The sequence below is a fragment of the Rhinopithecus roxellana genome, chromosome 8, assembly GCF_007565055.1.
Source record: "Rhinopithecus roxellana isolate Shanxi Qingling chromosome 8, ASM756505v1, whole genome shotgun sequence".
NCBI lineage: Eukaryota > Metazoa > Chordata > Mammalia > Primates > Cercopithecidae > Rhinopithecus > Rhinopithecus roxellana.
The window spans coordinates 33,827,670-33,889,778 of NC_044556.1; the positions used below are offsets into that span (position 1 = coordinate 33,827,670).

Here is a 62,109-nt window from a genome sequence, read left to right on the forward strand (position 1 = left end):
AGGCTGAAGTGCAACGGCATGATCGTGACTCACTACAGCCTCAAACTCCTGGGCGCAAAGGATCCTCCTGCCTCAGCCTCCCAAAGTGCTGGATTACAGGCGTCAACCACCACACCCAGCCAAAATGTTCCACTCTTGAACTGTGCTAATATCCCAGAAATACATCACTTGAATTTCAGCAACCAACCCTGGGCCTAGGGCACCTGTCCCACAGCCCTTTCTTCCTCAATCCACCCAAAGCCTATCTATGCTCAAGGTTTACCTGCACACATCCTTGCCTGATTTTTCCAGCTCTGCCAGCTGTGAGTTACTCTTCTCTCCACCTGAAAACCTCTTCCTCAGACTCTATGCCTGGCTAGCTCCTGTTCATCCTCGAGTTCTCTAAGTGGAAATGTCCACTCCTTAGAGAAGCCTTCCCCAGCCCTCCATCTTCTCTAAAGATGTTCTCCCAGTGTATTCTCTCTAGCTAGCACTCTGCTTCTTTCCCTCATGGCCCTAATACAATGTGTCATTGACTTATCATTTCCTTGTTTTTCATTTCTCTTCTCAGTTAGGTGGTAGAGTCCATGAGGCAAGGAACTTTTCTGCCTTGCTCTCCAAAAAACCTATAATAACCTGGTCAGTTATTAAACCCATATAACCTGGTCAGGCACGGTGGCTCACATCTGTTATCCCAGCACTTTGGGAGACTGAGGCAGGCAGATCACCTGAGGTCAGGAGTTCAAGACTAACCTGACCAACGCGGTGAAACCCGTCTCTACTAAAAATGCAAAATTAGCCGGGCATGGTGGTGCATGCCTGTAATCTTGGGAGGCCGAGGCAGGAGAATTGCTTGAGCCCAGGAGGTGGAGGTTGCAGTGAGCTGAGGTTGCACCACTGCACTCCAGCCTGGGCAACAAGCATGAAATTCCGTCTCAAAAAGAAAAAAAGAAAAAAAAAAAAAACCTATAACACCAGCCCACTGTATGGCCTATAGCATTTACTTAATTAGTATATTTATTAATATTATTTTACAAAAAAAATTATAAAGAAATGATTCGCCTTCCCTTTGAAGGGATCTCAATACTCTTAACACATTTGAAGTCTGCACAGCTAGTACTTAACACTGTTTGCTCTTCGTTTTTCATTATCAGCCTCATCTCCCTGGTTAGAATAGATGAGATTATAAGGTTTTTGATGGCAATAATAATGTCATACTGTTGTGATCTCCACAGTAAATCTGGCACAGTGGTTAAAGTAAATACTTAATAAATATTTGATTAGCAAGAAACCTGTCTTACCTCCTTACATTCTGGCATTCATGTGTCAGACACAAAGAAAAGTTACAAAACAAAGATTAAAAAATCATAATGTTGACCTCAAAGAGGAAGCCTACCCTTGAGTTTAGACAGGATCTTTGCGACACACAATGCGATGCTGGAAGTGGCAGGGGCAGTAATCTTTATTTCGTCATTTCTGAAACATAGGAGAGGTAACGGAAGCAAGTACAATGCTCAATCTTAGACGATCGCTTCGTATGACCGGACTTTTTCTTGAAAGGTAAATGCATTTACCACATGCTGTTAATCTAGATTAAATAATCACTCACCAAAAGAAAGTGTCGTCTAATTGTTAGTGGCTTCTATCGCTTGTTTTATTTGGTGCGGGAAGGGTTGTATTTGAATGGTTCTATTTAGTTGATGGATTTTACAGCAGTCAGTAAGATTCTCCAATGCTGGATGAAACGTGAAAAAGTATATATAGCACCACTTCTATTTTAATTTATGCTTCTGCCAAATGTTTGGGTTGTGCTTAAAAGGAAACGTATTTCCTGCTTTTCTCGGCCTGGATTTGTGAGTAACTATTTCCCTGTGTGTGATGATTTTGTCCATTTATGTGAAAGTTCGGGTGGAGTGGCCTAACGTTTTCACAACAGCTATGGTAACATTTTTGTAAATTCAGAACTGCTGCTGTGAATTTCAGGATTTTACAGGAACCTATGATCCTATCTTCTTCCACCTCTCCAGTGGCAAAGCCTAGTGTAAGCTCATATTCTGTTTAGCACCAATGTATATTTCAATATTTTAAAAATATTATGTCAATATTTAAAAAATATTATGTTAACATTTTATGATGGTCTGCAAAGAGCACCTTTGACTTACATTTTAGAAAAGGAGCAAAATGTGTCAGAATAATTACCACTGCCGATTCTGCTGCAGACTGTGGGCTTCCTATTCTCATGGCTCAGACTCCTCACCATATTTTCCTGTTGGCCCCTTTCTTATCTGACATTGCATGATCTAAAAATGGTTGGTGAATTGTAAGGTACTTGGTAATGTTGCTGTTGCTGCTATTGTAACAGGTACAGGGAGATGAGGTGTCCTCCCAGCCCTCCCACAGGTCCAAGGACTTGGAAGTTAACTTATGAGAACTGAACAATACAACAATAAATAATTGATGACATTTGTTTAAAGAACTGACCTTAAAATATAGAAGAAATAACAAAAGCCAAAACATTTTCCCATGAGTTTGCCTAAATATGAAGTAACATTTTGGCCCCCTAAAAAAAAAAAATCAGGGAGGCATATAATGTTTTATGCACAAAAATATGTTTCATTGTAATTGATTTAAATAAAAATGGAAACAATTCTATCAAGTGGAGAATTTGTTAAGCAAGTTATAGTACATAGCTAGAGCAGAAAGACCCATCACCACTAAAAATGTTATAAAAAGTTTTTAGTGACATAGAAGAATGTGTATGGCAAAATGCTAAATGTAAAAGGAAGATATAACCTCTTATAAAAAGAAATATCTCACCTAGCTTTTTTAAAAATGCATGGAAGTCTGACTAAAAGGAAAGACACTAAAAATATTAATGAGTAGTAGGAGTTTGGGTGATTTCACTTTTCTGCCTTTAGATGCTTTATACATTTTGAAATAAAGCCTAAACAAGACTATTGGCAGACTTGAGAAGATAATACATGAGCAGATTAGAAGTGTCTAATGAGGTCTAGAGTAAGGGTCTCCAAGAGCAAGTTTGTCAAAGTTTATGTAGCAATGCCAGGGAGGAGTAAGACTGATACATCAGACCCAGCAGTCAATATAAAAATCATCCATTCATCTTCTCTCATACTTACTTCAGTTCAGTGCTTACCAAGCGAAATTATTATTTTCGTTGGCATTCTTATATATTCCCCTGATAGGCAAAATTCACTGATTGCACCAACATGTACCTTATGTTATTTCGGTTTATACATCAGTCTCCTGTGAGTTGGTTGGTGGGAATCAGTTCTGGAGAAATCAGTCAATTCTTGGTGCCCTGATAAGATCAAATTTCTGGACCTGCAAACCTGAAGGCTGGCTGCTGAGCTGCAGAAACAACACCAGAGTTGTTGACCTCTGATGATAGCACTAGAACACCCACAAATTGCCTCTCACTGTTACTACTCTTATATGACAATCACAGTCTCAGAGCTGGCCCTTCAGCTGGCTCTCTCCTCTCCAAGCTTTCTAAGAGATACCTTGTTTTATTTTCAGGGGATGTCATCATGGGAGGAATTAGCTCCACATCTAAACCCTACACTGGTGAGTTTATGACAGGAATAATTACCTGCCTCACTTCTGAGTTAAAATAACTAGAAATTGTGCTGAAGGGCTGTAATGGAAAGGCACTAGCTAGTGCGTTTCTGAAGTTGGAAGAATCCAATTTTACCAGGATACAGAATCTAATGCCAGGAGGGGTAAAAGGGGAAATCACAGAGACCTGCCTGGCCCTCCAAATCTGAGTAGAGTGTCTCTGCTCAATATCAAACTAGGTGGGTCATTCTCCCCTATTTGTGGTGTAGGCATTGGGAAAACCACTGGGGCTGTTTTCGGCTATGCACTGTTAATAGCTGCTCTGCAAAAAGAGCAAACAAAAAAGGGCAGCGGTTTCACGGTCAAATTCCCCAAGGACTTTGGCAAGCATTTGTTGTTTCTCCCTAGCTGGGAGATGCTTTCCTTAGGTCAGAAGGAGCACATCTCTTCAGGGGTCCCTATTAAAATCTTTGAGGAGGGCAACATATGAGATTTTTTTTTTTAATCAAAGGGACACTAGGCTTGTATTTCATTTATGTAGCTGATTTTTAAGTTCCAGTTCTAATTTTCATTTAAAAGTACTTAGAATCTAAACAACAACGTTCTCTCATTTTTGTAAGGGTTGCAGGCCCATCCTTAGTTTCCACTGGCTGCTTGGGTAGAATGGGGCACGTGGGGACATTTAAGCTGGAAGGATATCATGAAAAGTGACAGATACACTAATACACTAATTCCTTTTATGTTTTCTTGTAGAAAAACAAGGCCCTCTCTCCACAGCAGCCCCAACAACTAGCCCTGCACCCTGTCTCTCTAACCACCACAAGTAAATGAGCATTCTCCAATCTGTTTCATCTTGTACCACGTAGGATTTGATGTTGTGTTGACAGCCTTGGCTTAGGGACTTGGGCAGGGAGACTGGGGAGAAAGGACTAGAAACAGTAAAAGAAAAAAGTCAGTTTGTGATCTCAGGAGTATGGCTCTTAATTTGGCATCTCCTAAGCTTCAAGAGATCCATGGATCCCCTGAGCTTATAGGTAAAATTTGCTGAGTGGGGAATTATGAACATTGTGTGGGTTGAGGGAGGGGGAGAGGAAGAGGCCACAGCTTTCTCTGAGGCCTCAAATGGATATGAAACTCCAAAGCAAAAGCTGAAAACCACTGGGTGAAAATTCATTAGTCAGTGTGAAAACAGTTTCAGGAGTCCATCCACAGGCAGGAAAGGTTTCACTCTTTAGGAAAGACCTTCAAAAGCCCAACAGTTCATCCTCTGCCTTTCTCTGCCAAAACAGCAAAAAACATTTAATCCTTGCCTTTTGTGCTGGGGTTCTACTGACGCTGCTGCTGATAGCCTTTATCTTCCTCATCATAAAGAGCTACAGAAAATGTAAGTGGTCTGCAAGGGATAGGACAGCCCTTCTCTGTCTGCCATTGATACTAGAATTAGCTATGAGTGAGTAATGGGAGGAGGTGGGGGAGGGTGCAGTGTGATAAATCCCTTCATTTTTCTTCTGACCTGCCCCCCACCCACCTGCCAACACCTCCTCCCCACCCCACCCTTCACCCAAGATCGGAGGGAGAGGTTCCCCATTTTCCCAGGCCCATTGCTGAGATGGGTCCCTCTTCTTTCTGGCACCATGGCAGGTCACTCCAAGCCCTGGGCCCTGGATCCTCACCCAGATCCTCTGGCCAAGGTAAGATGACCACACTGTTTTGGCGACACTGAAGGGCTACCGTCATTGGAATTACCCTCCGTACTCTGAATTATCTACTAGAATGGTGGGATTGATTTCCAGACACTGGGCAAGTGATTCTTTGACCAAAGTGCTCAGGTTGCTTCTAAAGAGCAACCTTTTGCTCCAGACTGAACTCACTCCTTCCTCCTTTTTCTCCCTCTGCAGCTTTCATCCATCCCAGGGGAATCACTTACCTATGCCAGCATGACTTTCAAACTCTCAGAAGATAAGAGCAATCACTTGGCTGAGAACCATTCTGCAGACTTTGACCCCATTGTCTATGCTCAAATTAAAGTGACAAACTAACCCGGCTTTTCCAATGAGGCTTGAATCCATTTCTTCTCATCTTGGCCCCATCTTCACACATCACTTTCCCGTTTTTTACAAATTTTGGACCACCACCTGTGTGAAACTGCAGTCAGAGTTGTTTAGGTGTGATCTGGCAATGCTATCCAGCAGCTTTGGAGACCAATGGTCAGTCTTTTCCTGGCCAGAGCAAAGATTGAAGGCCCTCCCACTTGAACTGACAGCCTGTGAGCCCCATGGGGGCATAGACTGCCTTCCTTGGACCCTTCCAAAGTGTGTGGTACGGAGGTCAGTGCACAGAGTACAAACTTGTTAAACTTTTCAAGGCTTAAGTCTTTCATCTTGAAAACAGAGATAACACTTACCACTAATGTTTAGTATGAGGATTAAATGAAATATCTTATACATAAGCATTCTACACATCTCAGAGCTCTACACAAACACAAGGTCCCTACTGTATAAAGCACTATGCAAATGGAGATTTCTACCTCCATCCTATAGCATAAGAGATATGCATACCAATATTTTATGAGAACCAAAGATAAAGATTAATCTAAACATTAATTCCCCCAAAAACCCAATGAATAATCACATACAAAAATCCCATTAAAAATATCATCAGGTGAATCCCAAAGGTGAACAACAACAAAATATCAATACGATTATTTTTCACTGGGCAGGCTTACTCTGAATTTCCTATGTAAACCATAAACAAGATAGCAAATCCAAAAAAAGTATAAAAATAAATAATAAAAGTTATATGGGAAGGCTAGCCCTTGCAGCTAACTAAAAGTACCTGTTTTATTAAGCATCACTAATTAAAGCAATATGTTAATGGTACATGAATAAATAAATCAATTGAATAGAATTTAAAGACCAGAAATACATCAAAATACATAAGGAAATTTAGAGTATGATGAAGATGGCATATGAAATCATTTGGGAGAAATTGGTTTATTCTATAAGTGGTATTAAGATAACTAGACAACCATGTAAATGAAAATAAAGTAGCATCCATATTTCACTTCTCATGTGAAAATAAATCCCAGGCATGTCAAAAAATTTAACTGTGAAAAAATCATAAAAGCAGTAGAAGAAAATATGGGAGAAATTTTAAAAATATTTTTGTAGAGCATGCCCTTTGAATGTATGTCACAAAGCCCAGAAACCAGAAAAGATTAACTTGACTTCTAAAGTACAATTAAAAAGTCCAAAATACCATTAAAATGTGAAAAGGCAAATGACAAGCTTAGAAAACACTTACAAAGCATCTTATAGACAAATAAAGATCATTTGTAAATCAACAGGGGAAAAAATGAACAACTCAATAGAAAGGACAAGGGATGGGGTGGGCAATTTGTAGGAGAGAATATACAAATGGCTGAAATACATGAAAAGATACTTGACTTCACTCATAATAAGGGAAATAATGATTACAACAACAATTAGATAATTTTTTTCTATCAGTAAGACTGGCAAAATTCAAAAAGTTTGCTAACAAACTGGGCAAGACTAGGGGGAACCAAGACACACATACACTACTGGTGGGAGACCACATTGGTACAGCTACCACAGAAGACCATTTGGCAAAAGCCAACAACATTCTAAATTCTTTTCTAAGAATTCATAAATAATCCCATTTCTAAGGATTTATCCTACTCAAATACATGGAAAATTGCCTACATAACTTGAATTGCAACATTAATCAAATTGGCTAGAACTCACTGAGGCTTATTACACTTTTAGTACAAATCTAAGTGAGTGGCATGTATTCATGGGATCCTCACAGAACACTGTGAGGTTACAATTATTACAAATTTTAGATACAGAAATGGAGGCACAGAGAGGTTAAGTAACTTGCCCAAGTTCACATTGCTGCTAAGTAGCGGCACTGGAACTCAACCCTGGGTAGGCTGGCTCCAGAGTTTGCACGTTTATCCATTATGCTCGATTCTCTGAAACAGCAAAAGATTGAGAAAATCTTCACTGTACACGGAGAGGGGACTGGTTCATTCAGTGTAATGTAGCCATTAAAAAGAATGAGGCAGCTCTGTATGTTCTAATAAAAACAGATACCTATGATATACTGCAAACTGTTGAACAGAATTCTGAATATGCTCTACTCACGTGTAGTACAGTATATGTGTATCTATATATTTAGTATATCTCTGGAAGAAAACACAATGAATGGTCTTGGTGATGGCCTCTGGGGAGGGGAAATTGCTACCTGTGGGACTGAGGATCCCTAAATATATAGATATAAATAACAGGACTCAGCAGACAGAAACCAATGTATCGTCTTTATTATGAACATGGTCAACACTGGAGAATAGAGCTTATACTACAGCTGCAAAGAAGTTCAGAATACTGAACCCCCCAACTGAGTTATTAGCTGCACCAGAGCAAGCCCACCCCTCCCAACAAGCAATGCAGTTGTTCAGCCTGCCCCTAAGGAGCTGCAGAAGAGATCATGTGCTCTTTCAAAGCTGTACCCAAAAGAGTAAAAGAGGAAGAGGAAGAGGAAGAGAGAAAGTATGTATGCCCAGTTCCTACTCCCATGTCAGACAGCCCCCTCTACTTCCCATAGAGGGGTCACGGAGGAGTGTTTCCTTAATGGAACTCAGTCTACACCAAAGGAAGCAGGAGTGGGACAGAAGCACCCACCATAGAACTTTCAAAAATACATTAAATAATATTTTGGGGTCCAGGTGTGGTGGCTCTTGCCTGTAATTCTAGCCCTTTGGGAGGCCAAGGCAGAAAGATTGCTTGAGCCCCAAAATTTGAGACCAGTCTGGGCAACATAGGGAGACCCCATCTTTACAAAAAATAAAATAATTAGCCAGGCATGGTGGTGCACGCCTGTGGGCCCAGCTGCTTGTGGTGGTGAGGTGGGAGGATTACTTGAGCCCAGGAGGTTGAGGCTGCAGTGAGCCAAGATTACACCACTGTACTCCAGCCTGGGTGGCAGAATGAGACTCTGTCTTAATAATAATAATAATAATACTAACTTGCAAAATCAAGTTAAGAAAATTGAAGTCCAAGGAGATGAAATAATTTATTCAATGACACCTGGCTAAAAATAAATGGCAGAACAAAAATTTAAATCAAGTCCTCTGGCTTCAAATTCTTTGCATCTGGCCTCCACACCAAGCTGCCCCACAGCACTTATGGTGGCAAGGAGACGAGAAAGGCAAAGAGTCAGGTGACGTGATCCAGAGAGCATGTTCTTTCTGAGAGAGAGCAACTGCTGCTGGAAGCTGGATTTTGAGGGAGAAGCCAGTGGAAGAGAATTTAATTTAAAAAAGAAGTAGTCTGTCTGTGGGAGTGAACAGGTCTAGAAGAAAGACGAGTTTAAGGGAGATAGTTCAGTGAGGCGGCCACAGCACCACCAGGGCAGCCAGCCCCACGAGGGCAGCAGAGACCCAGGAATGGCCTCCCCTTCACTGATCTTAGGAAGTGCACACAGGGAGGCCTCTTGAGCTTTCAACTGTTCCCAAACTTGGGGCTGACATCAAACAATTCTGCCATCCCTGAAGCTAGAGGCCATATCAGCTTTCCAGTTCAGGGCCAGCACCTTTTAAACATAGTGGCAAGAGTAGAGTAAGCACTATCACATGGCTATCTACTTGTATAAGAAATATCAAATTAATTGCCCTTTCCTGTTTTCTTGAAGCTGCCTTTTTTTTTTAAAACGGTATAGCCCTAAACAGAGTTTTGTTTTTTGTCTTCACACTATGCAGCCAGCCTTGATGGAGGATAAAATGAGTAATTAAATGATTGACCCCAGATTCAAAGATCTTTGCTAGGTAAGAGCAGTACAAAGGCTCTTGAATCCTGGATCATGGAATCAGAACAAATCTATAGGGAAATAGTTCTCCAGACATCGTGAGTGCAGATCTTCCAAGACATCTGTAGATGTCTTCATCTGCTGTGGAAGATCTATGTCTGCTATCTCGCCTTGTAGAATGGAATGTCCTAACCGAACCCAAACTGGATTGCTATTTGCAGAACTGATGGGTTAATGACCCCGTTTGTTTAAAATCAATACAGGGCCACAGGGGGAGAATCGGGGCTGTTTTGTGGCTAAGGGAAAAGAGAGCACTTTTGATGTTGTTTGATCTGAGCCTCTGGCAGGAACGTGGGTTGTTCGGAAACACAGAGGTGGGGTATCCACACCCTCATCTCTTCCCATCAGGCTGTTGAGTAGCTGTGAATTTCCTACCTTTGGGGAGAGGAGTTAGGGTGGAAGCTGAAGGAAGTGTGTTCATGAAAGATTTTGTGGGAGTCTGGATCTAAACACGCAGGGCATGTGCAGAACCATATCAACAAACAACCTCTCTGTTCCAACTCTGCTCAGACCAGAAGGCCACTTGAGTACCCTGAGGACTGAGGCTGGCCAGCATGCCCATTAGAAGAGATGATGGCATGGTGAAAAGCAGGCTTATGATGACGGCAGCACAGACAGTGATGGGGAGGCCCTGAAAACTCCCAGAAATAGCAGGAGAGGCCCTATATGGGGAGAGAGGGTGTAGATATGCAGGTGGGAGCTAAGAGTGTTGGTGATTCTGGCATGAATGGCAATATAACCTCATTCGCACCCATGGCTGCTGATATCTTGTTCTTGATTTGTTTTTCTCAATTTGAATGACTATTTCACTTAAGCTATCACACCTTGGTTTCTTATTGATCAAAAGTAGCATCCCTTTAGTCAGGTGGCAGTTTCCCATAAAGGATGAGAAGAATGGCCTTTTCACCAAGAGAATCTGAGAACCACTGATTCAGTCTGTCTCCCTTTCTTTGGGTTGGGCAGCATTTGATACCAATTCAGAAATGAGTTAGAATATTATTCTTTGAAAGAAACGTTTCCAGAAATACTTTTACAGTGATACCCTAGAAGAAGTTGCTCATACCTTGGAGTTCATTCAACACTGGCTAGGAATTTATTGGCTAAAAAAATACAAGTGATTTCCTGGCCCCCGATCCAGATTCTCCACCTCTTCTTCACCTCTGACTGATGGAATGCATGAGAACTAAGATCTTGAGATGTTATTTGAGTGCAGCCTTGCTCGGGTGTGGTCTATCATAGCTCCTCTGACTACCGCCGTTGTTACCTGGCTGCAAATGATTGTTGGCAAGGATAGAGGGTCCTTCAGAATTCCTGGGAGATCAGAATCAGTCTCTGGGGTGTGGGCCATTTGTCATGGTGATTATTCTGTTGTAGCATCACTTTATTTATGAACCAAATAAAAGAAATCTTCAGTCACATCTGTTCAGTAGCAGCCATTTCCTTTGGAGTCAGGACACGTGAGAAGGGCTTCAAAGAGTTGCCTACTTTGTTGGGGAATAGAAAGGGAAAATGGAGTTGAGATCTATTGCCTACCCCTGAAGAGTGTTTCTGCAGCAAAAGTTCCAAACTCTATCATGGGGCTTTCGTGGGGACTAAACACAAGTTTATTTCCAGGGCCGAGATCAGATATCATTACCGCAAAGTTCATCAGCAGGAAAGTCAATAGGAAGGCTTGGTACACAGAGATTGCAATCACCTCTCACCAAGTTTTGGTGATGTGAACACAACTGAACTTCTTCAGAACCCAAGAATGTCAAAGCTAGGAGCCTTGGTTCAGGCTGCCACATTTCAACTGCCTGAGTTTGAGGAAGCAGGCCATGGCTGCAACAGGCTGTACAACTTCTTGCCAAAAAGGAATAGCACTGAGTTCTACTGCCTCATCTTTCATAGTATCATGTGCCTTTCCTTTAGAGCACTGACTCCAGGTGGCAATGTTACATTTGGGTGTTGATGTGTGATAGTTTGTCTTCCTCCCCCTCTACAAGTTCCATGGACACAAATGGCATTTGTTTTGCCCATCTTTGTATCCCCAGCATCTAGCTAGCACGGTCATTTTTTGTTGAACTAATAAATAAAAATATTGGGGAGTATGAGAATGAGACCCTCAATTTCTAGAGAAGAAAACAGACCCAGAAAAGTATAAAGTTGCCCAAGGTCACACCTTAAAAAAGTGATAATGGTTTCAGCAAAAACCTAGACTACAACTGTGTCCCAAAGGGAATGGTCTTGGGCAGACCTGGGAGAGGCACTGTCTTGTCCACATGCCCCGCCTTCGCAGTTCCCAAGGCTGCTAGAGGACAAAAGGTCAAGAATGCTATGGGAGCCACTACTTTCCTTTCTTTAGGGCTCCTATTCTGACCACAGGAACAAAATATCACAGGGAAAGTACGAGGCCTTGCAGCCTTTGCTTTGCATTTCAGATTCTTCTGGCTATGGATCCTGGTGTGTCACTAGCAAGGGTTACTAGGAGTGTTTTTCTCTTTTTTTCTGAAATGTTTTTCTTCTCCATTTCCATACCCACGGGAGGTTGCAGTCTGTTTTATAATTATGCCTACAGACTCTTCATTGCCTAAGGTGTTCCTGTGGTTTCTGAGAATAAAAAGAAAAATGTAAAACTACTATTAGCCAAACAGTGGCAACTGTGCAATGTTCTTTCTGCTCTGTGTACACTTCAGAGGTTGGCATATTCGCCACACGTTGGTCTGGAGGATTCTCTGAACGGTAAGACCAGCCTTGTCTTACTGACGAGTCATGTCTCTGGTGCTGCCCCAAAGGGAAAGGTGGGCACACAGTCCCTTCTCTATTTAGGAACGGGGCGAGCTAAAGATCAGGCTTGAGGCAGAAGAATCACTTGAACCTGGGAGGTGGATGTTGCAGTGAGCTGAGATCAAGCAACTGTACTCCAGCCTGGGCAACAGAGCTTGACAATGTCTCAAAAAAAAAAAAAAAAAAAAAGTTAAAATTGGCCAGGCATGGTGGCAGGCACCTGTGGGCCCAGCTATTTGAGAGGCTGAGGTGAAAGGATCACTTGAGGCCAGGAGCATGAGGCTGCAGTGAGCTATGATCACACTTCTGCACTCCAGGGCAACAGGGCAACACCCTGTGTATATGAAAAAGGAGACTCTTCTATACCTGCTTACCCATGGGTCCCAGAAGCTCATTCCTGTGACAGGAGCCCAAAGTGTATGTGCTGGGGAGGTAGGTGGCTTTGCAGATGAGAACCTGTGGGGCGGTTATCTCAGGACCTCCTTCCTTCCTGATCTACACGTGTATCCACTTAAGAAAGCTGCAATGCTCCCTCTGTCACTTCTCATGATGCCTCGTCACCATCCAGCAGATATCTACCCCAGCCCATGGCTGGCTACACTGGTCTCCAGGTGACCAGACAACATGAAGAGGCTCTCATTCACTCATTTGAAAGCTGCTCCTTGACCTCTTTCATTTTCTCTAATTCTTGCCCACCCCCTCCCCCAACAATAGCTACTTACCCCTTCTATTCCTTTGACCTCTCCTCCTTTTGGTCATATGACTGATTATAGAGATGATTCCCAAACCCGTGATCAGTATGCAAATGATGAGAATGGACGTCCTAGAAGGAACCACAGCAGATTTCGTGTTCCTCGGAAGAAACTGCCTATTGGTTCTTAGCTCTGGATCCCTTTTTCTGGGATTTGCACCCCTGCCCCCACCCAACCCAGTTACAGTAGCTTCTGGCAACTGTATTCCTTTAGAGTGACACTGTCCTTTGGACCACACTCAATGGGACCTGCTGAGCATCTGACTAAGCTGGGCCAATGAACCCCTTCCTCAGAAATTAACTGTGGATTGGGAATAGGAGAATCCAGTCTCAGACTTGCCAGTCTCTTGAATGGGGGAGAAATAAACTCAGGAACCACAAACGGATGACTGTTAGGGGAAAAAAGAGAAATATACAAGGGCAATACAGAGACAGAAGGAAGGAAACACACAGATTCGAGGCAGATTACAGACTGAGGTAAATTCGTGATGATGCATCTGACAATTTTCAAGCGTGGCCACATCCCTGCTCCTGCATTTGAAACACCTCTCTCTCCTTATGATAAATGTCCCCTTTTAATTAAAACAGCTAGAGGGCATTTTTGCTGCTTGCAACCTAGAGTCCTAAACTATATTTTTTTTTGAAAGAAACCAAATACTCACATTAAGGATACGCAGTTAAGGTGGAGAAATAACGTGCAGCAGAAAAGTTATTGGTGCAAATCAACTGTCATATCATACTGTTGTCACCCCAGCCCCTACCTCCACCCCACCGCCCCAAGCCCATTCATCTGCCAAGACTATGACTCACCTGGAGTGGTCAGTCTCACTGACAACTTTGGGAGCCTTGCAGCTTCTGGTTTTGTTGCCTGATAGGTCTGAATCAGAAAGGATTTGTTAAGTCAGGTGAGGCCCATAGCCAGGTCCTGCCTCTGCCTCCCAGCTGTAGCTCTGCCTGTCATTCTCTCAGTCTCCAAAGAGTGAGTTCCCTGGTTGACTTCAGAGTAAAGCAGAGGCATCAAGTACAGTTGTATAAATGTGCCCGGCACAGGGAACAAGGCTGAGGGGACAAGCAGGGACCAACATTTAGCCCACACTCTGCTTGCCAGGCCATGCACCCTGCCACTGGGCTCCATGCACCTGAAAGAAGGGGCCCCTTTTCCAGATTTGAACAAAGGCCCCAAATGGACTAGAAGTGGCCCATGGTTAGAGTCCCACAGAGGCCTCTTCCCCATAGAAGGGGATGCCAGAGGCACCAGAGGGCCGATCCTATCCTTAAAGAATTGCTCATTTGGTGATGCAATTGCCATGTTTTTCTTATGACAGCCACCAAAACTCAATGGGAGCAGTGGCACCACGACCACCTACGATGCCCCCTCTGATAAGATGTGGGAGAGGTCTGTGTTTCATTTAAACTAAGGAGTACATTCAGGTGGGAACGTTCTCTAGTCTCAGCCTAAAATTCAGGTCAAGATGCACAGTTAAGTAAAAGGAGAACCACACAAAGTAGAAACACTGTGGGTGCGAATGATATTACATTCCGTAAGATGCTTGCTGAATCAATCACTAGTTGGTCAAGTGTTAGCAAAACTCTCTTTCTAGTATGGGGATAGGTTTCCCAGGGCACCCCTTAACCCTTCTGGTTTGTTTTCCTACCAGCATTGTGCTCTGGACTGTGATAGAAAAGGACATCCTGGCGGAGCAAGATGGCCGAATAGGAACAACTCCAGTCTCCAACTCCCAGCGCGAGCGACACAGAAGACCGGTGATTTCTGCATTTTCAACTGAGGTACTGGGGTCATCTCACTAGGGAGTGCCGGACAATCAGTGCTGGTCAGCTGCTGCAGCCTGACCAGCGAGAGCTGAAGCAGGGCGAGGCATCGCCTCACCTGGAAGCGCAAGGGGGAAGGGGATCCGTCTTCCTAGCCAGGGGAACTGAGACACACAACACCTGGAAAATCGGGTAACTCCCACCCCAATACTGCGCTGTAAGCATACAGGCATTCCAGGAGAATATATCCCACACCTGGCCGGGAGGGTCCCACGCCCACGAAGCCTCCCTCACTGCTAACACAGCAGTCTGCCGCGATCTATCGGCAAGGCAGCAGCGAGGCTGGGGGAGGGGCGCCCGCCATTGCTGAGGCTTAAGTAGGTAAACAAACCCGCTGGGAAGCTCGAACTGGGTGGAGCTCACAGCAGCTCAAGGAAGCCTGCCTGTCTCTGTAGTCTCCACCTCTGGGGACAGCGCACAGCTGAAGACCAACAGGGGAAGTAGCGGGAGCCGGTGCAGACGCGAACGACTCTGTCTGACAGCTTTGGGGAGAGCCGCGGATCTCCCAACGCGGAGGTTGAGATCTGAGAACGGACAGACTGCCTGCTCAGGTGTGTCCCTGACCCCTGAGTAGCCTAGCTGGGAGAAATCCCCCACTAGGGGCAGTCTCACACCCCACACCTCCCAGGGTGGAGTACACCCCTGAGAGGAAACTTCCAAAGGAAGAATCAGACAGGTACACTCGCTGTTCAGCAATATTCTATCTTCGGCAACCTCTGCTGCTGATACCCAGGCAAACAGGGTCTGGAGTGGACCTCAAGCAATCTCCAACAGACCAACAGAGAGTCCTTCTGACTGTCAGAAGGAAAACTATCAAACAGGAAGGACACCTATACCAAAACCCCATCAGTTCGTCACCACCATCAAAGACCAGAGACAGATAAAACCACAAAGATGGGGAAGAAGCAGGGCAGAAAAGCTGGAAATTCAAAAAATAAGAGCGCATCTCCCCCTGCAAAGGAGCGCAGCCCATCACCAGCAACGGATCAAAGCTGGTCAGAGAATGACTTGGACGAGAGGAGAGAAGAAGGCTTCAGTCCATCAAACTTATCAGAGCTAAAGGAGGAATTACGTACCCAGCGCAAAGAAACTAAAAATCTTGAAAAAAGAGTGGAAGAATTGACAGCTAGACTCATTAATGCAGAGAAGATCATAAACGAAATGACAGAGATGAAAACCATGACACGAGAAATACGTGACAAATGCACAAGCTTCAGTAACCGACTCGATCAACTGGAAGAAAGAGTATCAGCGATTGAAGATCAAATGAATGAAATGAAGCGAGAAGAGAAACCAAAAGAAAAAAGAAGAAAAAGAAATGAGCAAAGCCTGCAAGAAGTATGGGATTACGTAAAAAGACCAAATCTACGTCTGATTGGGGTGCCTGAAAGTGAGGGGGAAAATGGAACCAAGTTGGAAAACACTCTTCAGGATATCATCCAGGAGAACTTCCCCAACCTAGTAGGGCAGGCCAACATTCAAATTCAGGAAATACAGAGAACGCCACAAAGATACTCCTCCAGAAGAGCAACTCCAAGACACATAATTGCCAGATTCACCAAAGTTGAAATGAAGGAAAAAATCTTAAGGGCAGCCAGAGAGAAAGGTCGGGTCACCCACAAAGGGAAGCCCATCAGACTAACAGCAGATCTCTCGGCAGGAACTCTACAAGCCAGAAGAGAGTGGGGGCCAATATTCAACGTTCTTAAAGAAAAGAATTTTAAACCCAGAATTTCATATCCAGCCAAACTAAGTTTCATAAGTGAAGGAGAAATAAAATCCTTTACAGATAAGCAAATGCTTAGAGATTTTGTCACCACCAGGCCTGCCTTACAAGAGACCCTGAAGGAAGCCCTAAACATGGAAAGGAACAACCGGTACCAGCCATCGCAAAAACATGGCAAAATGTAAAGACCATCAAGGCTAGGAAGAAACTGCATCAACTAACGAGCAAAATAACCAGTTAATATCATAATGGCAGGATCAAGTTCACACATAACAATATTAACCTTAAATGTTAATGGACTAAATGCTCCAATTAAAAGACACAGACTGGCAAACTGGATAAAGAGTCAAGACCCATCAGTCTGCTGTATTCAGGAGACCCATCTCACATGCAGAGACATACATAGGCTCAAAATAAAGGGATGGAGGAAGATCTACCAAGCAAATGGAGAACAAAAAAAAGCAGGGGTTGCAATCCTAGTCTCTGATAAAACAGACTTTAAACCATCAAAGATCAAAAGAGACAAAGAAGGCCATTACATAATGGTAAAGGGATCAATTCAACAGGAAGAGCTAACTCTCCTAAATATATATGCACCCAATAAAGGAGCACCCAGATTCATAAAGCAAGTCCTTAGAGACTTACAAAGAGACTTAGACTCCCATACAATAATAATGGGAGACTTCAACACTCCGCTGTCAACATTAGACAGATCAACGAGACAGAAAGTTAACAAGGATATCCAGGAATTGAACTCATCTCTGCACCAAGCGGACCTAATAGACATCTATAGAACTCTCCACCCCAAATCAACAGAATATACATTCTTCTCAGCACCACATCGCACTTATTCCAAAATTGACCACATAATTGGAAGTAAAGCACTCCTCAGCAAATGTAAAAGAACAGAAATTATAACAAACTGTCTCTCAGACCACAGTGCAATCAAACTAGAACTCAGGACTAAGAAACTCAATCAAAACCGCTCCACTACATGGAAACTGAACAACCTGCTCCTGAATGACTACTGGGTACATAACGAAATGAAAGCGGAAATAAAGATGTTCTTTGAAACCAATGAGAACAAAGATACAACATACCAGAATCTCTGGGACACATTTAAAGCAGTGTGTAGAGGGAAATTTATAGCACTAAATGCCCACAAGAGAAAGCAGGAAAGATCTAAAATTGACACTCTAACATCACAATTAAAAGAACTAGAGAGGCAAGAGCAATCACATTCAAAAGCTAGCAGAAGGCAAGAAATAACTAAGATCAGAGCAGAACTGAAGGAGATAGAGACACAAAAAACCCTCCAAAAAATCAATGAATCCAGGAGTTGGTTTTTTGAAAAGATCAACAAAATTGACAGACCGCTAGCAAGGCTAATAAAGAAAAAAAGAGAGAGGAATCAAATCGATGCAATAAAAAATGATAAAGGGGATATCACCACTGACCCCACAGAAATACAAACTACCATCAGAGAATACTATAAACGCCTCTACGCAAATCAACTAGAAAATCTAGAAGAAATGGATAATTTCCTGGACACTTACACTCTCCCAAGGCTAAACCAGGAAGAAGTTGAATCCCTGAATAGACCAATAGCAGGCTCTGAAATTGAGGCAACAATTAATAGCCTACCCACCAAAAAAAGTCCAGGACCAGATGGATTCACAGCTGAATTCTACCAGAGGTACAAGGAGGAGCTGGTACCATTCCTTCTGAAACTATTCCAATCAATAGAAAAAGAGGGAATCCTCCCTAACTCATTTTATGAGGCCAACATCATCCTGATACCAAAGCCTGGCAGAGACACAACAAAAAAAGAGAATTTTAGACCAATATCCCTGATGAACATTGATGCAAAAATCCTCAATAAAATACTGGCAAACCGGATTCAGCAGCACATCAAAAAGCTTATCCACCATGATCAAGTGGGCTTCATCCCTGGGATGCAAGGCTGGTTCAACATTCGCAAATCAATAAACGTAATCCAGCATATAAACAGAACCAAAGACAAGAACCACATGATTATCTCAATAGATGCAGAAAAGGCTTTTGACAAAATTCAACAGCCCTTCATGCTAAAAACGCTCAATAAATTCGGTATTGATGGAACGTACCTCAAAATAATAAGAGCTATTTATGACAAACCCACAGCTAATATCATACTGAATGGGCAAAAACTGGAAAAATTCCCTTTGAAAACTGGCACAAGACAGGGATGCCCTCTCTCACCACTCCTATTCAACATAGTGTTGGAAGTTCTGGCTAGGGCAATCAGGCAAGAGAAAGAAATCAAGGGTATCCAGTTAGGAAAAGAAGAAGTCAAATTGTCCCTGTTTGCAGATGACATGATTGTATATTTAGAAAACCCCATCGTCTCAGCCCAAAATCTCCTTAAGCTGATAAGCAACTTCAGCAAAGTCTCAGGATACAAAATTAATGTGCAAAAATCACAAGCATTCTTATACACCAGCAACAGACAAGCAGAGAGCCAAATCAGGAATGAACTTCCATTCACAATTGCTTCAAAGAGAATAAAATACCTAGGAATCCAGCTTACAAGGGATGTAAAGGACCTCTTCAAGGAGAACTACAAACCACTGCTCAGTGAAATCAAAGAGGACACAAACAAATGGAAGAACATACCATGCTCATGGATAGGAAGAATCAATATCGTGAAAATGGCCATACTGCCCAAGGTTATTTATAGATTCAATGCCATCCCCATCAAGCTACCAATGAGTTTCTTCACAGAATTGGAAAAAACTGCTTTAAAGTTCATATGGAACCAAAAAAGAGCCCGCATTGCCAAGACAATCCTAAGTCAAAAGGACAAAGCTGGAGGCGTCACGCTACCTGACTTCAAACTATACTACAAGGCTACAGTAACCAAAACAGCATGGTACTGGTACCAAAACAGAGATATAGACCAATGGAACAGAACAGAGTCCTCAGAAATAATACCGCACATCTACAGCCATCTGATCTTTGACAAACCTGAGAGAAACAAGAAATGGGGAAAGGATTCCCTATTTAATAAATGGTGCTGGGAAAATTGGCTAGCCATAAGTAGAAAGCTGAAACTGGATCCTTTCCTTACCCCTTATACGAAGATTAATTCAAGATGGATTAGAGACTTAAATGTTAGACCTAATACCATAAAAACCCTAGAAGAAAATCTAGGTAGTACCATTCAGGACATAGGCATGGGCAAGGACTTCATGTCTAAAACACCAAAAGCAACGGCAGCAAAAGCCAAAATTGACAAATGGGATCTAATTAAACTAAGAGCTTTTGCACAGCAAAAGAAACTACCATCAGAGTGAACAGGCAACCTACAGAATGGGAGAAAATTTTTGCAACCTACTCATCTGACAAAGGGCTAATATCCAGAATCTACAAAGAACTCAAACAAATATACGAGAAAAAAACAAACAACCCCATCAAAAAGTGGGGAAAGGATATGAACAGACATTTCTCAAAAGAAGATATTCATACAGCCAACAGACACATGAAAAAATGCTCATCATCACTGGCCATCAGAGAAATGCAAATCAAAACCACAATGAGATACCATCTCACACCAGTTAGAATGGCAATCATTAAGAAGTCAGGAAACAACAGGTGTTGGAGAGGATGTGGAGAAATAGGAACACTTTTACACTGTTGGTGGGATTGTAAACTAGTTCAACCATTATGGAAAACAGTATGGCAATTCCTCAAGGATCTAGAACTAGATGTACCATATGACCCAGCCATCCCACTACTGGGCATATACCCAAAGGATTATAAATTAGTCTACTACAAAGACACATGTACACGTATGTTTATTGCGGCACTATTCACAATAGCAAAGACTTGGAATCAACCCAAATGTCCATCTGTGACAGACTGGATTAAGAAAATGTGGCACATATACACCATGGAATACTATGCAGCCATAAAAAAGGATGAGTTTGCGTCCTTTGTAGGGACATGGATGCAGCTGGAAACCATCATTCTTAGCAAACTATCACAAGAAGAGAAAACCAAACACCGCATGTTCTCACTCATAGGTGGGAACTGAACAATGAGATCACTTGGACTCGGGAAGGGAACATCACACACTGGGGTCTATCATGGGGAGGGGGGAGGGGGGAGGAGGGAGGGATTGCATTGGGGAGTTATACATGATATAAATGATGAATTGATGGGTGCTGACGAGTTGATGGGTGCAGCACACCAACATGGCATAAATATACATATGTAACAAACCTGCACGTTATGCACATGTACCCTAGAACTTAAAGTATAATAAAAAAAAAATAAAAAAGTAAAAAAAAAAAAAAAAAAAAAAAAAAAAAAAAAAAAAAAAAAAAAAAAAAAAAAAAAAAAAAAAGAAAAGGACATCCTTTCTAGAAATGAAAACAAAGAGAAGGCACAGGGGAAAGGAAAAAAAAAAAAAGCAGAAGAAAGAAAGGCTAGTGCCTTCTGAGACAGAGGTTTTCCAGTGCAAAAGGAGGTTTTCATCATTCAACAGAAGGAACCTGAGTGAATGTCTGGAAATCCTATGTCTTAGCTCCAGCCAAGAGTCACAATTGGTTAACTCAGACTTTTCTGCTATGGGTTCCAGTTCCACCCATACCTTCTCAGTGGTCTCCAAATATAAACTGTACATTCCTTAAAAGCAAAAGAGGGTGCTTACTAGCTGGACCACTAGTTGGATATTTATATCTTTAAATTATTATTATTATTTTTGGAGACGGGGTCTCATTCTGTCGTCCAGGCTGAAGTGCAGTGGTGCAATCACAGCTTACTGCAGCCTCAACCTCCCTGGACTCAGATGATCCTCCCATCTCAGCCTCCCGAGTAGCTGGGACTACAGGCAGGCACCACCACATCCAGCTAATTTTTGTATTTTTTGTAGAGACGGGCTTTCTCCATGTTGCCCAGGGTGGTCTTAAACTCCTGGGCTCTAGCAATCCACCAGCCTCAGCCTCCCAAAGTGCTGGGATTGCATGAGTGAGCCACGGCACCTGGCTACCTCCGTATATTATTAAATTATTTAAGCTGCCAGTTACCAGGCACCTGGGTCATTTTTTGCAGCCTCAGACACCTCTCAAGAAACTAATCTTCAAGATTCTAGACCCACAAGGCACACAGACTTCTTTTTTTTTTTTTTTTTTTTTTTGAGACTGACTCTCACTCTATCACGCAGGTTGGAGTGCAGTGGCGCAATCTCGGCTCACTGCAACCTCTGCCGCCTGGTTCAAGCGATTCTCACACAGACATTTAATAACAACTTCAAAGCCTTTCAACACAAAGATCTCACATCTATTAGACCCTGTCAGCCTCTTCTAAGGTCCTTAAACCAGATTGCTGCAAAGGAAGAGAAGCTCTAAAAGTGCCCCAGGGCACAGACACCCTCCTCGTCCCCAACTTCCACTATTCCCCAGCACTGTTAATGACCACCCTATGTTTGCTGATGGAAGAGAGAGGCCAGGCAGGCCCAAAGTACCCAGTGGGAGTCTGAGTTGGGGCTCACTGGCTTCAGAGAGTGTTCTCTTAGCAGCAAACACCCATGGCCATGGGTCACATCCAGCCAGACCCCAGGCAGGCTCCTTACCTTTTCCAGACCAAAAGTCATTGGCCAGGGTTCCTTTGTTGTCAGTTACAATGAGCTCTGTAAAATCCATGTCATCCCTGGCAAAGTCCCGCTGGATGCCACACCAGTACCAGCCCGTGTCCTCTTTGGTCAGGCAGGACATAGTGACAATGAGCTGGTTCCCTGTGTCCCTCAGGGCCACGTGATTGGTGCTGTTGGGGGAGAAGGCGATGATGTTGCAGTAGTCACGGAAATAGCCTCGGCACCAGTATTTGGGGTGATCCTTGTAGCGGGCATTGTAGTTGCAGATGGCAGAAGCCGTGTCCAGCACAAAGCTTTCCTTGACCTTTTCATCCATGACCATGGCATCTGTGAAAACACACACACACACGCACACATGCACACACACAAGCACCATTGTTCTCTCAAAACACTGCAGCTCCTGCCCTCCTGAAGGATAATTAATTAAAGAATCGGAGGCTGATTTTTGCCTCTTTTTGATTGGCAACTGTTATGGGCTGAACTATGTCCCCTTCAAAACTCATATGTTTCAGTCCTAACCTCCAGTGACTCCAGAATGTGAGTGTATTTGGATATAAGGCCTTTAAAGAGATAATTAAGTGAACATAGGGTCATTGGGGTAGTCCTTAATTCAGTTCAGCTGATGTCCTTATAAAAAGGAGAGATGAAGACACTGACAATACAAATAGAGGAATGGCCCATGAGGACACAGCCAGAAGGCAGTCATCTGCAAACCCAGAGGTGGCCTCAGAATGAAACCAAACTTGCCAGACGCCTTGATCTTGAACTTACCACCTTCACAACAGAAGGAAATAAATTTCCATTGTTTCAGCCGCCCAGACTGTGGTTTTGTTGCTGTTGTTATCACAGCCCTAGCAAACTGATAAAGCAATCCTGGAGAAGTCTTTTTCCCTGGCTTAAGAGTGGGTAAAATATGGAGGCCTCCTACCATTGCATGACAGAGGGCCTTGAAGAGCCTGAGGCTTACCATTAGGAGGCCCTCTGTCCCTAGCTCCCAACCCACCTTAGCACCTTCAGAAAGAAAGTGAGGTTTGGAGGCTTCTGCTGGCTGCACAGGGCTAAAAACAGAGGAAGTCATGTTCTGTCTTTAGGGGATAAGAACTTCATGTTCCCTCCGTACAAGACCAACATAGGCACCCCTATCATCTCAGGATATTGCACAATGAGGAAGTCGCGCACACCAGGTCCAGCTTGACCATGGCGGGGAAAGTGTCTGACCAAGAAGAGAAGATGGGACAGCAGAGCCCATCCTTCTCTTAGCCTTCCAGATGTATAGCAAAGACCATTAAAATGCAGGCTCAGCTTCTTTATAACATTTTGTTTTCATAACAACCCCACAAGGAAGATAGCATGATCTTCAGTTTATAAGTATGGATGCTGACCCAGAGAAAGCTTCAGCAACTCTAAATGCCACACAACTGAAGGTCAGACAGAGCTGGGAAAAGGCGTGTTCCAAGTCTCATCTTTGGGATCAAGCACAAGTGGAAAGGGGAAAGTCATGTCCTCATATATGTGCACATATATTTTTGAGGGGAGAAGGGGGAAGGGGAAACTGGGTGAACTAAAAGAGAAAATACAGAGCTCTCATTTTATTTTATTTTATTTTATTTTATTTTATTTTAGTGGAGATGCTGGGGAAAAATATGGAATGCATAATGAATTTGCATGTCAGCCTTGCATAAGGGCCATGCAAGTGAGTATCATTCTAATTTTAGTATATGTGCTGCCAAAGTGAGTGCAGACTCATCATTTTAGTCAAGCTTTTCAATTTCCTCACAAACTCTCTTATCTGAGCTAAGAACAAGAACTAATATGGACAAGACCTATTTTCATCGCCTTCTATTTTCCCATCCCACTCCTTAGATGGTTCGAGCTAATAAGCAGGGACTCCAAGTGGGAGAGGACTTCAGTGCAAAGTCTCTGGGAAGGCCACAGCTTAAAAGGCTGGAGCTGTTCCTTCCCCCATCCTACCTGAAAAGAGAGCCAAGGAGAGTAGAATGAAGAGCCACATGACTGGAAGGAAGCAAACTTTCAACTGGAATGATAGCATGCACCCAGGGAGCCCAGGAATTCTGAATCTGTTTAATGGAAACACATATGCTTGAGTTTAATATGGCTTTATTCTGGTTTGAAGAGACCAATGAAAAAGGAAAACAACCAGTTTGTCCAAGCAGTGCTGCCATGTATAGGTACACTGCACAACGCACCACACCACATGCTCTTCATAGACATAAACTTACTGACCGGGCAACTAAGAAAATTCTGGGCAGTAGAGATCTCCCTCCTGCATAAATAGGCTCTGGCCCACACTCAGAAAAGCACACGCAGACAACCATCACTGGTACCCATTTGTATATGCTCTACTGTGCCCTGTCCTGCTGCCAATGGTCCTGGTATCATCAGAGGCCACTTTTGTCTGTCTACCACTCTTGGAAGCCCAATTTCTTATAAGTTGGAAGGAATCCTAGTAATCAGATTCCTAACTAACCCAGCTCCCAAGTGGACACTGCAGGCTCATCTGGGGAGTACAGCCAGAGGTGGAGCATACCAGCTGTCAGTAGCCTGCATGCCTGGGACCTGGAACATGTGAGCAGGTGGAAGTGTGGGTGTTTGGATGGCCACAGTTGGGTTGCCGTCTTCAGACTTCCTGAAAGCTTTCCTGAGAAGAGCTGGGACAAAGCAAGAAGATTCGTCTTTGCAGCAGCAGCAGCTTCTCCTGCTTCTAATGGGACTCTTGTGCTCTGACCACTGGCTTTAAAAGTTTGAATTATTGAATCACCTCTCAGGTGAAGTTAAGCTGGGTGCTACTTATCACATCCCAGAGCCAGCACGTCCCATCAAGGGTCATACATAGATTGTTCAGGTTATGTAATAATGTCCTCTCTGGAGGAAGGGGGGCCTGTCTCTAATTAATGTGAAGTCAGCATGTGGGCCAGCAGCAAGCCTGCATCATGGTAGGTTTTTATCTACATCACCTCAGTTGCTCCTCATCAAAAACCTCCATGAGTTTCACAAATAAATTACATAAATAAAAAAGGAAGGAAGGAAAGGAGAATCTATGGATCAAAAGGGACTTAAGAGACATATTGACAAATTATAATATGTGGAACTTACTTGGATCCTGATTGAAGCAAACAATTTAGAATATATGGACAGCGATACTATTAGGATATAATTCTTCAGTTTATTTTTTGAGATGTGATAATGGCATTGCCATAGCCAACCTTCACGATGGCTCCTGGAATTCATGCCCTTATGTAGTCCCCTCCCACACTGAATCAGGATTGGCCTGTGTGATCAATAAAATATAGCAGAAGTGATGGCACGTGATTTCAGAGGCTAGGTCATAAAAGGCGTGCAACTTCCACCCTAGTCTCTCATGCTGCTCCCTCTTGGGAAAGTCAGCCACCATGCTGTGAGAACTCTGAAGCAGGCTATAGAGGGGCCCGTATGGAAAAACCAATTCACCAGACATGTGAGAGTCATCTCAGAAGTGGATCCTCCAGCCACTGTCAAACCTTCAGAAAACTGCAGACCTAGCACACTCATGAGACACCATGTATTAACCACCCAACCATGCCCCCTGAATTCCTGACCCATAGAAACCATAAGAGATGATAAAGGATTGCTGTTTGAAGCCTCTAAGTTTTGGGTATAATTTGTTGCACAGCAATGAATAATTAATACAAATATTGTGGTTATATTTTTAAGAGGCAGTCTTTATCTCTGACAATACTTCATGCAAAACAAATACACTCAGCATTGCTCAGAGATGGCAACATGAAACCAAAGAAAGCAGCAAAAAGAGAAATGGATTGTGCACAGATATCAGCAAAATGCCCAAGACATGAAAAAGTATCTTTAAAGTAAATGAAAGTGCTAGAGTTACAGAGAATGAATAATGTGTCTACTAGTATTCGGAATATTACTTGGTGTATTAATTCCATAGAATTAACTTTCATTCTATTTAGATGTATAAATAGGAGGGTAAATAGGCAATAAGAATAAACCAAATACTTTTTAAAACATCTTTTAGAAATCCAAACTGAAAAGTTTATAGATGAAATAACTTAATATCTAAAATTTCAAGATAGTCAAGCAGGGTAAGTGGATACAGGCACAAATGAAACAAGATTGGCCGTAATTTGATAATTACTAAACAGGATAATAGATAAATAAGGGGTCCTTCTTCTAGTCTGCTATAGTTTGCATATTTGACCCTCCAAACCTCACACTGAAATTTGATCCCCTATGTTGGAGGTGGGGTCTAGTGGGAAGTATTTAGGTCATGGGGCGGATCCCTCATGAATGTCTTGGTGCTGTCATTGTCATCACGGTAATGAGTGAATTCTCAATCTATTAGTTCCCATGAGAGCTGATTGTTTCAAAGTGTCTGGCACCTCCCCGCACCCTGCTTCCCTTGCTTTCACCATGTGATCTCTGTATGCTGGCTCCTCTTTGCCTTCCACCATGGGTGGAAGCAGCATGAGGCCCACACCAGAAGCCAAACAGGTCCCAGCACCATGCTTCTTATACAGCCTGTAGAACTGTGAGCCAAATAAACCTCTTTCCTTCATAAATAACCTGCCCTCAGGTATTCTCTTACAGCAACACAAACAGACTAAGACATAGTCACTCCACTTTTGTATGTTTGAAGTTTTCCATAAGAAAAAGTAAAAATCAAAAAACAAAAACAACTTCGACACAGGTATTATTAACCTGATCTTACGAATGAAGAAAATTGAGGCTCAGAAGTTTAAGCAGCTTGCCCACATTCACACAGCTAGTAGAGCCACTGCGATTTGGTGGTAAATCTGGGAGGAAAACAAATATTGTGCTGCTTTCCCAATAGTGATAATACTGTAAAATTGTAGAGCATATTAGACTTTACAAAGGATCTTTACAGACATCTGTCATCTGAGTAGCTGGAGCAAGATGCAGCCCAAGTTTTCTTATTCCCATCATACTTGGCTACAGTAGCTAAGAGCAGAGTTTCTCTAGAAAATGTGCATTTGGTTAAAAGAAACTGAATATACAGGCCGGGCGCGGTGGCTCAAGCCTGTAATCCCAGCACTTTGGGAGGCCGAGACGGGCGGATCACGAGGTCAGGAGATCGAGACCATCCTGGCTAACCCGGTGAAACCCCGTCTCTACTAAAAAATACAAAAAACTAGCCGGGCGCGGTGGCGGGCGCCTGTAGTCCCAGCTACTCAGGAGGCTGAGGCAGGAGAATGGTGTAAACCCGGGAGGCGGAGCTTGCAGTGAGCTGAGATCCAGCCACTGCACTCCAGCCTGGGTGACAGAGTGAGACTCCGTCTCAAAAAAAAAAAAGAAACTGAATATACAAGTGGACTATGGCCAGACTATATATGAAAATAGAATCCTGACCTGCAACCTGCAGCAACCTGCTCAGGAAACCAACTGCTAATCAATAAATAGTAAGCCAGCCTGCTGTAAGTCAGAGTAACAGGAAGTCAGATTGCTATCTTAAGCCAGAAAGCCAAACAATAGCCCCTTTAACAATCAACCCAAAATGGCCAGGACTCAAAGCAGTCAGGCAAGAGACATAAATAAAGGGCATCTAAATTGGAAAAGAAGTCAAACTACCCATGTTTGTGGATGACATGATTCTATATCAAGAAAACCCCATAGTCTCAGCCCAAAAGCTCCTTCAGCTGATAAACAACTTCAGCAAAGGTTCAGAATACAAAATCAGTGTATACAAATCACTAGCATTCCTATAAACCAGGAACAGCCAGGCCGAGAGCCAAATCAGGAATGCAATCCCATTCACAATTGCCACAAAAGGATAAAATACCTAGGAATACAGCTTACCAGGGAGGTGAAAGATCTCTACAATGAAAATTACAAGACACAGAAAAACATACCATGCTCATAGATAGGAAGAATCAATATCATTAAAATGGTCATATTGTCCAAAGCAATTTACAGATTCAATGTGATTCCTATCAAACTACCAATGACGTTCTTCACAGAACTAGAAAAGATTACTTAAAAATTAATATGGAATCAAAAAAGAACCCAAATAACTAAGGCAAACCTAAGCAAAAAGAACCAAGCTGGAGGATATGACATTACTCAACTTCAAACTATACTACAGGACTACAGTAACCAAAACAGCACGGTACTGGTACAAAAACAGACACATAGATGAATGGAATAGAATGGAGAACCCAGAAATAAAGCTACACGTCTACAACCATCTGATCCCTGACAAAACTGACAAAACAAGCAGTGGGGAAAAGATTTCCTATTCAATAAATGGTGCTGGGATAACTGGCTAGTCATATGCAGAAGATTAAAACTAGATCCCTTCCTTACACCATATTCAAAAATCAACTCAGATGGATTAAAGATTTAAATGTAAAACCCAAAACTATAAAAACCCTGGAAGGCAAACTAGCCAATACCATTCTGGACATAGGAATGGGCAAAGATTTCATGATGAAATGGCCAAAAGCAACCACAACAAAAGCAAAAATTGACAAATGGGATCCAATTAAACTGAAGAGCTTCTCTGCACAGCAAAATAAATTATGGGAAAAGTATTTGCAAACTATTCATCTGACAAAGGTCTAATATCCAGCATCTATAAGGAAATTAAACAAATTTACAAGAAAAAAACAAACAGCCCATTAAAAAGTAGACAAAGGACATGAACACTTTTCAAAAGAAGACATACATGTGGCCAAGAAGCATGTGAAAAAAAGTTTAATATCACTGATCATTAGAGAAATGCAAATCAAAACCAAAATGAGATACCATCTCACACCAGTCAGAATGGCTATTATGAAAACGTCAAAAAATAACAGATGCTGGTGAAGTTGCAGAGAAAAGAGAACACTTAGATATGCTGTTGGTGGGAGTGTAAATTAGTTCAGCTGGTATACTAATTGAACCAATTACTAAATAAAATTAGTTCAATTCATGTATAACTAATTTGTGAAAAGCTGTATGGCATTTCCTCAAAGAGCTAAAAACAGAACTATTATTCAACCCAACAATCCCAATACTGGGTATATACCCAAAGAAATATAAATTGTTCTATCATAATGACACATACATGTGTATGTTCACAATAGCAAAGACATGGAATCAACATAAATGCTCATCAATGGCAGGCTGGATTTAAAAAAAAGTGGTACATATACACCATGGACTACTATGCAACCATGAAAAAGAACAAGATCATGTCCTTTGCAGGAACATAGATGGAGCTGGAGGCCATTATCCTTAGTAAACTAATGCAGTAACAAAAAAACAAATATTGCATGTCCTCCCTTATAAGTGGGAGCTGGATAATGATAAAACATGGAGACAAAGAGGGAAACAATAGACACAGGGGCTTACTTGAGAGTGGAGGATGAGAGAAGGTAGAAGAGCAGAAAAAATAATTGTTGGGTACTAGGCTTAGAACCAGGGTGATGAAATAATCTATACAACAAACCTATGAAGTTACCTATATAACAAACCTGCACAGGTATCCCTGAACCTAAAACAAAAGTTTAAAACATAAAAAAAATTAAAATTTTTTTAAAAGAGACATTAAAAAATACCCAGGACTTAATTAGTAACTGAAAAACTCCCCTAATTTTTGTCCCCAGTTTCAACTTAGGATCAACCAAGAAAGCCAAATATGTGCCCCCAGTTAATCAAATAGGCTGTCCCACTTCTAGTTACCCTGCCTACAGCTTCACCATGCCAACAGCCTCCAATCAAGGCACACCTAAAGCCTTTCCCTTTTTTCACTGATGAAAAAAATTGATTGAACAGCCATTAGTCGAAGATGGCTCTGGCGCCTTGGATTCCGACATAACAAACTGAAACCCAACTCAGTGCAAACAGTAAAACAAAACTTAAGCTTAACCAATCAGAAAACACCAAGCTAACCTTGAACTAGGGACTTTCCACTTTAACCAATAAAACATATTTTCTTTGTCTTACTTTCACAAATATCTCATGAAAGCTTCCTCTCTCGCCCCCTTTGAGGGAGCCCTGAACCACTTGCAGTCTGGTGCTACCCAATTCATGAATCATTGAATGCTCAAACAAACTCATTAAAATTTGAATGTGCCTTAGTTTGTGTTTTTATGCTACTATAAATGTTTCCAACTCTTCTGCCTACCTTTGAGTCTCTGCCAAAATGCAGGTGACTACAGCTGACCCCCTTGCTATAGCAAGCTCAGAATAAATAGCCTTTGCTTCTTCTCATTAGGTGGGTCTCTACTTTTTTCACCAGTTGACTTGATTTTAAAAATAAAGCAAATAAACCCAGTTACTCAACATCCACCCTAGTTCCAGCTTATTCATATGGAGGAAAGGGAGGAAGCAAACCTCAGTTTTGTCTGGGTGGCCTTTTTCATCTTATTCCTTTAGAATAAAAGTCTGCAGTCATCCTTTACCATTTAGCTGAAAGAGAGCAAGCCAGAAGAGGGGCTCCTGGGAGATTTCTGTGACACTAATCTCTAAACCTGAAACCAGAGTGGATCTTGTCACTTCTAACCAAGCTCCTCACCGTGATTCTTCATTCATCTTTTTTGAGTTTACTTTGAAAGACATTTATTTTCACTGTAAGGACTCCTGGGCTTATGGAACACCTTAAGTCAGAAGATTCCCGTTAGACAAAAATAAAAAAACAACTCCCAGCAAGCTATCAGTGGACTTGCTAAGCAGTGGCAATCAGAAAAAGAAAAAAAGAGAGAGAGAGAGAGACAGAGAGGAGGAAGAGGAAGAGGGAAGAAAAGAAAAAAGTAAAAGCAGTTCTGAAACCCAGGAGCTAAGGATACCAAATGACTCAGGACAGAATGCTGTTTTGTCTTGAGGGAAGTGGTCCATTTAAATCAAGTTTTAAAAAGCAGGGCAGTGTTAAGTGTTTCTATGGCAACGTAGTGTACAACGTAGTGTATCTACGTTAGAAGCTGTTTGTAAATTAAGAAGCATGGTGTGGGGATTACCAGGAGACTGAGGGCTGCAGCACCCTTCCTCTCATTTCTCCAATGGGGCAAAAGTTGTTCCAAGGTGAACAGTGTGCCTGAGACTCCCGAACCCCTAGAATAAACCTAGGGCCTCATCCTGGAAGTGCTTTTAAATACCACAAATTAGAGGGGAAACACCTAGAATTATTGATTCCTGGGCTGGCAGGAGGAGAAGCAAGGCTCCTTTGCTGAAATGAAACATTAAGATAAATTTGGTTATCAGGCTCTGGGCTAAAATTAGGTTCAGGATAAACCTTCAGGACTGACTAAGAATTAATTTCATTTTCAGATACGCTTACCCACTTTGATGTTGTTTAATTGAAATCTCCATCTTATTGCTCTTGTCTAGCTAAAATATTGTCTTGAAAGTGAGAGTTCACAGCAGCAAATTTGGATAGATCAAACCAGAGATGACACCTTGAATCTCTAGAACCACATTCAATGCTCAGAAGATGTGACTGGCACTCTATCCTGTCTAGTATCCTGATTAATTAGAGATCAGCAATAGTAGCTAAGGCAAAACTCTGGAAGTCCTCAAGTGGTGTACAAAGCTGTAGTTTGTACCTATCTGTTAATCGTACGTAAGATGAGCTTGAAAGTTTGGGCTTTAATGTTACAAGTTCCTCTTTATGTCTGAGAATCGGTGGCAAGAAACTTGAGTTCTGCAAGGCAGGGTTAAGCTTAAATTCTGGCTCTATTATTTGTTAATCATGAAACTATGGACAAGTTACTTAACTTCTCTGTGCCTCAGTTTTTTCTTCTGCAAAATGGAGATGATCACTATAGTGGTACCTACCTCACAGATTGTCAGGATCAAAGGAGGTAATGCATGCAAAGTACTTAGTGCATAGAGAGTGCTCCACAGGCCAGGTGCAGTGGTTCACACCTGTAATCCCAACACTTTGGGAGGCCAAGGCAGGAGGATCATTTGAGGCCAGGAGTTCGAGACCAGCCTGAGCAACATAAAGAGATCCTGTCTTTACAAAAAAAAATAATTAAAAAATTAGCTGGGCTTGATGGTATGCACCTGGTCCCAGACACTTGGGAGGCTAAGGTGGGAGGATCCCTTGAACCAGGGATGTTGAGGCTGCAATGATCTGTAATCGAGTCGCTATGCTCCAGCCTGGGTGACAGAGTGAGACCTTGTCTAAAAAAAAAAAAAAAGAAAGAAAGAAAGAAAAGAAAAGGGCTCAACAAATCATAGCTATCCATTGTCTCTTTTTGCCCTACCCCCACTACTCCTATGAGAATGAAACACCAGGGGAAATGAATAGGATTCTTTCTCTCACAATAGATGAATGGTTCATAAAGTTGACAAATGCTCTGATGAACCCAGGAATAAGGATCAGGGTGCTCTGGGGCTAAGAGTAAGAAGGTGTGTATGCTACCACATGGCTCCAGGTAGCAAGCAGGTTGAGTGCCAAAGACAGCCAGCTGGGTCTTTAAGCTCCAAGTTACCCCAGCAAAGAGCTACATGACAGTTAGCTATTATCTTTTATTTACTCAAAAACATCCACAGGTGAATTCAGCAGTTTAAGTCCCCCTTAAACTCAGTTCATTCCTTCTGTTCCCAATATCTCCTAGGCATCCTCCGAGAGCAGGTTCTCTGCTCAATTCTACAATGACATGGAACTGAGTCACCACCACACACATGTTCAGCCCAACTAGAGCCTTTGGTCAGTAAATCAACTAGGCACCCTTCAGGCTCCATGACTTATTCTTCTATTTGGGAAGAAGGAAAACAGACAATAGTATCAATAATACGTTGTCCTCAAGTCAGGCCTCCAAAATACTGAATAGAGAAGAAGGACAAGAGAAAATGAAGTGGAGGAAGAGAGTAGTGGAGTGGGGGAGATAAAACTGGGGAACACCAGAGATGCTCCCACCTCGGTGGAAGTAATCAAGGATGTAAAAATCCCTTGGCCCAGGCATACAGGCCCTTAAGTGTTTGTTGATGGTGAATCTGAAGGTCAGTGAGACAGAGAGTCATCTCTGATGGATAACTACTCAGAATTCTTCTCAATGCTTGTGTCCAAAGAATCAGAGGGATGGCAGACCACACAGGCTTTGAGGATCAAAAGGTAGGTTTCCTTGAACTTCTTTATTTTATAGGCGTAGACGATAGGGTTCATCATGGAATTGGCATGGGACAGCAGGATGCCCACGTACAGCACAAGCTGTGGTACCTCACCATTAAAGTAGATGATGCAGTTGATGATGGATAAAGGCAGCCATGACAGAGCAAACAAGAGAAGAACCAGAAACAAGGACTTAGCTGTCTTGAACTCCCGTCCATAAAATGCACCTGTCTCTTTGGAGTTAGAGAAGTTCTGACTGAGTTTGTTCCGGATGATGTAAAAGATGTCAAGATAGATGGTGCACATGACAACCAGGGGGATGAAAATCCAGGTGAAGAAGCTGAAGTATACCATGTAGTCCATTTTTATGACAGAAAGGAATTGGCATGAAAGGAAGGTGACATTTCTGTGGTACTCTGAGGTCAGTTTCATGTTCCAGCCAAACATGGGGGTCAGTCCCACCAGGAATGACACCAGCCAGCAAAGGCCCAGGGCCAGCCATATTCTTCTGTGAGTTGTGATCCTCTTGTATCTGTGTGAATGAAGAGAGCCAGTGAGTCCACAGCAGGAATTGCTAAAGGGTAGGGGAGATGGAGCTGGTAAAGGAGAGAGAGAGAAGTGAGATAAGGCATACACTCTCTTAATTCTCCAATCTTCTGCTAAGGAAGGGCAGCATTGATATTCTATGGTGATTTCAGCTAAACTCCACTGAATATGAAGACAAGATGTGCAGACAACGATTGGAGAAAAATCCAGGAAACTTCTATGGGGACTTTTCTAAAGAAGAACACTCTCGAATGGATAAGGAAGATGTTGCCTACAGTCAAGTGCTTACGTGCCCCACTCAGGGCTCCACTTCCTGAGAGCTATACAACAGTTACCTTTTTCTTTCTTTCTTTCTTTTTTTAACTCAAAAACATCCACAGGTGAATTCAGCAGTTTAAGTCCCCCTTAAACTCAGTTTACTCCTTCTGTTCCCAATAAGGCGTAAGCCCAAGAATTATTCGATTCCTGGGAGCTAAGATTCATCTATGTCTCTGAGGATTGTCTGCCTGGTGAGAAATGATATTCTCAAAGTAAGCTTGCCTGCTGCTCTTGGCACTGTTCTGTTTGGCTGTTGTGCAGATTCTCATAAATTATACTATGCCTCCCCAACACTTCCCCTCTACCTGTGCCTGCTCCTGCTTCTCTATCTGCATGGGCATCCATACTTGGTATTTGAGTTAAATGAATCAATGAAGTTACAAAATTGTGTTGAAGTGCTTCAGAGACCTGAAAAGACTCATCCAGTAAGAGTCCTCATTTCTCCTTAAACTGTCCTTCCGGACAACAGCCTGTACAGACCACAAAAAGGAAACAAATATAGTTAAGTATCAGTAGATTTTTATCTCAATTACATCTCACAACAAACAGGAGATGTTTTATTATAACCTCCATTTTACTGATGGCAATTGTGAAAATAATAGTAATGACAGCCACCATTTATTGAGCACAGACTGTGTGACTGGTATGTTTCTAAGAGCTTTACATATACTAAAGCATTCCATCTTATGAGGATAGTGCAATTATCCCCATGTTATAGATTAAAAGTGAAACACAAACAAGTAACTTCTACAGTTGGAAGTGGTGGGGCTAAAACTAAAAAAAAGGTAAGTCTGAGTTCCGAGCATCGTAACCACCGTGATACAGAGTGGAAACCAAAGGAGACAAAGTTAAACAACTTGTTCAAGATCAGATCTCACATCTGGGATTTGAATCCAGACTATCTACATCTAAAGCTTGTTTGTAGCTCCCTCACTCTGCTCTTTCCTCCAGAGAAGTGAAGAGAAACACGAGACCAGTGCAATTTAGGTCGCCCAGGGAAGTAGATTTCTCCATTTGGCAGTCCGTTCTCTTCATATAGTCACATGTAATGAAAAATATTTTTAGGAAAAAAGCTCTCACATCTCAGGAGGAGGAGGAGGAAAAAAAAAAAATATATATATATATATATACACACACACACACATACAGGATACATATATTTAATATAATAAATATATATACATAGAAATATATATATATATATATATATATATATATATATTCCAAGAATCCCTTTCTCAACATTGAAGTGGGCACAGAATAGGAAGCAAAGATAAAATAATAACCTACATTTGCAAAACAATAGAACCATCGGTTTATCTCCTCTTATTCTTATCTGCCTGCTTCTCCTAAAATAATACGTCTTATCTTAGTAGGCTTTTATCATTTCTAAAACTGAAGAGAATTTTTTACTAATTAAAGATGCATCAAGATTTCATCATTTCTAGCCAAGGGTTAGTAATTATAGCTGGAGGGATTGAGCACCCACCCCTATCAGTGGGGAGAGGACTGGAGCATTCCTCTGATTCTAGCTCCTGAATCCCAGCTCATTGTTGCTAACCCCCTCACAGACCATATCACAAAAAGACACTTACTGCCCTCTTTCAACATCAAGGGCCAATTTGGATTCATATTTTACTCAAAAAGTCTGGGCTCTGGGCTTTGTAGTCTCATCTCCCGGATGCCTCAATTGCTGCCCACCCCACCCTGCAGGCTACCTGATGGTAAGCTTGACCCGCAAGTATCGGTCCACAGCGATGGCCAGCAAGGACATGATGGAGGCGTGGGTAAAGATCAGCAGTAGGCAGGTCATAAAAAGGCAGCTGTAGAAGTGGATTGTGATGCCCAGACTGACGACAACAGCCAAAGGCATGACCAGCACCCCAACAGCAATGTCAGCCAGGGCTAGAGAGACAATGAAATAGAAGGTGGTGGTCTGCAGGCTGGGGTTCAGCTTGACCACCCAGATGACCAGCACGTTGCCCACTATGGCGCAGAGTCCAATGAAAATCTCCATGGTGATGTAGGTAACATCGGTCAATGACAGAGCAGTGCTGTTGTTGGGCATCTTGCCTTCCCAGGGGAACCTCCACAGGGACAGGTGAGCCAGCAAGATCCGTCTGTAGGGCCAGTGGGCCTAGCTCTCTCCAGACGTCTTCCCAGAGGTCCATGTGCAGTCACAGTCTAAAACTCCCAACTCGTTCATTCCTATTCTTTTCTGGTGGGGTGATCTCTTAGAAAGGGCTCATCACAGGTGGATCTCTTCCAACCCCTTTACGTGCTGCACATCCTCAGATTCCCAGAACCCTGGAGGACAGTTCTATATGGACTGAATCTGAAAGTGCTGCTGCTCTTAGTTCCCCAAACCTATGCCCTCAAGGCCTCTGCCTGCAGCTTTTTGGGTTTTTGAGTTCCATCGAGATAAGCAACCCTCTTCAGGGGTGTTTCAGGAAGTGAGATGGGCCAAGAGGAAGTACAGAGCCAGGAACTCTCAGCAGAAAGATGGAAAGAGCAGAGGAGGAGTCACGAGTGGTACAGAGAAGGCTCAAGACAAGATTGGGTATCAGAATTCATTCATTCAGGGACCAGATGACAGTGCAGGATCAGGTGGGAGAGGAGCTGGAAGCACTGACTATGCAATCTTTCTGCCAGCTTAGCAAGAAGATCTCATGACAAGCAGGCAAACAGGGGAAGAGGAACAAAAGAGACTTTGGTGGCAGCCTCCTAACCTTAACCGGAACTATTCCTGCTAAGTTCTTGCTTCACTGAGCACAGCTGATACCCAGCCTTTGCAGCAAAGATCCTTGGTCAAAGGGATAGGCAAAGATTCCCTGGTCAGAAGGGCAAAATCTCAGCACCTCTGCGAAGCATCACACCTGCTTAGCCTCCACCTCTGTTTCTCACCTCAGACCCCAGCAAAATCTGGACACTGGCAGCCGGCCAATGTCCAACCCTATGTGAGGAACGACAGAGGAGCGGAATGACCAGACATACAGAAGGAAGGGAAAAGAACGAATGCAACAGAATCAAATGGCATGTGCTCCTGCCCACACTCCCTAAGCCTCAGCCCCATCCCCGCAGGAACAGGCAACTGCCTGGGAATCAGCCCCCTCTCCCTGAAGCTGCTTACCTAGTCACCAACTTCTGGGAACGAGACACTTGCACACCATTGTTATTTGGGGAGGCCATCTGGTTCAGGTGCTTCTCAGCACCACCCAAAGGGATTATTTTAACCAGGCATGTTAGAGAGGCAACAAGAAGGAACACTTGGACCGAAGTCCACACAATAGCTTGAGAGCTTTATCATTTTTACCTTAAGCATCTAAATATGTACAGCCCAAAACAAAATTCAGCAGTAACAACAATGGTGTTCTGGTGTTTACTAACAAACACTTCGGAGTGGGGCATAATGGACAGGCCTCTGCCTGGGGCCCATCAGGGTCCTCTTATGAGTTCCTCTGCTTTGGCATCATTCATTGATTCCGCTCCCTACCACCACCGCTGTATCCCAAGTTGATCCAAGTCTTACCAAATCCCATACTCGTCTCTGCCAGACTTGTCATTTCTCCCTGAGCAAACTCCCCAGACATTAAAAAGGGCAGTCCTCTCCAACTGAATTTCCATCATTCTAGTATTTTCCAACATCAGTTCTGCCCACATCCCTGCACTGCTGGAACTTGAAAAGCTTCATCAGCCTCCAATGCATCCTCTGACAAATGTTTCTACTGTAATTGCTTTCTTTACCTGTGCTTCAGAGAAGGAAGTTACTGAGAGAAATTTCTAAGAGGCTGCATGCTACCAAAAAACAAAAAACAAAAAAACCTTTCTCACTATATAGCACTCTTTGAACCTTGGTTAAACACTGCAAAAAACCCTCCCTCCCCTACTCCAGTATATAGGTGAGTTCTTTTGTAATCAGTCCATCTCAGCTGGGTCAGAGAAACCAAGGAAAGGGGTTTGTGTCCAAACACAGCATGCTGTAGGCAAGATAACACATGAAAGAATAACCCACTAGAGAGAAGAAAGGCAGGAGACACACTTAGGGTCACCAACCTGGCCATCTCTGCTCACCTGGGAATTCTACCCTCAGAATTTTCTGCACATACCATGGGGGTTTCTTTTCTGTGAACAAGGGAAGCCCTTCCTTCATGTTCTCTGAATAGACAAGGTCCATCACTGCTGGGGTTGGGGCTGGGGGTGATTTGAGAACAGAGAGGAAGGACTTTCACAGTCACTTAACATTTTGACCTGGAACCCGGCCCTAAATTGAAAACCAAAGGGCAATCTGGGAAAGAGGACAGAGAGGCTGGGACAGAAGACCACCTCATTTGCCCATTCCTACCGCTGCACCCACAGCCCATGGCACACAGCCATTCTTGGTCATGCACCTCATCACATCTCAAGTAGGAGATGCTGCAGCCTCCTACTCCGCGCCTCAGGCAAACAGAGGAACCATGCCAGAGCTCAACACCCAGGATGACTCCTGCCACTTCTAAACCATTTAGTCTGTGCATTGCCTCAGGATCAAGTCCAGACTCTTTAGAGTGGCTTACACCCTTCTGATGGGTCTCCCAGTCTCTGCAGTCTCCTGTCACCTGAGTCCGCACAGACACCATTGGCTCCACTATGCTGAGCAATTCGTGGCTCAGAGTCATTCTCTTTCACTTCCTTTCCCCTGTGCACACACTCTTTGCCTGGTTTGCAGGGCCCTTCTGCCCCAAGTCCACCTAGAAAACAAATACTTTTCCTTCAAGACTGTTCCCCAACAGGACCTTGAAGAAAACTTCCCAGTCTTCACTTCTCCTCTGGGACAGCACTGTGCTGTGTGTATATGACTTCCCCACTTAGCCTGTGAGTTCCTAGAGGGCAGGGACCACCACTTTCCATTTCTGCATTTCTCGCCCCTACTATGATGCCTGGCAGATCATAGGTGCTCAGTACATTTTTGATGAATGAATAGGAAAGCACTTCAGTGAATCAGGTGGCATAAACTAGGCATTGGGTATATAAGGAAACAATAAATCAGCGAGGACTCTTAAGTGCTCTCCATCACACCAACTACTCAGTGTTAAGCAGCTTACATTCACAGACTCATTCAATGCTCTTGAATGAAATAGATACTACCATTATGCTGAGCAACTTGAGGCTCAGTGGGGTTAAATAACTTGCCCAAAGTTGTAAGCTAGGCAGTGGCAAAGCCAGCATTCAAATCTAGGCTTCTGCTTCGGAGCCCAGGTTCTGAATGGCAGCCCTCAGTAAGTAAATGAGCAAATAAATTACACAAACATTTCAAAAGTACAAGGAGTCCCTGGGTTTGATGTTGCCATGCTATCAAAATCAGTAGAGATCAGTATTCTCAGATCTAAAAAAAGAAAGTAGCCACCAAGACTATGGCCACAAAGCGCAAGTATAATGTAGATCTGGCAACTGCTCTGAGCTAGGAAGAGATGGCAGGACCAGACAGATGACTGCATGAGCAGACCGCTGGTAAGGTTGGGGCCCCAAGGTGAGCTCTGGGCCAGAAAGGAAAACATTTTTATTGGATCAAGGTGCAATTTTTTCTATTTAAAAAAAAAAAAAAAAATATATATATATATATATGTATGTTAACTGTGGTTAACTGTGGTTCAGGAGAATTTCCCACCTAAAAGAAAGGCCATGGCTGTTTTCAATTCTGCTAGAAGAGGCTGGGTGTGGTGGCTCAGCCTGTAACCTTAGCACTGTGGGAGGCTGAGGTGAGAGGATTGCTTGAGGCCAGGAGCTCAAGACCAACCTGGCCAACATAGTGAGACCCCATCTCTATTTTTTTTACTTAAAAATAAATTTTAAAATTCTACTAAAAGAACCTGAACTCCATCAGGGAAGCAAAGATCTAGGAGAAACCATTGGCTTAAATCACAGGAAGAGTGACTGGAGGGGAAAGGCCTCACCTGTCCCAAGCCCTGGCCTGGGGCCCACTTGGGTCTGATGCAACTGGGCAGAGCTCAACCACAAGGCTGCAACCTTGCCCTTGGGGTTCTGCTTAACAATCTAAGAGGTTGGCAGGAGAGATGATTCATCTGATCCTTTGCAGCTTCTCAGAAAAGCCTAGAAAACCCTAGCTGCCAGCCTGTGAAAACAGCAAGATGCAGTGTTAGCAGGATCCCAGGGAAAAGGCCTCTGGAGCCCTAGAGCTGGTCCCCGGGCAGCTGAGACCGGATGTCAGGCAGGCGAAAGGTAGGGCTTCTGCCCAAGGCTCTCTCCCACCCCACGGCGGCCTGCAGAGTTGCGCAAAATTAGCTTGCCCACTTCCTCTTGGCCCCATCACCACTTCCCCAAAGCCTTATATTTTTATAGGGCTTCATGTTTGCTAGCCGACAGCAGAGGCTTAGAAAAGACAAGTGTTCAGGGTCAGCCCTGAAGGTGCCGCTCCCTAGGCCCCTCCCCCACCACTCTTCCGGTTCTGCCACTCCATCAAGCCCTAGGGCAGGCTGGGCCTTCCCGCGCCCAGGGGCTGGTCTGGAGCCGCTCTCCACAGGGGCCTTCTAACCAGGGCCCAGCCACTGAGGCCAATCCAAGGAGCCCAAGACTCACAGGCTGTAGTCTGAGTACCTGGAATTTCACTCCGTGCCAGTGTTGGTGGGAGGGAGGGTGAGGCCTGGAAAAGGAGGTCAAGGTTCCTTCACTCTGAGCAACAGGAAATCCTGCCCAACGAAGGGGAAATGCTCTGGGCGCTCAGCCTCACCCACCAGACCCCCTACCCACACCGAGTGTGTCAGGAGGTCTCCAGGCCCTGGGGGAAAGAGAAGGATTCAGCTAACTGAATTCAAGGCACTCAGAAAGTGAGGAAGCGTTTCAACTGCCAGAGTCTCAGCACGGTAGCATCACCTTCAAGCGTCTGAAAGAATGACTCCTGCGTCCCAGCTGAGGCGCTATGCTCAACGGTGGCCACCAGAGGGCAGCACGTTCCTGCTGTCATTCGGGACCCAGGCTGCTGCTGAGAAAGAACGGGAAGAACTTGAAACGCTCCTTTGAAACTGCTTAACCAGCAACCTCAGATGGTGCAGAAAATGAAAGAAGTGAGAATTAAGGGAAAGCAAAGGGGACAAGAATAGGTAGCCAACTGCCTAAAGTCAATCCAATCCCATAGAATATTCCTGGGCAGTACCAAATTCAGTCCTGCTGACTCCAGAAGGTTGAGAAGCAGCTTTGCCTTTCAAACCTGTGACTGTTCCAATAAACACAGTATTTGTGTTTTGCTTTGTCATGTGCAAAGCTCCTCACACAGTAAACTTTACTGAATTAACTCAACAACCCCACAAGACAGGTATCACCAATCTCATCTCACAGAGGAGGAAACTGAGGCGGGGGAATGAGTGATCTGCTCAGGATCATACACCGCCAGGCATGGTGGCTCATGCCTGTAATCTCAGCACTTTGGGAGGCCGAGGCAGGCGGATCACGAGGTCAGGCGTTCTAGACCAGCGTGGCCAACATGGTGAAACCCCGTCTCTATTAAAAATACAAAAATTAGGTGGTGTGCGCCTGTAATCCCAGCTACTCAGGAGGCTGAGGCAGGAGAATCGCTTGAACCCGGGAGGCAGAGGTTGCAGTGAGGTGAGATCACACCACTGCACTTCAGCCTGGGCAAGAGAGCAAGACTCCCTCTCAAACAAACAAACAAAAACAAAAGCAGCACCAGGATGGGAGCCCAGCTCCTGGTCTCCTTGCTTAAGATGAGAATGGAGAAGACCAGGAGGGATTTGCCAGTAAGGGGTTGCAGTGGGATTTTTAGCCACATACGTCTTTGATCCTTCCCTTGGCACCTGTGAACCTCTGACCTATCCTTCCCCTCCTGTAAGTGCAGGTCGCACTGGTCAATTTTCCCAGCCTTTGCTGGAGAGCGGCCAAGAATTTTACAAACGCCCTCATGTCTCTTGCCCACCCAGCCTCCTCTTTGTCACAGCCCTAGGCTTCTGGGTGCTCAGGCCAGGTGTCCCCACCCCTGTCAGGGGTTATTCACCGTGGCAGGGCCTCATCCCTTGATTTCACCCGGGAAGACTTTGGATCCTGATGTTGATTCTCATGCCCTTTATCTAAACACCGGGAGGTGTAGGAATGAGTTCTGGATATACCAACTACTGATCCCAAATGTTTACAGCAGGGCAATGTCCTGGTCTCCTTCTTTTAACCTGCTACCTATCAAATGGGACAAAACTTCTCAGAGAATTGCATGCAAACCCTACCGCCACAGTGGGAGATAAGCAACCTCCTGATTTTGATGGCATGTGTCTTCCCCTCCTACTGCACAAGGTCCTTTCATAATTATTACTGTAAGAGCTGCCATTGATAAAATGCCAATTCACATGTGCCAGGCACTTCACCAGGTGTTTTGCACACATCATTCACAATTCTATATCAATCCTGCTGGCAAGTATTATTAGATCCATTTCACAGATAGAAAACTAAGGCTAGGAGAGAATTGACTCACTCTGGGCAGCACAGCAGCAAATGGCAGAGCTAGGGCCTGAACCCAAGTCTATCTTGGCTGCAAAGCTCTGACTCTTTCAATGAGCCACACAAAAACAGTCCAATATCAATTATGCGAAAATCCAAATTGCCATTTTGGGCAGACATTCTTCAGTATCCTAATGGGTAAGACTTGCTTCCTAGGCTGGGCCAGCTATTGAAGGCTGTGCATTCTATGTCAATTGTCTACTCTCCAGCTCTTGTCAAAGCTCAGCCAAGAGTTTTATTCCAGGCCCATGGAGAGCAGCCAGCAGGCCCTTCCTCTACACTCCCTACCCGCAACTCCTGCGTCTACTCCCTGATCAGACAACATTGCAAAACCGTTTTACTTTAGTTCCCTGCTGAAATGCCTTCCCAGATGACCTTAGTCCCTCTGCTTTTTATGAAAGGTTAATATTAAAAAACTGTCCTATGAAGTAAGTCTCGGCATTTCATCATGATCAAAGATACTATCTGTTGCTATGTCTCTTACATAAAGTATCATAGGATAAATTTCTCTGAGGAGTTTTAGTCCTGGAAAAGAGGTCATTTTTCTTAATAAATTAGACTGCCTTGTTCATCTGGCAGAGCTTTGTCTCATTCATTTGTGTGTGAGCAGCCAGGAGTGTCAGAGCCGATGTTCAGTCTCAGTAATCACACTTGGCTTAGGTTTTCTAGGATGTCTGCGTGCCCCAAATCATTCCTTGGCTACCGGTGTTTTAGTAATTCTGTCAGGCCCTGTTTTCATGAGGAGCTGCACGTCGTTTTTGGCAGTATGCAAGGTATAAGAAACAACTCCATAGAACTCATGTTAGAAGGAGTACGCATTTGTTTCCAGGCATATTGCAGGTTGATCGGTCCAGTCTGTCATGCAGGGATCATTGTCAGTACCCCCATGATTTGGGGGTGAGGATTTTTTTCTCCCACAAGTGGCCCAAATAACATTTTAGATTATCAATTTTGGCAAAAGAGAAAAAAACTGATGAGACTGAAAATGTCCCCTCATTTGAAGTGAGTCTTTTAATACAGCACTCATGGGCACCCACATCTGGCAATATTTAGGAAATGCTTCCTTAGGAATGGCGCTGGGTAAACCATAATGCTATGATTCCCCCAGGAAGAATGTATTTTTATTGATGTGAGCCCCACCTATTTCCACAAAGGACTAAAGTTACTGTCAAGCTGAGTCGATGGCTTCTTCCTCTGCACTCCCACATCAGCTTACACATTCCTCTCTTGGAGCACTTACTACACAATTCTGTAGTTATTTATTTACATGACAGCTTCTCCCACTAGCTGGCAAACTCCTTAAATGAAGAAATGATGCCTTATTCATTTTTGTATCTTCCTTCCACTCCCCTTCTCCCCAAAGCATGAAGATCCTAAAATACACCTGACACATAAGAAACCTGCAATAAATTCCAGTTGAATGTATTATGTATTATTCTCAGGTCTGTCTTCTCCTTACCTGTAAGAATGCTGGCTATACCTCTCTATGTCCAATGAGGAATCAGAAGGGATATTTGGAAGACCTCTCCCTAAACAAAAAGTAGATTTTTGCGTCTTCTACCTTCAATAACAAACCAGTACAGATAGAAAACACCATGTGACCTTTTTGGGTCTAGTTAAAGGAACCTTCAGAGAGAATGTCTAACATTTACATTACAGTTGCTATTTCAGCATTTTTACCTATAACAGTCCATTTCATTCCTTCATCTCTGTGATCTATCTCAAATGGTGCCCTTTACACACACACACACACACACACACACACACACACACACGCTCTCTCCATCCTCTCTGTGTATTTCCTATGCCGCACCTTCCACAGTCAGAGCTCGTTTGTTCATTTACTTGTCTTTGGTTTGTCCCCTTGCTTGTCTTGTTCACACTTCTATCTGCCAGACCTGGAACCACCTCTGGCCCTAGTTACCAGCTTAGTCTGACACATTACTCCTGATCACTGACCACTGATTTTGCCCCAAATCACTGTGTTCATGATGGGGTTTTTAGGGCGCAACACATTTGGAGAGAGATGGAACACCAGAGGGGATGGAGGCCCAGAGTGGCCAGTTCAAGGTCAAAACTGGAAAAGCAGCCAGCTTCCTTTGCTAGCAAGCCCCCTTCACTGGCTCCTTTGTCACTCTGTCCCCATTTTCTGAAACCTGGGCCAAAGAGCTTAGGGCCCTCCAATCAAGCACACAGCTGACCCTTCCTTCTTCATCACTGTACTTGCCTTTTGCCAGTTGGCCTGTCAACCCATGCTAATGGGTAGAACAGTGGGTGCTAATCAGTTACATTACCCCCGTCAGCAGTGCTGTTCAGGCCCTCTCAAGCTGTGCCTAATGGATGTCCAGCTGCAGTGAGACACAGCCACCTGTGTGTCCAGCATAGCACGTACTCTAGTGCCTCCTCACTGGGCATCAGGCCCGCCCCACTCCACTCAACCCAACGTGCTCCAGAGGAGAAATCACTGTCAGGCTCCAGCCATGTGTTTCTGAATATGTTGCGTCTCTCTTATTTTGAACTCTGTTTCTAAATGGATGACCTTGGCCAAACTGCTGAATCTCTGTGTCTTCATTTCCCCCTTTGATAAATAAGATACCTCTCTGCGGACTGGATGAAGTAACTCAGGCACGGCAGTTGGCACAGCACTTGGTCCCCTGCACCACCACCTCGGGCAGCTACCAGGAATGTGAGTACTACAGCTGGGTGGGGTTGGGGGCTGATGTTTCACTATCAGAGCCACTCCAGTGCCCAACCCGTGCTCCACTTCTACTTACAAGGTGCTTGGTGGAGGTTGAATTAAAGGAAAGTCATTCCACACCCACCACCCTGTGGGCTACTGAACTGTGAGATACAGACTTGTTGGGAAGCTACAAGGATGTGTTCCATAGACCCTGTCTTTCTGCAGGGCTGATCGTCTCAGTCTTTCTCTGGAGGTGCTCTATCCCTGTCCCAACTGCCCCAATGCTACCTCCAGCTTTAGAAATAGGAAGTATCCAAAAGAGATTGTGGGAGGCGGTACCATTTTCCTCTCCTTTCTTCATCCTTGCCAGGAAGCAGTGGTTTGTCAGCATAAGCAGGCCTGCTGGGTGGACTTTGTGAACCCCAGGGAAAGGCTGCCCCAGGTCTGACAGTTCACAGCTTCCAGACACATAGTCTTCCAGGTCACCAGCTCCCAAGAGCCACCCAGGCCCCCACAGTTGCTGCAGGTGAAGCCCTCTAAGGGCCAGATATCAAGAACTAGAGTATTCAGAGCAATAGTCACAGTTTCTGTTTCTTGAGTGTCATTCATTTTAGAAGGCCTCGCGGATCACTCAGCACTACTCACAACTATAAAGGGGCCACCTCCTGCGCAGGGTGTGAGGGTTGCTGAATAACAGCAACAAGTGGGGATTATATAGCCAACTCCAGCCAAAACAACTGTACATGGGCAAACACGGAGGCACATGAGGCCAGTAATTTAGTTTGCATTACATTTATTTGTATTTTCTCTTGACCTGAAATACAAAACATCCTCTAATCTTTCATTAACCCTGGAATCATTTCTGCTTTCAAAGAAGTAAAGAAATAGAATTTATTCTAGTTGGGAGTTTAGCCTCAGGGCTGGGCAGGGGAGCCAGGCTCTCCAGTCTCTCCTAGGCCTCCAAGATAAAATCTCATTCTGTCCTTGTCCCTCTAAGATAAGTCAACAGGCCTGCTCATTCCCAGAGGAAAGTTCGACACTGCTTCAGTGACCATGACTTCAGCAGGACCAACAGAACTCTAGGTCACTGCAGATGGTCCAGCCTATGCCCCCTCCCTCCCTCTACTCCACCCACGCCTAGTGCCCATGACTAGGGCTTTTTGTGTTATCTCGGAGTTGGCACCCTCTCCATTTCCTCCCAATAATGCTAGCTGTTGTTTCTGAGCAAATGGAACAAATGACCAACGTGAACTCCATGCTGTCTGCAAACTGGAAACATCTGCAGGGAGGCAGGGCAGCCCCTAGTTGGGGTGGCGTTGCACGGGAGCTGGTGGGAGGGGCTGTGGGAAGAAGGTCCAAGAATCTCAGGGAGGAGGGCAAAGGGTGAAGCCTCAACAGAAAACCACACATAGGCCGGGTACGGTGGCTCACGCCTGTAATCCCAGCACTTTGGGAGGCCGAGGTGGGTGGATCACGAGGTCAGGAGATCTAGACCATCCTGGCTAACATGGTGAAACCCCGTCTCTACTAAAAATACAAAAAATTAGCCAAGCGTGGTGGTGGGCACCTGTAGTCCCAGCTACTCGGGAGGCTAAGGCAGGAGAATGGCGTGAACCTGAGGGACAGAAGTTGCGGTGAGCCAAGATCGTGTCACTGCGACAGAGCAAGACTCCATCTCAAAAAAAAAGAAAAAGAAAAAGAAAAAGAAAACCGAACATAGGCACACAGGCCTCACAACCCCGTCCCTTCTTTTACCCTCCAAACATTCACTCTTTGCAGTGTCTTGACCAAGTGAAGGGAGGATGCACATATCCTTTTATAAATATCATTTAAAATGTTAAACTCTTGTGTGGTAAAGCCAAAATGGCTCTTAGAAAACAATAGGTACAACTCACCATTTCAGAGATGACGACAAAGGCCCAAAAAGGGAGTAGATGTAGTAGCTACAAGTAAAGTCTGGGCTGTGCAGCAGCTCTCACTTGTGATCCCAGTGCTCTGGAAGGCCGAGACAGGTGGATTGCTTGAGCCCAGGAGTTCAAGACTAGCATGAGCAACATAGCAAGGCCCTGTCTCTACAAAAAAATTCAGAAAAAAATTAGTTGGGCATGGTGTAAAAAAAATTATAGACCTACACCTCTAGTCCCAGCGACTTGGGACTTGGGAGGTCAGGGAAGTCAAGCCTGGGAGGTTGAGGCTGCAGTGAGCCAGGATCACACCATCACTGCGCTCCAGCCTGGGTGACAAGGTGAGACTTTGTCTTTAAAAAAAAAAGCAGCAGCAAAGTCTGAACCATACCCAGAGCCACCATCACCCCACTGCTAGTATATCAGTGTGCGTGCAGCGTGGGAACACACACACACACGCACAGACACATCATACCACGCTGCCTCCCTTAAAGTCATAGTAGAAAGAGTCACACCTCCCTTAAAGCCAAGAGCCATGCTCAGACTTCCCCATGCAGTAACACAATAATGGTAACACTCCAGGGCTGTCTTTGGGCCTGGATCACACTAGTACATCCTCTAATCTTTCATTAACCTTGGAATACTCTGTCAGAGGCTCTCCTTGATCCTTGGCATAGCCCTGTAATAGAGCCTGTCATTTTCATCACCTTTTCTTTTCACCGGTAAGGTAAAGATATTGACATTGAGCAAGGTCAAGCAACTTGCCCAAGTTTGCATTGCTAGCAAAGGGCAGAGCCCACCTTGACCTCAGGCAGTCCCATGGCCAGTTGCCTGTGTTACACTGCCTGGAGCCCCTCATTGAATCCAATTGCAACCTTGAGAAGTGGGATTGGCTCATTTCTGCAGATAGAAAACAGAGGCTGAGAGTTCAGAATCCTGAATTCAACAGAAAGACAGCCCTTGGTCAGCTCTTCCACTGCGGAGGCCATCTCTAGAGTGAGACCTAGTTCTTGACCCAGACTAACCTGGAAGTGATTTTCTGAGCATCACAGTGGCCGGCAGAGTGGGGAGGATCGATTGGCTCTTCCCGCCTGATTTCACCGGGGTCGCTGAACCAGAACTCCCACCTACTAAAAACTGAGCCTGGCTTCTCCTGTGCCTTGGGGAAGTGCTAGTTCTCTACCTTGTGGCCTGCGGTCCTCAGCCCTGCTTGTGTGAGGAGGGAGTCGCCGCTGAGAAGCTGTTCATGCCCTGGTTGTAGAGATTGGTAGAGGACAGGGGCGTCGTGTTCCCCAATGGGAGTTGGGGACGGTGCCAGTCCCCTTTCAGCAGATGACAAGGAAGAAGTTTCCTGCAGCAGCCAGCTGCGCCAGAGGCGATGCGCCCCAGGCCTCCTGGCAGCGTCTGGGTTCCGCGGCTGCACGGCCGCTCCCCTGAGCCTGGGAAGGAGGACACAGAGGCGGCCCAGGAGCAGCGCTGAGGGGGGCCCTGGCGCCGGGGACTGTGGCCCCGACAACCCCCTAGAAGTCGCAGTGGCGTGGGCTCTTCTACCTTGCTCTACTGCGGCTGGTAGAGGGGGCGGGACTCTCGACCTGATTCATCCGAGACACAATTTGAGGATGCTGGTGCTGCGCGGGCCCGACGCACTCCTCCGGAACTCCGGGAGCCTGGGAGGCCTGAGGGAGGGGTGTTCCCTGCAGCTCGCAGAGGTCAGCACAGCCCCGGCCCAGCCTGGAGGAAATGACCGTGGCGTTCCTACCATTTATGTCAGGGAGGGGCCGGGACCTGCAGGTGGGACCGCATGATTCCTGCTGGAGGACTGATTTGAGGCCAGTCCCTGGGAGGCTGGGAGTCCTCTGCACAGCCCTATCATGAGAGCAATTGGGTTTGCCCCCTGCCTGCCAGGACAGCACCCTCAGCACCCCTGTCTGCAGGGCCGCTGTCCAGAGCCGACAGCCCTCACCTCCCAGGGCCTTGCAGGCTGCACCTTGTGCTAAAGTTGGCCTAAGCAGGAAGCTGCTCTCAGGGCATTTGAGAGAGGGGAGTGGAAATGTGAGCCAAAAGGAAGTCACAAAGATCAACTTAAAAATAGCCCCCTCCAGGTCAGTCAGGAGGAGGAACTTGCAGAAAAGCCAAGTTCTGATGGTGATGGCTCAGGGCGACCTCAGAAAGGCCCAAAAGCAAATCAGCAGAGGCCGGGCTTGGAGCACATCTCATGCTCTTATCAGCCTCAGCAAACCACTGCCAAGACCTCTTCTTCTCCTTAGACTTCCGCCCCAGCCAGCATCTGTTTCCTCGCCTAAATTTAAACAACCAGGTTAGTGAACTCGAGAGAGCATTTCTGCCCAGGGAAAAACAGACCCTCCTACGTCCTCAACAGAACACACAGGACACACAATGACACCAGCCAAGGCCTGTGGCCTGTTCTTGGCTCCTCCTCAGCTTCTGCTGGGTGAGTGGGGCCCAGGGTTTCTGAGAAGGCCTCAGCTCCCATTATTCCAGGCAGAAAGCCGCAAAGCTGAAGTCTGAAGAAGACCTCAGCTTGAAAGACAGTGGGCAGGCCAGATGGCTGGGTTATGCCAGTACGAGCAGTGTGTGATGCCCTCCAACACAGGATAAGGTGAAGGGGACCCTTGGGAAAGCCAGAAATCCACAAAACAACACATGTTCTACAGCCCCAGCCCTGAGTGTTGACGTATAAACCTCTTAACACAGGTAGTCTTGGGATAAATCAGACCTTTCGGCTTTTTCCAAGCACCATTCTCACTCTTATCTAAATAGAGCTGTTTGCTTACGGGAAGGTGACAGCAACTACCTAGAACCTTTCCCTGGTTCTGCTGGCTTCTCAGTCCTAGGCTATTATGGCCCCATCTCACACTCTCTCACTCTCCCTCTCCCTTCCTCCTTCCCTCCCAAGTGCAGGAGTGCAAGCTCATACTTGCGCACGTGTACAAACACACACACGCGCACACAGTAGCCTCATGAAAATATTTAGTGCAATGAGGGATGTCTGAGGAACCCTCAATAAAATCTGTCCTGGAGAGACTGAGTCCATAGCCTTTCTCTTAGGCTATCACGCCTCAGACATTTCCAAGAAATGTTCTTTCTAAGTAGCTTTATGCTGCCATAGCAGTATAGGATGACTTCCTTGGATTTACCAGTTGTCAATAGAAAAAAAAAAGCAAGCAAGGACTGCTCCTGTTAATTGCATCCTGCTGTCCAGATTGCCTGTCACTCTCTTCTCTACGTACCCCAGGCCATTTGTTGCAGCCAATCTACTAGATCCAGAGGCCTGGTTTTAAATTTCTCTTCCTTTCCTTACATGTAGAAAACTGGTTATATGTTTCATATTCTGAGAATTTGTCCTGAGTAGAGCATTTCTGAATTTCAGTCCACAAAAAACACACACCAGAATCACATTAGGATTCAAAACCCCAGCCCTGCCACTTAGTGGCTGTGTGAGTTTTGGCAAATTACTTTAATTGTTCTGAGCTTATTTTCACATCTGTAAAGTGAGACTGAAATAGGTTAATAAAAGCCACTTCAAAGAGCTGTGAAGGGGATTCAATGAGATGTTAGTTATAGATACCTGGCCCCTTGCCCAACAACTAACAGTGGGTCCTCAGTGGGTTGATGCACTTTCCTACTGCTGCATGGATTATTTATTTCTGTTTGGTATGTTCGCCTTCACACTCCACATCAAAAACTTCAGAGCTTCTTATTCAAACCAGTGCCCCTCTCAGCATTAGCCTCATAATGACTCCCCCAGTAATAACAGCAAATACTAGTTAAGTACTTTCTATGCAGACTAGGTTCTTTTGTATGTTAACACATCCCTGTGAGGCAGATATCATTGTGTACCCATTTTATAGATAAGTAGGCTGAGGTTCAGTGACTTACTCAAGAACACATATGTACATGGTAGAGCCAGGATCTGGACCCAAGCAGGCTGGCTCCAGAGGAACCACTTTTAACCTTTTTGCTATACCTGTGCTGTTTGACAGATTGTGGCTACCACTGTTAGGGAGTTTTTCTGAATATAAGACAGACATGGATGGTCTTCACTTCCCCAGAATCTGGGTTTTAATCAGCCACACTGAATTGATCATTTGACAATAGTAGCTACCATTCATTCATACCTATTTTAAGCCAGACACTTTGCATACATTATCTCTAAACCAGGATTTCTCAACCTCAGCCCTATTGACATTTTGGACTGGATAATTCTTTGTTGTGAGGAGCTGAATGTGCACTATAGGATGTTTAGCAGTAACCATGGCTTCTGCCCACTAAATGCCAGTAACATCCCCCACATCCAAGTCACGACAATCAAAAGTGTCTCCAGACATTACCAAACATTCCCTGGGAGAATTTGGAGGATGAGAATCACTCCCAGTTGAGAAACAGTGATCTAAATGAGAAGCCTAAAGTTCAGAGAGGCTAAGCAATTTTCCCAAGGTCATAAGGCTGGCAGGCAGCCAAGATAGAATCTGAAACAAGTTTTGCCCAACACCAAGGTCCAAGTATGATCATTACATCATGCTCTCTCCTAGTTCCTAAATAAGGAAGGTGTGAACTAGATACTGAAATCTACTTGCCCAGAAGCGATAACATTAATGCATTCTGATTCTCCTCTCCTAAAATGGTTCAAATTCTGAACTTACAATCTCTGGCTACTTATCAGAGAACAATCTAGATGTAAGATTTTTGGAGTTAAATCAACTGACCTAGGCCATCCTTCCCCAACTGGAATATTTTTGTTTTTTGTTTGTTTGTTTGTTTTTTGTTTTGTGAGATGGAGTCTCACTCTGTCCCCCAGGCTGGAGTGCAGTGGCACGATCTCGACTCACCACAACCTCTGCCTCCCAGGTTCAAGCCATTCTCCTGTCTCAGCCTCCGCAGTAGCTGGGATTACAGGTGCCTGCCACCACGCACAGCTAATTTTTGTATTTTTAGTAGAGACAGAGTTTCACCATGTTGGCCAGGATGGTCTCGAACTCCCGACCTCAGGTGATCCTCGGCCTCCCAGAGTGATGAGATTACAGGTGTGAGCCACTGCCCCCAGTCCCAACTAGGAATTTAAGCTCTTGTTTACAGTCCTGTGTTCCCTGAGTGTGCCACGAGGCTTGGTTTGAGCACCTACTCCACTAGTTCTTCTGGAACCACTGAGAAGATCATCGTCTTGGGAAATAATGGCAGCACTTTGTGTTTCTTATCTTCAGTCATTGTTTAAAAAGAGCTGAGGGCAGAATCACAACTCAAACTTCTGCCTGAGTTTCATTTCCTTTTGGTTCCAGATTAATTTATTAAAATCTTTATGAACACAAAATGGACTGAATTTGCAAATGACCCCACAGCCCGTGACATGGAGAGATGTGTAATTGAAGAGAGACCACCAGGCACATAATTATCAAGTTGCATACAGGAAGACTCATTCATAGCAGAGTTGAAACTCACCCAAGCCCAGGTTTCATTTTTTTTGTTCTCTCTTTCCCTCCTCTAGCTTAATGCCTTTTTCTCTTTCTTTTCTTTTCTTTTTTTTTGAGATGGACTCTTGCTCTGTCACCCAGGCTGGAGTGCAGTGGCATGATCTCGGCTCACTGCAAGCTCCACCTCCCAGGTTGGAGTGATTGTCCTCCCTCAGCTTCCAGAGTAGCTGGGATTATAGGCACCTGCCACCACACCCAGCTAACTTTTGTATTTTTAATAGAGATTGGGTTTCACCATATCGTCCAGGCTGGTCTCAAACTCCTGACCTCAGGTGACCCACCCGCCTCGCCCTTTCAAAGTGCTGGGATTACAGGCATGAGCCACCACACCTGGCCGCCTTTTTCTCTTCCTTGCTGGGCCCTGTTGTACACAGACCCAGTTAACCACTGTTAATGTACTGTACGTTAGCAAACAGGACAAACAGGAACCTCTTTCCATATGGTCTTCAATGCACAGGCAAAAACAACTAACGGTAAATTCTTCAGGAAACTAAGTAGGTTGTCATAAAGAGTGGGTTCACTGCCAGAGCCGGCTTACTTTATTTTATGGAGGAAACGATAGTTAATAGCAGCTGTCACCCATGTTAGTGAAGTCCAAAGGCCTTGGCAACATTAGTACATGTGCAGTCAGGTAGCTGCCATCTCAGTGTTCCCCAAAAACTCCCCATGTGTTCCTCCTGACTAGAGTCATCACAGAAAAGTTTTTATTACAAGATCACAGAATCAACAATCTCCCCAACAAGATAATAAGATGATGATGGCAAAAGGGTGAGAGTAAATCTCAGTCTCCAATGCAGGAAACTGGAAGATTAGTACTTTTACTTTAAGGCTGTATAATTTCTTAACCAGGTGAATAGAAGGGGAGATGAAATTTAGTAGTAAAGACAGAAACTGTCTCAGAGGGGCTTGTCAATGTAACTAAGAGACTGTTTTGGATGGAAGCCATTCATTTTTCAAATATATCTGCAAACAGTGGTTTTCAAACTACAGGTATCACCTCATTCAGGAATCCTGAAATCAACTTAGTGGATCATGACCACGTTGAATTTTCAGTTAAATGGAGTGGAATGGATATGTCAGATTACACTGTATATGGTAATGGTATATTTGTTTCAGTTGTTTGTTTGTGTGCTGGTAGGTAGTAATCTGAAATGAATTCTTTTTGTTTTATACCTTATTGAAGTCTACTTTGCATGCAATAAATTGCATATATTTAAAGTGCACACTTTGACTTATACAAGTTTTGGCATATGTATACACCTGTGAAACCATCACCACAGTCAAGATAATAAGCATGGCCATCGCTCCCAAGCCTCCTCATGCCTCTTTGTAATTCCTCCCTCCCTCCCACCCCTCGCCACCCTGTCCCCTAACTATTGATCTGCTCTCTGTTATTACAGATTAGTTTGCATTTTCTGTATAATTTTGGCATTCATCCATTTGTTGTGTGCATCAGTGGTTCATTCATTGTTAATGTTGAGTAGGATTCCATTGTGTGGACCTATCATAATTTGCTTGTGCATTCACCTATTGATGGACATCTGGATTGTTTCCAGTTTGGGACTATTACAAATAAAGTTGTCATAAATATTTGTGAAGAAGTCTTGTGAGGACATGTTTTTTGAGTAAATACCTCGTTATGGGATGACTGGATCATACAGTGGATGTATTTCACTAAAGAAATTGCCAAATTGTCTTGTAAAATGACTATATCATTTTACATTCCCACCAGTAATGAATGAGAGTTCCAGTTTCTCCACCTACATCCTCACCAGTGCTTGGAATGGTCAGTTGCTTTCATTTTAGCCATTCTAGTGGTTACATAATGGTATCTCATTTTAATTTGCATATGCCTACTAACCACTGAGACTGGGCATCTTCTTATGTGCTTTTTTGACATTTGTATATCATCCTTGGTGAAGTAACTATTAAATTTTGTGCCCATTTTTCTAGTGGGTTATTCATATTCTTAATGAAGTTGTCAGAATTCTTTGCATATTTTAGTTATAAGTCTTTTGTCAGATATAAGATTTGCAAATCTTTTCTCCTGGTTTGTGGCCAACCTTTTTATATTCTTAAGAGTGCCTTATGAAGGACAAAAGAATTCATCTTTATTATTTGTTTTCGCTTGTATATTTTGTGCTTTTGTGTTATATTTAAGAAATCTTTGCCAAACCCAAGGCCACTAGGACCTTCTCCTGTGTTTTCTCATAGAAATTTTATAGTTTTAGTCTTATATTCAAGTCAATGTTACATTTCAAGTTAATTTTTGTATATGGTATGAGGTAAGGGTTGAGGTTCATTTGATTGCATATTGCTATTTAATTGCTTCAGCACCATTTGTTGAAAAGATTGTCCTTTACCCATTCAGTTGTTCTGGCACCTTTCTTGAAAATCAATTGACCATATAGGTATGGATTTATTTCCATTTTTGCTCTGCAATGTGTTACGTCAATCTATTTGTCTATCTTTATACCAATACCACATCATCTTGATGGTTGTCGTTTTACGGAAAGTCTTGAAATCAGGTATTATTGGTACTCCAACTCGGTTCTTTTCCAGAGTTGTTTTGGATATCCTAGGTCTTTTGAATGTTCACATATATTTTAAAGTCAGCTTTTCAATTTCTTCAAAAAAGTCTTCCAGGAATTTGATTGGATTGTGTTAAATTGACAAATCAGTGTAGGAGAGAATTGCACATTCAATCTACGAACACACACATCATACCTCTCCACTTTATTTGTCCTTCTTTAATTTCTCTCAGCAATGCTTTGTAGTTTTCAGTGTTCAGATTTTACAAACCTTTTATTAAATGTATTCTTAAGTATTGTTTGCTGCTATTATTTGTCTATTTTTGTTGCTATTGCAAATGATATTGTTCCTTTTTTTTTTCTTTTTTTTTTGAGACAGAGTCTCACTCTGTCACCCAGGCTGGAGTGCAGTGGCATGATCTCAGCTCACTGCAACCTCCGCCTCCAGGGTTCAAGCAATTCTCCTGCCTCAGCCTCCTGAGAGTAGCTGGGATTACAGGTGTGTGCCACCACGCCCAGCTAATTTTTGTATTTTTAGTAAAGACGGAGTTTCACCATGTTGGTCAGGCTGATCTCGAACTCCTGACCTCATGATCTGCCCGCCTTGGCCTCCCAAAGTGCTGGGATTACAGGCGTGGGCCACCATGCCTGGCCGGTATTGTTCTTAAATTTCAATTTCTCATGTTCACTACTATAATTGAACTTATGTAGGATTTTCTACATAGGCAATCATTTCATCTGCAAAAAAAGAAGTTTTACTCATCCCTTTCCAATCAGAATGTCTATTACTTCTTTTTCTTGCCTTATTCCACTGGCTAACTTTAGTACAATGTTAAATAGAAATGGTGAGAGTGGCCATGCTTACTTGTTCCTCATCTTAGGGGGAAAGCATTCAGTCTTTTATCATTGACTACGATGTTTGTTATAGGTTTTTCACAGATGTCTTATATCCCATTGAGAATGTTTTCTCTATCCCTACTTTACTAAGAGTTTTATCAGTGATACTGGATTTTGTCAAAAATTTTTTCCTGCATCTATTGACATAATGATACAGTTTTTATTATTTTAGATGTTAATATATGGATTTTAAATTGGATTTTGCAAAGTGAATCCACCTCTCATTTCTGGGGTAAACCCCACTTGGACCCTATGTACTGTATTATCCTTTTTATATATTGTTAGACTCAACTTCCCTAAAGATTTTATGGGTTTTTTTCCCCCATTTATCTAATGCAGGCTATTGGTCTATGATTTTTTTTTTCTTGTAATGTCTGTCTGATTTCAGTAATAAAGCAATGCTGGAAACTAAATAGGTTGTCACAAAAAGTGGATTTCATTGAACGAGCTGGGAGGTATTTTCTTCAATTTCTGGAAGAGTTTATGTGGAAATGATAATCTTTCATCCTTAGATGTTTGATGAAATTTACCAGTAAAACTATCTGGGCTTGGAGTTTTCTTTATGTGAAAACTTATAATTATAAATTTATTTAGCTTTGACAGTTTGTCTTAAAATTTTTTTTTTCCATTTTATCTAAATTGTTGAATTTCTTGGCATAAAATTGTAAATAATATTTACTCATTATCCTTTCAGTGTGGGTGGGAGCTGTAGTGATGTGCCCTTTTTAATTCTTGATATTATTAATTTAATCTTTTTTCTTGATCAATCAGACTAAAGTTTATCAATTTTATTAATATTTTCAAAGAACCTGCTTTTGTTTCAACTATTTTCTCTATTTTTTTTTGTTTTCTATTTCACTGATTTATGTTGTTATCTTTATTTTTTCTCTTCTGCTTGCATTGAGTTTAGTTTACTCTTCTTTTTCTTTCTTATGGTGAAAATTGAGGATATTGATTTCAGACCTTTCTTATTCTTTTTAAAAATTTTTAAATGACATATTTACTGGAGTTGTGCCTTTTCTACCACACTGGGTGAAATAAACTTGTCAGTAGTACGGTTTTGTCACTTTCTGGAACACTTGGTAATATAGATAATTAGTGCTATCAATTTCCCACTAAGCACTGCTTTAGCTGTGTTCTATATATTTTAATGTTATATTTTTACTTTACTCTTATTTATTTCAAAGTACTTCCTAGTTTGTGTCCCCCAGCGCCTTCCCCCACCCCCCACCTTTTTTTTTTTTTTTTTTTGAGACACAGTTTCACTCCGTCACCTAGGCTGGAATGCGGTGCCATGATCTCGGCTTGCTGCAACCTCCGCCTCCTGAGTTCAAGTGATTCTCCCGTCTCAGCCTCCCGAGTAGCTGGGATTACAGGTGCATGCCACCATGCCCTACTAACTTTTGTGTTTTTAGTAGAAACAGGGTTTCACCATGTTGGCCAGGCTAGTCTCAAATTCCTGACCCCAAGCCATCTGCCTGTCTTGGCCTCCCAAAGTGCTGGGATTATAGGCATGAGCCACCCATTTTGGCCTCTGATTTACCTTTTAATTTCTTCTTTGACTTGTGGATTATTTAAAAATATGTTAATTTCTAAATACTTTAGGATTTTCCTGTTATCTTGTTATTATTGACTTCTAATTTAATTCCATGTGTTGAGAGAACAGTTTGTATGATTTAAATCCTTTTAAATGTATTGAAACTTATGTTTAATTGGTAAATGTTCTACCTGGACTTGAAAAAGACATGTATTCTACTGTTGTGTGGATAGGTCTCTAACTGCTAGTTAGGCCTAGTTTATTGATGGTGTTACTCAATTTTTCTGTATGCTTGCTGATTTCCTGTCTACTTGTTCTAAAATTACTGAGGGAGAGGATTTAAAATTTTGACTATAATTGTGAATTTGTCTGTTTCTTCTTGCATTTCTAACAGTTTTCATTTCATGTATTTTGAAGCTCTGTTATTAAGTACATAAATGTTTAGAATTACTAGGTCCTCTTGATGAATTGTCCCTTTTATCACTATGAAATTACTCTCTTTATCCCTAGTAATATTCTTTGCTCTGAAATCTACTTTGTTTGATAATAATAGAACCTCTGCAACTTTCTCTTGATGACTATTACCATGGTGTATGATTTTTAATCTTGTTACTTTTATCCTATTTGTGTCTTTATATTGAAAACTAATTTCTTTGACTAGGTGCAGTGGCTCATGCCTGTAATCCCAGCATTTGGGAGGCAGAGGCAGGTGGATCATTTGAGGTCAGGAGTTTGAGACCAGCCTGGTCAACATGGTGAAACCCTGTCTCTACTAAAAATACAAAAAACTAGCTGGGCATGGTGGTGCATGCCTATAGTCGCAGCTACTCAGGAGGCAGAGTCAGGAGAATCTCTTGAACCTAAGAGGCAGAGGTTTCAGTGAGCCAAGATTGCACCACTGCACTCCAGTCTGAGAGACAGAGCAAGACTCTGTCTTGCTGCCTTTTGATTAGATTTAATATAATTATTGATATAATTGGATTTAAATCTATCATCTGACCATTTTTTTTTCTATTCCATCTGTTCTTGGGTTCCTTTTTCCTCTTTTCATGCATTCTTTTGAATTAAACATTTTGAATAATTTTTTAAAATATACTTTATTTTTAGAGCAGTCTTAGGTTTTCACAGCAAAATTGAGTGGAAAGGACAGAGTACCCATATGTCCCCCTACCTCCCTGCTGCACACACAATCTCTCTGATATCATTTTACTGTGTCCTCACCCAAATCTCATCTTGAATTGTAGTTCCCATAATCTCCATGTGTGGTGGGAGGGACCTGTGGGACATAATTGAATCATGGGGGTGGTTTCCCCATGGTATTCTTGTGATAATGAGTAAGTTCTCACGAGAGCTGATGGTTTTATAAGGGGCTTCCTCCTTCGCTTGGCTCTCATTCTTCTCTCCCCTGCTGCCATGTGAAGAAGGACATGTTTGCTTCCCTTGTGCCATAATTGTAAGTTTCCTGAGGCCTCTCAAGCCCTGCAGAACTGTGAGTCAATTAAACCTCTTTCCCTTATAAATTACCCAGTCTCGGGTATGTCTTTATTAGCAGCATGAAAACGGACTAATACACTCTCCCATGAGAGTGGCACATTTGTTACAATGAAAGAACATCCCCCACCAGAGTGGTACATGTATTATAATGAAAGAACCTGCATTGACATATCATTATCACCCAAAGTTCATACTTTATATTAGGGTTCACTGTTGATGTTGTTCATTCACTGGTTTTTGACAAATGCATTATACATGTATCTACCGTTATAGAATCATACTGAATAGTTTCACTGCCCTAAAAATCATCTGTATTCCATCTTTTCATCCCTCCCCACCCACTAACCCCTGGAAGCCACTGATGTTTTTACTTAGTTTTACTGCTCTTTGCCTATAGCTTTGCCTTTTTCAGAATGTCATATATTTGGAATCATACAGTATGTAACTTTTTTAGATAGGCTTTTTTCAGTTTGTAATATACATTTAAGTTTCCTCAATGTGTTTTTTTTTTTTTTGGTCTTTTTTTTTTTTTTTTTTTTTGAGACCGAGTCTTGCTCTGTCACCCAGGCTAGCGTGCAGTGGTGTGATCTCGGCCATTGCAACCTCTGCCTCCCAGGTTCAAGTGATTCTCCTGCCTCAGTCTTCCAAGTAGCTGGGAATACAGGTGCACGCCACCACACCCAGCTAATATTTTGTATTTTTAGTAGAGACAGGGTTTCATCATGTTGGCCAGGCTGGTCTCAAACTCCTGACCTCAAGTGATCTGCCTGCTTTGGCCTCCCAAAGTGCTGGAGTAACAGGCATGAGCCACTGTGCTCGACCCTCCGTGTCTTTTCATAGCTTGATAGCTCATTTCTTTTTAGCACTGAATAAAATTCTACTGTCTGCATGTACCACAGTTTATTTATCTATTCACCTACTGTAAAATATCTTGTTTACTTCCAAGTTTTGGCAATTATAAATAAATCTGTTACAAATACTCATGTGTAGGTGTTTCTGTGGACATAAGTTTTCATCTCATTTGGGTAAATACCCCAAGGGACATGATTGCTTGATAGTATTATAAGAATATACTTAGTTTTGTCAGAAACTGACAAACTGTCTTCCAAAGTGGCTTTGCCATTTTGCATTTCCCCCAGCAATGAATGCATCCTGTTGTTCTATATCCTTACCAGCATTTAGTGCTATATTAATGTTTTGAATTTTGGCCATTCTAATAGTTGTGTAGTGTTATCTTATTGTTGTTTTAATTTGCAATTCCTAGTGATATATGAGATGGATTATCTTTTCATATGTTTATTTGCCATCCTTATTATCATCTTTGGTGAGCTGTCTGTTCAGGTCTTTTGCCCATCTTTGAATTGGGTTGTTCATTTTTTTATTGTTGAGGTTTAAGAGTTCTTTGTATGTTTTGGATAACAGCCCTTTATCAAGTACGTCTTTTGCAAAAATTATCTTTCAGTCTGTGGCTTATCGTCTCATTCTCTCTTAACATTGTTTTTTTGAAAAGTAGATTTTTTTGTAATGAAGTCTAGCTTGTCAATTTTTTCTTCATGGATCATGCTTTTGGAGTTGTATATAAAAAGGCATCATCATATCCAAAAGTCATCTAGATCTTCTCCTATGTTACCTTCTAGGAGTCTTATAGTTTTGCATTTTACATTTAATTTTATAATCCATTTCGAGTTAATTTTGTGAGAGATGTAAGGTCTGTGTCCAGATTTTACTTTATTGCATATGGATGTCATTTGCTCATCACCATTGGTTGAAAAGACTATCTTTCTTACAATGGAGACATTGTATTGTCTTTGCTCCCTTGTCAAAAATCAATTGACCATATTTATATATGTCTATTTCTGGCCTTTCTATTCTGTTCCACTGATCTACTTGTCTGTTCATTTGCCAGTACCACACTGTCTTGATTATTATAGCTTTATAGTGAGTCTTGAAGTCAGGTAGTGTCAGTCCTTTGACTTTGTTCTCCTTTAATATCATGTTGGCTATTCTGAGTTTTTTGTCTCTCCATATACATTTTGGAATTAGTTTGTTAATATTCACAAGAACTATATATATAGTTGGGAAGAACTGACATCTTGATAATATTGAGTCTTACTATCCTTGATAATGGAATATCTCTTTATTTATGTGGTTCTTTTTTATTTTTTGATCTGAGTTTTATAGTTCTTCTCATATAGATGCTGTACTTATATTATTAGATTTGTACCTAAGTATTTTATTTTGGGGATGATAATATAAATAGTATTGTGTTTTTAATTTCAAAATTCAATTGTTTATTCCTTGTATAGAGAAGCAATTGACTTTTGTAATATTCACCTTGCATCCTGAAACTTCTTCATAATTGGTTATTAATTCTAGGAGGTTTTTTTGTTGTTTGTTCTTTGGAATTTTCTATAATCGTGTCAATTGCGAAAACAGGCAGTTTTGTTTCTTTCTTCCCATCTGTATACCTTTTTTTCTTTTTTCTTGTCTTATTGCATTAGCTAGGACTTCCAGTACAATAATGGAAAACAGTGGTGATAGGAGACATTCCTGCCTTGTCTTTGTAATTGAGTATTTTAAATGATTCTGTTTTATCTTTTGTTGGCTCATTGGCTATAACTCTTTTTTATTATTTTTGTAACAAAAGGTTTATAGTATACAGGCTACCCTCAAATAATATTACACCATCTCATACAAAGTGTGTTAAAACAATATATATCAATTTTCTCCTTCCTGGTGTTAATGTTATACATTTTACTTCTTTATGTTATAAATATTTCAATATAATGTTATTGTTTTTGTTTTACACAATTATTTTTAAAGATTTTTTTAAATAATAAAAGATCTTTTATATTCACCTATATATTTACCATTTCCCTTGCTCTTTATTCCTTTCTATAGATCCAGATTTCCTTCTGATATTGTTTTCCTTCTGCCAATAGAACTTCTTTTAACATGTATTGTTGTGCAACTCTGATGGTTATGAATTCCCTT

The 62,109-nt window shown here is 43.0% G+C and overlaps 2 protein-coding genes and 1 non-coding gene across 10 annotated transcripts; 1 reads left to right on the forward strand and 2 right to left on the reverse strand.

Moving 5' to 3' along the window:
- Positions 1-1,392: 1,392 nt before the first annotated feature.
- C8H1orf162 (chromosome 8 C1orf162 homolog) lies at positions 1,393-5,610 on the forward strand. 3 transcript variants are annotated; one of them, XM_010359082.2, is made up of 6 exons: positions 1,393-1,539; positions 3,517-3,564; positions 4,309-4,378; positions 4,845-4,939; positions 5,197-5,246; positions 5,454-5,610. In XM_010359082.2, the coding sequence occupies exons 2-6, from the start codon at positions 3,528-3,530 to the stop codon at positions 5,592-5,594; spliced, it is 393 nt and encodes a 130-aa protein (XP_010357384.1). In that variant the 5' UTR covers positions 1,393-1,539; positions 3,517-3,527; the 3' UTR covers positions 5,595-5,610. The 3 variants fall into 3 exon arrangements, with proteins under 3 accessions (XP_010357384.1, XP_030790825.1, XP_010357386.1); XM_030934965.1 differs by lacking the exons at positions 1,393-1,539; positions 4,845-4,939 and having other exon boundaries at positions 3,520-3,564; positions 5,122-5,246; XM_010359084.2 differs by lacking the exons at positions 1,393-1,539; positions 3,517-3,564 and having other exon boundaries at positions 4,309-4,417.
- Positions 5,611-10,511: 4,901 nt separating this feature from the next.
- Positions 10,512-48,476, reverse strand: LOC104658933 (adenosine receptor A3). Of its 6 annotated transcripts, XM_010359076.2 has the most exons (6): positions 35,806-36,914; positions 24,121-24,227; positions 22,129-22,476; positions 13,769-13,835; positions 12,930-13,030; positions 10,512-10,925 (listed from the first exon to the last, which is right to left on the reverse strand). In XM_010359076.2, the coding sequence occupies exons 1-6, from the start codon at positions 36,153-36,155 to the stop codon at positions 10,855-10,857; spliced, it is 1,044 nt and encodes a 347-aa protein (XP_010357378.1). In that variant the 5' UTR covers positions 36,156-36,914; the 3' UTR covers positions 10,512-10,854. The 6 variants fall into 6 exon arrangements, with proteins under 6 accessions (XP_010357378.1, XP_030790826.1, XP_030790828.1 ...); XM_030934966.1 differs by lacking the exons at positions 10,512-10,925; positions 12,930-13,030; positions 13,769-13,835; ... (1 more) ...; positions 24,121-24,227; positions 35,806-36,914 and adding exons at positions 32,627-33,755; positions 40,018-40,196; positions 40,679-40,879; XM_030934968.1 differs by lacking the exons at positions 10,512-10,925; positions 12,930-13,030; positions 13,769-13,835; ... (1 more) ...; positions 24,121-24,227; positions 35,806-36,914 and adding exons at positions 32,627-33,755; positions 48,193-48,476.
- On the reverse strand, positions 23,787-23,888 carry LOC115899402. Its single transcript, XR_004059117.1, has one exon. It is a non-coding gene; the product is annotated as a U6 spliceosomal RNA (small nuclear RNA).
- Positions 48,477-62,109: the final 13,633 nt, after the last annotated feature.

Coding starts and splice junctions, on each gene's coding strand:
- C8H1orf162 (XM_010359082.2), top strand. CDS start 3,528: ATGGGAGGAATTAGCTCCACATCTAAACCCTACACTG. Junction 4,379..4,844: donor TGTCTCTCTAACCACCACAA/GTAAATGAGCAT, acceptor CTGCCAAAACAG/CAAAAAACATTTAATCCTTG. Junction 4,940..5,196: donor CATAAAGAGCTACAGAAAAT/GTAAGTGGTCTG, acceptor GCACCATGGCAG/GTCACTCCAAGCCCTGGGCC.
- LOC104658933 (XM_010359076.2), bottom strand. CDS start 36,155: ATGCCCAACAACAGCACTGCTCTGTCATTGACCGATGTTACCTACATC. Junction 22,477..24,120: donor CTCCTTGGCTCTCTTTTCAG/GTAGGATGGGGG, acceptor GTGTTTTCACAG/ATGCCATGGTCATGGATGAA. Junction 10,926..12,929: donor AGGTCAAAGGAATAGAAGGG/GTAAGTAGCTAT, acceptor TCCCCAACAAAG/TAGGCAACTCTTTGAAGCCC.